Below are 72,089 nucleotides of genomic sequence, written 5' to 3' on the forward strand. Positions count from 1 at the left end.
ACTTCAGCAAACTGGAGACTCCCTCAATTAATGTCCCTGGACCCAGGAGTTTAGGCCACACATGCACGCGCGGACACGGACACACACACACACACACACACACACACACACACACACACACACACACACACACACACACACACACACACACACACACACACACACACACACACACACACACACACACACACACACACACACACACACACGTGTCTCTAATTCATTACTTCTTTATCAAATAAACCAGTCTGATTTCTTTCCCTGACACATGATGAAAAAGTGTATCTTCAAAAGAATTACAGTACACGACCACTTCAAAAGGAGTTGTTAGTTATACAATTTCCTTCCAACCTGCTAGAGTCAGGCCTATGTACGGTGTTGGCACACCGCTAATCATTCCATCTCTAATGTTATAATGTGCATATTACACAGAACATAATCATGATCACATTATCTTTCTCATCATATGATAATGTGATCATCTCTGTGGTATAATGTGTGTGTGTGTGTGTGTGTGTGTGTGTGTGTGTGTGTGTGTGTGTGTGTGTGTGTGTGTGTGTGTGGGGGGGGGGGGGGGGTTTATGATCACTTTAGCCGAGGCGCATTGACTCTAGTTTGTCGGTCAGTGAACGTCCGCCCTCCAGGGTCACCTCGTTAGCCCGTTCTCATTTCACACACCCTCCACACAATCTGTTACTCCTGGGAGAGGGCTGGACGCACCTGAACACACATAACCAACACACACACACACACACACACACACACACACACACACACACACACACACACACACACACACACACACACACACACACACACACACACACACACACGCACACACACACGCACACACACGCACACAAACACACCTGTCCGAGGCCAAACAGATGGTCATATCATTGCTGCGTACAGTATGCTCCACCCCCAGACTTTCCCATACACACAATTGGAACACACAGCTCACCATATACAGCTTGTTTAATAGGGGGCCACGCTAGCCATCAAGGGCATCACTTCCGATTATCTGCAGATGAAGGATGCCCCTGGTGCTGTATTTTAGCTGCCACAGATTGCAAAGGATTATTGGTGCCAGCTATTGCATATTAAAGTCGTATTATGGATAACTGTCAAATTATAAATGTGTCAGAATTGGTTGAGGAAGCCAATCATGTTATTGTACCCTGTGTCTCTATGTGACAAGGCAGTCAGTACCAGGGAAGGGTTGAGTCTTTTACCTTCCACTTAGTAGCTATGCCATTTGGGAAGAAACAACTCACTTTAGATGAGAGTAGGCATAGGTTCTGATTTATCTAAATCAACCTATCATAAGTTGACTGGAGCTGTGACCTCACTGCCAAGGTCTGGGGATGTGACGACAGAAACATTGCTGGATATTCCGAATGGTTCCTCTAATAAGGCATTTCAAACCAGCAATAACACTCACACACTGTCAACACATACAATGTGTTTGCTGATAGGCCCTCTCCTAACGGGGTGGGGCAGGGGGGAATTAATACATTTACAAGGATTTGGAAATGTGATTTTCGTCCTCACTGTCAAAAAAAGTGTTTGCTTTTTAATGAAAGAGAGTAAAAGAGATTGAGTCCACACGTCCTCGTCTCCCTGTGTTGAGTCAGGAGATGGATCTCACCACAGGGGGGTTGGATCCTCATGACAGACTCGGCTCCTTTAAGGTGGAGTGAGAGCAACAAGATGTCATGGTTTAACTCATTTGACTTCAGATGTTGACGTTTATCCACATTTACTCAAACATCAAATTTTGAAGTTGCTCCAAACGTCAAATGTCGTTGTGTTTTTGACACTATGGATTGCTCTTCCTGCTCAGAATCGTTCCGAATTCTTCAGTTAAGAGTTAAGGTTTAGGATAGGGTTAAAACATTAAGTTTAGGCATTCAATCCCAACAGGTTAGGGTTTAAGGTCAGGAATAACGTTAAAACATTAAAGGTGCACTATGGGTTTCTCAAATTCTAATAGTTTGCCTAATTTCAGTTTATGTGACAAAACAAGCAAGTATAGGGTAGAGCAGTGGTTCTCAATCCTGGTCCTGGGGACCCAAAGGGGTGCACATTTTAGTGTTTGCCTTAGCACTACACACCTGATTCAAATCATCAAAGCCTTTTTATGAGTTGATCATTTGAATCAGCTGTGGAGTGCTAGGGCAAAAACAAACATGTGCACCCCTTTGGGTCCCCAGGACCAGGATTGAGAACCAGTGGTGTAGACAATAATTGTACCATTTAAATCGCTGTTAAATACTGTACATATTCCATAACCAAAAATATTGTATTTTCAGCTGTTTGAAGCTGGTGTACAAAACTGAAAGTAAAAGATGCAAAAACTAAACTTAAGAACAGGAAGAAGAGAAATCATGGACATAGAACAGCTCTGTCGCTTCTTAGACTTGCTTTCAATGGGAATGACACATCTATAATTCACATTTCTATGTGAATTTGCTCAGGTCGCCCAAAAAGTTACATATTTCAGCTTTAAGTTTTGGTATTCATTCTGAATGGTTAAGTTAAGGGTTACGGTTTGGGATAGGGTTATGAATGGTTAGGTTAAGGGTTAAGGTTTGGGATACGGTTATGAATGGTTAAGTTAAGGGTTAAGGTTTGGGATAGGGTTATGAATGGTTAAGTTAAGGGTTAAGGTTTGGGTTAGGGGGGAAAAAAATACACACGAAATTTGTGTCTACCACTGGGATTGAACATGGAGTCATGAACACACGACATTCGGATCCGGAGACATGGGATTAAGTCCATCCACCACCCCCATCCACAACGCCCTAGGAAAACCTTACTTGATGGTAATAGATGCTCCTGTTGCCTCTAGCGACCGGTTTTGAAGCCATTTCCCGACATCCTCGGAACATGGACAGACGTCCAATTTCGAAGCCAATCTTGAGCGATCTGGCTGGAGAGAGATGGGGTGGATAGGGGAGGGGATGGTGAGAGGGGTGAGGAAACAGACTGGAGCGGTGACTAGAAAGAGAGAGAGAGAGAGAGAGAGAGTTAGAGACTGGTGTGTGGCCTTATTGAAACACCATGTTGGATGTCTCTTACATACCCTGGCATTACGAGAAACATGGCTACAGCTGAATCACTGATGTTCAACAGAAGGTGTCTGTCTGCGTTTCAACTTCTTTCCTTGCTCTCTAATATCTAACACGATGCTCCTCATGAAATGTGTGTATGTCTGTGTGTGTGTGTGTGAGTATGTGTGCGTGCGTGCATGCTTATGCGTGTGTGTGTGTGTGTGTGTGTGTGTGTGTGTGTGTGTGTGTGTGTGTGTGTGTGTGTGTGTGTGTGTGTGTGTGTGTGTGTGTGTGTGTGTGTGTGTGTACCCAATTCCAGCTTCTGCTTTTTCCCAAAAATCCCCCCATCCTGAAAAAAGGTTGTGTGTGTGTTTTGTTTCTAGTTAACGGTTTAGACTAGACTTCCCAATGTATATACCAGGCATTTATTTTGAGCTTGTGTGTTAATTCCAGAATTTGAAGTGTGGAGGTTTTCCTTTCAACAGGATACTTTGAGCTTTTGAAGAAGCAGAGAATAAAGCAGCGATCCGCCTCTCTCTGTCTCCGGGGTCGTTGGAGCTCTTTGGTTTGTTGTGTCCCCTGGTTGTGCCTGGCATCGCCAGGGGACCAGAGCTCCGCCATGCCTCCACTGTCCTACTTCTCAAATCTCTCAGAAAAACATTATTTCTCTCCTCTCACTCACTCTCTTATTCCTTTCCTCCCCTCCTTCTTTTTTTCCTCTCTCCCTAAACTGCGCCTCTTTCATGTCGAGTAAAATGGCTTACTATACCCGGGGATGACGGATCCAAGTCCGCGCTGCTGGTTTTGAGCTTTGACTTTTTGAAGTCTCAGGGAGATAAACACATTTTTGTCTGCAGGAGGGAATGAAGGGAGGGAGGGAGAGAGGGAGTGGGGGTGGGGCAGGAGGGGAGGGGAGAGGGAGAGAGAGGAAGAGAGGGAAGGGGAGGGAGGTAGGGATAGAGGGGAAGGAGTGAATGGAGAGAGAGAAAGAATGGAGATGGGGAGGGGGAGGGAGAGATGGAGAGAGAGAGGGAGAGAGTGTAGCGTAGGACGGAGGTTGTGAAAACGGAGGGATGAAACAGACAGCACCGTTCTGGTGTCGAGCAGAAGAAGACAAGGCTGTTCTGGTGCCGCTCTGAAGCTTGTTGAGGAGAGAGAGGAGAACCGTCTGCTGTCATCTAAGTAGCCTAGTGGTTAATAGCGTTGGGCCAGTAACTGAAAGGTTGCTGGTTTGAATCCCTGAGACCGCGAGGTGAACAATCTGCTGATGTGCTTATGAGCAAGGCATTTAACCCCAATTGTTCTGGATAAGAGTCTCTGCTAAATTGGATCTCTGCAACACTGATATCACATTAACTTGAACTGTTGCTCTCTTTGTAGGGAACGTTAAGTAACTTATTAAAACAATTATGCTGATAGATTAACTCAGAGTTTGAGTCTTGGACATGGTCTGAAATCTATATTTCTTACTGAAGCAAAGCAAACATTTACCTTCCCAAACATTTGCCACCTCTGCTGTTCTATTCATCTACAGGGTGTAGAATTACTCAGAGATGAAACATTTCACCTTTGTCTCCGCGCTCCTCCGTGGCAGAAATAAGAAAAACACCATCACGAAGTCGGTAAAAGTAACAATATGAAATCAAAAACGTGGGCCTTCCCTCGGCTAGAGGAACGTGTCAATCAAAGTCTCTTTAATGTGGGTAAACACCCAGGCTGACTCAGAGCAAGGTCAAACTGTTAAGGTAAGGAAGAGCATCAAACCAATGGCTTTCTCTTCACCAGGGACATGGTGGCTCTATATCCACTGTGGTGGTGGAACGTAAACCGTTTACTGGAGATTGTTTGAAGTACACAAAGTGTCAGAAGCCAGAGAGACAGCACAAGCACACACAGAAGGGAACGTGTGTCTTTGTGTTTGACTGGGTCTCTGTTTTGGTTGGAGGGAGAGATAGAGATGGAGGGAGTGTGGGTAGAGAGCAAGAAGAACCCCAGGAGAGAAAGGAAAGGTTGAGAGAAGAAAAACATTGAGAGAGAGAAAAACATCCATCACAGAGGAATAATGGAGACCTTTGAGATGAGGCTCTTTGGGCCACTGAAAGGTTTCAGCTGTCTCTGGGGTCCACAATGACAAACACACACACACACACCCACACACTCATAACTAGAAAATAGACACAGGAGAGCAGTGACAGAGGTAACTGCCAAAAGTCTGATTGTGAGTAATGCCAAAAGCACACCCAAATTACCCCATTTAATATTTCATAGGAAGGAGGTTCTATGCCCTGTACAGCAAATATAAATCATTCATACATGTGATTGTAGAACCCTAGCCTGATCTGACTGTGCTTGTGAACGTAGTCAGCAGCATCACCAATATTACATTCTATTTGCACAGGGTTGAAACAGGTTAAAAGTAGGTTGAAAGAATGGTAGAGAATCTCTCTGTTCTCCTCCTGATGTTCTGTGTCGCGTTGGAAGGATGTGAGATTCCCCGTCATCAAAGGCCTTAGTATTTATGTCTGCCGTGGGATCAGAGTACAACTAAGAGCCAGTCTACCTATAGAGTACTCTCTCCATCCGTCTGTCTGTCTTCTTTAATCTCTGTTTAAATTGTTCCCCAAGCAGCCTGTCGTACTGTATGTTTTTCCTCTGAAAGTGAACGAGGAACCCTTTGAAGTGAGGCAGGGTTGTGGTTTTATCCAGGGGCTATGCCTACCTTTAATCTACGAGCATGGGAGATTTTTTATTATTTTCAAAGAAAAGGAATGTTAAGGAATATGCTATCATTATGCTCAGGCTCATTGTCTGTATAGTAGTAGTGCATCTCTCTCACATTACTGGCTAGTCACTGTATCCAGTATGTTTAACAGGGCATCTGTAAGGAAATTAAGCTGTGTCTGATAACAGTGCACTGTTGCAGGCTCATCACTCTTAGGCACATCTGACATCAGAATAATTTCATATGAATGATTGAGATGACACATCATCTCTCTGTCTCAGGGTCTGAGGCTATTTGGTGCTTTAGGGTCAGTGTACTGTTAGTGACTGAGGGGATGTGTGGGAGTGTTCAACTAATAGAATGTTACATTTGCTGCATTGATTTATTTTTTTATTGATGGTGTTTGATTGGTGCTTAATTGTTGTTGATGAATTGACGCTTGAATAAAGCCTTGTTAGAACAAAAAATCCCCCTCTCCCTTCATCACTGGCACTCTCTTCCTCTCTCCTCCCCACTTGGCACTCTCTCTTCCCTCTCTTCATCACTCTCCTCCCCACTGGGCACTCTCTCTTCCCTCTCTTCCTCTCTCCTTCCCACTGCTCATTCTCTCTTCCCTCTCTTACTCTCTCTCCTCCCCACTGGGTACTCACTCTTCCCTCTCTTCCTCTCTCTCCTCCCCACTGCTCACTCTTCCTCTCTCTTCCTCTCTCTCCTCCCCACTGCTCACTCTCTCTTCCCTCTCTTCCTGTCTCTCCTCCCCACTGCTCACTCTCTCTTCCCTCTCTTCCTCTCTCTCCTCCCCACTGGGCACTCTCTCTTCCTCTCTCTTCCTCCCCACTGGACACTCTCTCTTCCCTCTCTTCCTCGCTCTCCTCCCCACTGGACACTCTCTCTTCCTCTCTCTTCCTCCCCACTGGACACTCTTCCCTCTCTCTCCTCCCTCTTTCTCCTCCCCACTGGACACTCTCTCTTCCCTCTCTTCCTCGCTTTCCTCCCCACTGGGCACTCTCTCTTCCCTCTCTTCCTCTCTCTCCTCCCCACTGGGCACTCTCTCTTCCCTCTCTTCCTCTCTCTCCTCCCCACTGGACACTCTCTCTTCCCTCTCTTCCTCGCTCTCCTCCCCACTGGACACTCTCTCTTCCTCTCTCTTCCTCCCCACTGGACACTCTCTCTTCCCTCTCTCTCCTCCCTCTTCTCCTCCCCACTGGACACTCTCTCTTCCCTCACTTCCTCGCTTTCCTCCCCACTGGACACTCTCTCTTCCCTCTCTTCCTCGCTTTCCTCCCCACTGGGCACTCTCTCTTCCCTCTCTTCCTCTCTCTCCTCCCCACTGGGCACTCTCTCTTCCCTCTCTTCCTCACATTCCCTGTTCTCTTGTTAGCTCAGATTTCTGGCCAGTGTTTGGTCGTGACTCTGTGGTGGATGCTCAGATGCGCTTTTGTATGTTGTGTTTCTGTGTGTCTGTTTCATGACGCTCTGCTCTCCCCGTCTCGTTCCTCCTGGTATTTCTGGGTTATTTCTGTCTTTGCATCACCCTGCGGATCGGGTGACGCATCTCACGGACTCCCTCAAAGCCCCTCTGAACCAACTTGACTGGCTTGGACTGCTACTTCTGAGGTAGCATCCAGTCTGGGCGGACACGCACACACAAAATCCTCATACACACAAACAAACATGCATATGCACAAAAATCTTCATATACACAGACACGCACAAATAGTCTGGGAACAACCAGACTCTCTTCCCTGAGGTCAGAGGTCACATGAAAACACAGATTCAAATTGAATCCTGCTAATTCCTGCTATTCTTCTCAGTTGAAAGCATTTGATGGTAGCCTGAAAATAACAGACAATAAAATTATCTTGAGTACAAAGCAGGCATCTGAAAATGACTGGAAGTGAGATAAACTGAAATAGAAGGGACACTCTCCCAGAGCAGCATTTGGTTCTCTGGGAGCAGAGTGTGTCAGTCTGTCTCTAATGAGCACAGTGTGTGGGCTTGACTGTTTCTGCCACTGTGACTGTGATGCAGCCCAGACAGATGAAAGGTCAGCTCTACCTTCCAGGCCTCTCAAATAAACCTTTTATTTTATTTTTTATATAATAATGTAGCAGTGTGGCTCCAAATAACCTTAGAAGTGGGGCCCAGGGGGACAGAATTAAAGGGCGGACAGGGACTCCAGGCGTGACCCCCTTTAGATCAGTGTGTCAGAGTAGTGAATGTGTGGAGGAGTAGTGCCTGAAGACGAAAGACAGGAGATGAGCCTCTGAAACATGACCCACCAAACTGCGCTTCTTAACACTCGCCCACTTAACCTGGAAGCCAGCTGCACCAATGTGTTGGAGGAAACACCGTTCATCTGACATCGAGGTCAGCCTGCAGGCGTCCGGCCTGCCACAAGGAGTCGCTAGAGCGCAATGAGCCAAGTAAAGCCCCCCCGACCAAACCCTCATGACGCTGGGCCAATTGTGCACCACCCTATGGGACTCCCGATCACGGCCGGTTGTGACACAGCCCCGGAACGAACCCGGCTCTGTAGTGACGCCTCTAGCACTGCGATACAGTGCCTTAGACCGCTGCATCACTCGGGAGGCCCCTGATGTACGTTTTTTATGGTAAAGTTATTTACACTACACATCGTCACATCGTATGTTTGGGTTCCTAACTTGAGACCTCTAATTTGAAGTGACTCAATTAGTTTAACTCTAGAACTCTGATTGCTAGAACCAGCTCTTTCTATCTAGTCTATTGTGAATTGCAGAACGGTTCACTTTAGACATGTGTTCATTATCGTCGCTGAGGCTAATTATGACATCTTCAGAAAGTTAGAGTGGATTTGCAGTCCATTACTACACCTGAAATCATATGGAAATGTATGGACATGGAGTGTGGTTGGAATAGTCATCAGACTCAACTTGATATTTGAGAATGTTCATACTGATGCAATGTTTACTTCCGGGTAAACACAAATCCACATCCTGCATATTTGTGTGTGTATAACCACATTTCCACCCAGAGTTTTTAAGCGAGTAAAGTCATTCCGTACATGAAAAAATCACGGCAGCTGTGATGGAAACAAGACGTTTCGGTCCATTTTTCTAAATGCAGACTGATCATTTATGCAAGAAATGGCGGTGGGAACTCCTTCATGCGCAAATATTGATGCAATGACCATCAAATCGAAGTGAACATGGAGTCACGTGATGATATGGCGTGTGGTCCTCCCACTACGACTCAGGAAACCATGCAGTTTATTAGGCTGCAGACTAAATCAGTTACGTTGAACTTCACAGGGTGGTGAAAGTGTACGGTGATCTTGATGCTGCTTTCCAATTTCTCGAGGGTCTTATTCTAGTGACATGATGTTCGATGCTTGACTGCCGTTTGACAAATACAAATATTCTCGCTCTTATCCATAATCTCATCATGTAGACTAGCCTTTGGGGAGGAATGGGGAAAGAGCCTACCCGCGCTGTATCTGCTGGCTGTTAACTATCGGTACAGATGAAAATGCGCTGGAAACACATTGAACCTTCATTTTTTACTCGGTACATGAAATCTTAAGCGAAAAAATTAATTTTGTGTGCGCTATGTCATCACACACTGATTTTATCTGAAACGCGTCCGTTTGGTGGAAACACACCACTTGTGGGAAAATGAGCATATTTTCTTTATGCAGATTTTAGAATATTTGGATGGAATGAGAAAAAAGAAGAAACCCACACACTGCTCTTGAAAGTATCACTGCTCTTTAATAAGCTTTCTTAGAAACCTATTGCGCATCTCCGCTGCTTTATGTAGATAGTCCTCTGTGGAGTATATACGGCGCAGTCTGAAAAACTGGCTTCTTGGAAGTCCTCTTTTTAATGGCTCAGGGTGGAAGCTGTCCCTCTGCAATAGAGTTTTTCTGATCGTTTCTTTTCTATACAGAGTTGTAAACAGGGTTCCATTTGATTTCTCAATCCACATATCGAGGTAATGAACACATTTAGTGTCACATTCAATAGTGAATTTGAGATTGGGGTCAATGTCATTGAGTAATGCCATAAAGTCTGACAGCTCTTCTCCCGTTCCTCCCCATATGCAAAAATGTAGTCAATATATCGATACCACTTCAGGACTTTATTCAAACATGGATTTTAGTTTTCATTATTAACAAAACAATCTTCAAGAAGACCCACATAAAGGTTAGCATAGCTCGGAGCGAATGTGGAACCCATTGATGTTTCATTCGTTTGGAGGTAGTATTCATCATGAAACCTGAAATAGTAATAATAGTCAAAACATATTCAGCCAGCTCTAGAATAAAGTTTGTTGTTGGGTTAGTTTCTCTGACATTTCAGTTGCCCAGGCTCCCCCTATGGATAGATCTCATCCATCTCACCTCACAGGGTTCCCAGCCCATACCCCCAGTTATTGCAAGTATAGGTGCAAACTTGTGGACAGCTAAAAAGTAACGTACTGCTCTGTTATGAACATGTTCATTTTTAGTCCAGAACAGGGCACATGCATGTCTGACACAATTTGGAATACGTAGCATAACAAATATCTGTGTTTTTGTTTTTCCTATAACTCCCCCAAGAGCTCTTCTTGCTGAGTCGTCCAGGGCAGATGTTGCATACAGAAAGGTAATATGTTCATCAATAAAAGTAAAAAAAGACCTAAATATTTATAAATGCTAGCATTATGTTTTCACCAAAACAAAACTGAAAAACACTTCTCTTAGAAGCTGGTTTTCTAAAATGCATTATCTGTGTTTTTGTCTGGTTAATCACGAGTCTCCATATTTTACACCAATTGACTGCACATAATAACATGTTCTGCAGGTCTTGTTCAGTTTCTGTCATCAAAATAATATCATCAGCATGTAAAAGGATACTTAGCATTTCATCATCATATCTTACTCCAAAATGTAAGTGTTTAATTTCTTCATTTTATAAACAAAGCTAACAAAGTCGGTGATAAGGCATCTCCTTGTTTGACACCCGAGGGTGCAGGAAACCAATCTATACGATATTCATTAACATGCACAGAAACAATTGGTACTTTGTAAAGATCCTGGATTGCTTGATAACATTTCCCATTAACTCCTGTCTTTAACAAACTACAGGCTAAAATATCCCTATTTACAAAATCAAAAGCTTTCTGGACATCAATGAAACATGCAAAGTAGGCTTCTCTTCATGTAATCTATTTCAAATTATTGTACAGACTGAGGAGATATGATGTATTATTTTTTTTTCACCTTTACTTAACCAGGTAGGCCAGTTGAGAACAAGTTCTCATTTAGCACTACGACCTGGCCAAGATAAAGCAACGCAGTCCAACGAAAACAACACAGAGTTACACATAAACAAACGTACAGTCAATAACACAATAGAAAAATCTATGTACAGTGTGTGCAAATGTAGAAGAGTAGGGAGGTAAGGCAATAAATAGGCCATAGAGGTGAAATAATTCCAATTTAGCAATTAACACTGGAGTAATAGATGTGCAGATGATGATTTGCAAGTAGAGATACTGGGGTGTAAAAGAGCAAGAAGATAAATAACAATATGGGGATGAGGTAGTTGGGTGGGTTATTTACAGATTGGCTGTGTACAGGTGCAGTGATCTGTGAGCTGCTCCGACAGCTGGTGCTTAGGAGGAGGCTTTGTATGCGAAATAGGAAGCCGATTCTAGATTTAATTTTGGATTGGAGATGCTAAATGTGAGTCTGGAAGGAGAATTTACAGTGTAACCAGACACCTAGGTATTTGTAGATGTCCACATATTCTAAGTCAGAACCGTCCAGAGTAGTGATGCTTGTCGGGCGGGCAGGTGCAGGCAGCAATCGGTTGAAGAGCACGCATTTAGTTTTACTTGCATTTAAAAGCAGTTGGAGGCCACGGAAGGAGTATTGTATGGTATTGAAGCTCGTTTGCAGGTTAGTTAACACAGTGTCCAAAGAAGGGCAGGAAGTATACAGAATGGTGTCGTCTACATAGAGGTGGATCAGAGAATTACCAGCAGCAAGAGCGACATCATTGATGTATACAGAGAAAAGAGTCAGCCCGAGAATTGAACCCTGTGGCACCCCCATAGAGGCTGCCAGAGGTCCGGACAACAGGCCCTCCAATTTGACACACTGAACTCTGTCTGAGAAGTAGTTGGTGAACCAGACGAGGCAGTCATTTGAGAAACCAAGGCTGTTGAGTCTGCCGATAAGAATGTGGTGATTGACAGAGTCGAAAGCCTTGGCCAGGTCGATGAAGATGGCTGCACAGTATTGTCTCTTATCGATGGCGGTTGTGATATTGTTTAGGATCTTGAGTGTGGCTGAGGTGCACCCATGACCAGTTCGGAAACCAGATTGCAGAGTGGAGAAGGTACAGTGGGATTCGAAATGGTCGGTGATCTGTTCGTTAACTTGGCTTTCAAAGACCTTAGAAAGGCAGGGTAGGATAGATATAGGTCTGTAGCAGTTTGGGTCTAAAGTGTCTCCCCCTTTGAAGAGGGGGATGACCGCGGCAGCTTTCCAATCTTTGGAGATCTCAGACGATACGAAAGAGAGTTTGAACAGGCTAGTAATAGGGGTTGCAACAATTTCGGTGAATCATTTTAGAAAGAGAGGGTCCATATTGTCTAGCCCGGCTGATTTGTAGGGGTCCAGATTTTGCAGCTCTTTCAGAACATCAGCTATCTGGATTTGGGTGAAGGAGAAATGGGGAGGCTTGGGCAAGTTGCCATGGGGGGTGCAGGGCTGTTGATCGGGGTAGGGGTAGCCAGGTGGAAAGCATGGCCCGCCGTAGAAAAATGCTTATTGAAATTCTCAATTATTGTGGATTTATCGGTGGTGACAGTGTTTCCTTGCCTCAGTGCAGTGGGCAGCTGAGAGGAGGTGCTCTTATTCTCTTTACAGTGTCGCAGAACTTTTTGGAGTTTGTGCTACAGGATTAAAATTCAGTTTGAAAAAGCTAGCCTTAGCTTTCCTAACTGCCTGTGTGTATTGGTTCCTAACGTCCCTGAAAAGGATGTTTTTGTGCTGGTCAAGGGAAGTCAGGTCTGGAGTTAACCAAGGGCTATGTCTGTTTCTGGTTCTAATTGTTTGAATGGGGCATGCTTATTTAAGATGGTGAGGAAATTTGTGTGAGATTGAGGGCATCAAGCTTATATTGTAGGATGGCCGGGGTGTTATTAAGCATGTCCCAGTTTAGGTCACCTAACAGCACGAGCTCTGAAGATAGATGGGGGGCAATCAATTCACATATGGTGTCCAGGGCACAGCTGGGGGCAGAAGGTGGTCTATAGCAAGCGGCAATGGTGAGAGACTTGTTTCTGGAAAGGTGGATTTTTAAAAGTAGAAGCTCAAATTGTTTGGGCACAGACCTGGATAGAATGACAGAACTCTGCAGGCTAACTCCGCCCCCTTTGGCAGTTCTATCTTGTCGGAAAATGTTATAGTTAGGGATGGACATTTCAAGGTTTTTGGTGGCCTTCCTAAGCCAGGATTCAGACACGGCTAGGACATCCGAGTTGGCAGATTGTGCTAAAGCAGTGAATAAAACAAACTTAGGGAAGAGGCTTCTAATGTTAACATGCATGAATGAACTGATGAAAGATTCATCTTTGGTTATCAAACCTGCAGACAAGGGGGGTGCTGTGGTTGTTTTAGACTATGAAAAATACAATCAAGAGATTCAGAGACAACTCAGTAATGAATGTTTCTATAGAAAACTGAGTGTTGATCCCACACAGGTGTTCCAAAGGGATATATGCTCTAATCTGGAGCCCAATTAAACAACCTTATCTCAAAACTTGAATATGAAGACCTTTGCTGCACATGTGCCAAACATTCATGCCTGTACATTTTGGAGAAATTACACAAACCTAAAACACAACAAGGCAATTATCCAGGCAGACCAGTGGTGGCAGGAATAGGCTCAATGCTAGAGCCATTGTCGACCTCCGTAGACAATGGCCATCACATGTAAAAGACTCTATGGACTTCATAAAAAAGATCTCACCAATCACGGGATTAACGGAAGACTGTATTTTGGTCACATTAGATGTCGAGAGTCTATTTACCAGCATTCCCCATACAGGCGGCTGGTAGCCCTAGCTCACTATTTGAGAGACAGAGATACTAACGAATTCCCACCAACAAACTTTATTCTAGAGCTGGCTGAATATGTTTTGACTATTATTACTATTTCAGGTTTGATGATGAATACTACCTCCAAACGAATGGAACATCAATGGGCTCCACATTCACTCCGAGCTATGCTAACCTTTATGTGGGTCTTCTTGAAGAACATTTTGTTAATAATGAAAACTAAAATCCATGTTTGAATAAAGTCCTGAAGTGGTATTGATATATTGACTACATTTTTGCATATGGGGAGGAACAGGAGAAGAGCTGTAAGACTTTATGGCATTACTCAATGACATTGACCCCAATCTCAAATTCACTATTGAATGTGACACTAAATGTGTTCATTACCTCGATATGTGGATTGAGAAATCAAATGGAACCCTGTTTACAACTCTGTATAGAAAAGAAACAGACAAAAATACTATATTGCAGGGGGACAGCTTCCACCCTGACATGCTGACCAAACCTGACGCACTCGTGCACGTTGATTTCTTTCACCCACACCAGAAGTGATCAGGACACGCACGTTGAGATATCAAAACAAACTCTGAACCAATTATATTATTTTGGGGACAGGTCGAAAAACATAAACATTTATTGCAATTTATCCAGCTAGCTTGCTGCTTCTAGCTAATTTGTCCTGGGATATAAACATTGGGTTGTTATTTTACCTGAAATGCACAAGGTCTTCTACTCTGACAATTAGTCCACAGATAAAACGGTCAACCGAATTCATTTCTCGTCATCTCTCCTCCTACCTACAAGCTTATTTTTCTTCTTTGGACTTCATATGGCGGTTGGCAACCAACTTCATGGTGCATTACTACAACCGACTGAAGTGTAGATGTCAGTTTATCTTTCAATCACCCACGTGGGTATATGCTCCTAAACACCAATGAGGAGATGGCACGTGGGTATATGCTTCTAAAAACCAATTAGGAGATTTGAGAGGCAGGACTTGCAGCGCGTTAAGTGTCACAAATAGAACCAACTTCTATTTTAACGCCTGGCCACGCAGACCGTACAAGCAGTGTGGGTGCAATGATTGAATAACATGTTTGTGTACATTTATTTTGCAACGCTTGCGCATGCAACGCGAGCGGTGTGGTCAGCACGTGAGCCATTAAAACGAGGACTTCCAAAATGCAGCAGGGCGGCAGGTAGCCTACTGGTTAGAGCGTTGGACTAGTAACTGAAAGGTTGCAAGATCGAATCCCCGAGCTGACAAGGTAAAAATCTGTCATTCTGCCCCTGAAGATGCCAGTTAACCCACTGTTCCTAGGCTGTCATTGAAAATAAGGATTTGTTCTTAAATGACTTGCGTAGTGAAATAAAAAAGCCTGTTTTTCAGACTGTGCGGTAAATGCCACTCCACAGAGGACTATCTAGAAAAAGCAGCGGAGATGAACATAGGTTTCTAAGAAAGCTTATTAAAGAGCAGTGTTTGGGTTTCTTCTTTTCTCATTTCTTTCAACTGTTACCATGCACCTGCAAAAAAGATAGCTCAGATGTGCGAGTGCCTTTTGAATATTGAATATTTGCATGAAAATCTATCACGAATTGGATGGAAACGTATGAGTGTGTGTGTGTGTGTGTATTTCTGTGTTTATAACCAGTATCTAGGCTTTAGCTTTCTTGTCCTCCTCCCACCTCTGTTGACATTAGAGAAGACGTTCCCAGGCATTTGACCTCCTCAGTGTAAAGAGGTGGCCAACTGGAATTCAACCATGGGTGATGCAGGAGTCAAAAGCAGTTTGAAATATGGGTTCCCTCCTCACTGTCTGTGGTGCTCACAGCTCAACATCTCCTTAGTCATACCCTGTCATCAGATCACGCATCCCCATCCCTTTAGTCATACCCTGTCATCAGATCACGCATCCCCATCCCTTTAGTCATACCCTGTCATCAGATCACACATCCACATCCCTTTAATCATACCCTGTCATCAGATCACGCATCCCCATCCTTTTAGTCATAGCCTGTCATCAGATCACGCATCCCCATCCCTTTAGTCATACCCTGTCATCAGATCACGCATCCCCATCCCTTTAGTCATACCCTGTCATCAGATCATGCATCCACATCCCTTTAGTCATACCCTGTCAGAAGATCACGCATCCACATCCCTTTAGTCATACCCTGTCATCAGATCACGCATCCAAATCTCATTTTTTGGGGTTTTGCATTGTTTTTAGAGGGGTTTGTTGTGTATGAGATGATTACAGTATTTTACATTGATATTCTACTGATGTTGTGATCTTCTGTTTTTTGTTAGGGCTAGGGTCCTTTTTTCTGAATTTCCGCCTGACTGAAAGGCCAAAAGTAAACTGCCTGTTAGTCAGGCTCAGAAGCCTGTATGAGACTATAACACAATAGATATTGTAGGAGAAAATCCAAAGAAAAACCAACCAGATTGTATTTTTTTGAGAGCCCATGCTCTTACAATGGAAGGAATAGGGGCATATCCAAATCCAGCTCCCAACTTAACTTGAATAACGAGTAAGAAATATGAGTTTTAGTTCAACAACACCGGCTAGGAAATCCGTGTTTGTGCGCGTTATGAAGAGGATGCACACCTGCTAATATTGCTTTCCTATTGAACATACTTCTTTCCATATGAAATATTATAGCTTAATTACATTTTAGGGTACCTGAGGATTAAATAGAAATGTATTTTGACTTGTTGAAACAAAGTTTAGGTGTAGATTTTCGGATTCCTTTCTCTGCATGTTGAACAAGTGGATTACTCAAACCAATGGCTCCAACTAAATGGACTTTTTGGCATATAAAGAAGGATTTTATATAACAAAACGACATTACATGTTATAGCTGGGACCCTTTGGATGACAAATCAGAGGAGGATTTTCAGAAAGTAAGTGAATATTTAATCGCTATTTGTGAATTTATGAAACCTGTGCCGGAGGAAACATGTATTTATGTGCGGCTCTGTCCTCAAACAATCGCATGGCATGCTTTCGCTGTAAAGCCTACTGTAAATCGGACTGTGCAGTTAGATTAACCTGAATTTAAGCTTTCAACCAATATAAGACACTTGTAGGTACCTAAATGTTTAATATCCATAGTTTTTATGATTATTTATTTGAATTGCGCGCCCTCCAGTTTCACCGGAAGAAGTCCCGCTAGTGGGACGCCTAGCCCTAAGAAGTTGGTCAATAAGAGTTTACCTGAGATTTCTGTTGTCATCACTGAAAACCAAGAAACCCTGATAACATGGTCAAACATAAACATGATTTACAGAGAAACAGGTTTTGAAAACCCCTCCCTGTACATGTTCACAAATAAAAGTTAAACCCATATACCTGGTAGTAAGACATTCCTAGGTTTGATGTGTTTCATGGTTTCAAAGACATTGCGATGGATTTTTTTTTTATTCTTTAACTTGAGCTCTCTACAGATGTTTCTTGTTTCACTTTTCATTTAGTGTTGGTTCCAGATTTTAAACAAGTCGGGTGCTTTCTCTCTGTGGCAATCAAACTTTAAAGCATCAGCATGAAAATAGGAATTCATTTGTGTGGCTGATTGAACTTGAATTCAATTCCTCCAAAGACAGCACAGACGAAACCTGCCTCCCTCTCTCATTAAGAATGTTTGATCAACTTTTTCATCTGATGTTGTGAGCATTTCAATATTTGCCCAATAGCTGTTCTCCTTTCTTCTCTGGCTCTACAGCACAGTTCCACATTCTCCCCAAAATGTAATTGGTTCAGAAATCAAACAAGATATGTGTGAAAACGAAAAAAAGAGATTCACACAGTAGTTGAGAACCTTGTAACAACTCAGACTGTGATCATACACTTGTAGTTGTATTCGACTTTTAGCTGAGAATCTGAGGGGCCCTCTCCATCTCTCTCTCTTCTCCTCTCCCTCTATCTCTCAAACACTCTCCTCTCTCATTCCTCCGTTTCTCTCTCTCTCTCCCTCTCCCTCTTTATATCTCTCTCTCTTTCTCAATCATTCTCTCTCTCTCTTTCTCTCACACACACACACTTTTAATTTGATTCTGCATATTATTCTGACTCCTGGGGCTGTTGTTTTGCTTCATTTGAGGTGAGGATATACACACATCTCTCTCCCTCTCTTCACCCCTCTATCTCCCCCTCTCTCTCTCTCCTTCAATTTCTCCACATCACTGTCTCTCTTTCACCCTCTCCTTCCCCTCTCTCTGTTTTTCAGTAATTATCAGTGGAATGTAAGTCCACTTGCAGTACTGTAGTCTGATCTACCTCTCAGAAATAATGAAAAATACCATAATCTATCTCTCCACTCATGGCATGTACAGTATAGTAAGTTGTCCACTTGTCCCATTATAGGAAGAGTTGCTACGATCACACACATACATCAGAGTACAGACATGACATGATTAGTGGTGTTTGTTAAATCCTTCCCACGAGTCTTTAGGGGAGGTTGATGAGGCTGTGAGAGGAAAGGGAAGGTGATGCTTCACTGTGTCTCTGGCACCCCAGGGCAACAAAACAACTTTATACATGCTAAGTTTATCTATGAAATGTATATTTAGGCAGAATTCATACAGAAAAACAGAAAAAAAAATTAGATGGCTTTAAAACTTTAAAAAGTTTTCTCTCTTGCGTTGATACAGTATATTGTACACTGGCCTGGCCATCTTCCCTCCCTCTCTGTAAGGTGCTTTGCAGCAGCGTAACCAGTGGTGTGGGAGGTATTTGGGCCACTCAGAGGCAGCTTTGAAATGATCCCGACCGGAGGAGCAGGATTCAGAGGATCATCCTGGATGTGGAAGGTGACTATCCGAGATGAGCCCTTACAAACTCCCGGCCTCAGCTCAGAAATACTCACACACACAAATGCTGACACACACACACACACACACACACACACACACACACACACACACACACACACACACACACACACACACACACACACACACACACACACACACACACACACACACACACACACACACACACACACCCCTACAGTACCCTACACCAGGATCGTGCACAGATAGGTCTCTACTGGTGCTGGAACACCTCTTGTTAAAAAAGAACCCTTCTGATTGGTGGTATTTTCTTTAATTACTTTATATTTTGAAGCTCGTTTCACTTTTGTAGCTTTAAATGTAACGAATTGCGTTTGAAATGAATACGATAAATGACTTTGGGAGTTGCTAGCATGTGTTGTGTCATGCTCAGGGACTGGATAGGGGCACGTGTAGTCCGGCTGTTTTTCCGCAGCAGAACAAATTCAAATCAACTAAAGACTAGTGAGCTAGCTGTTTCATCTAGCTAGCTAGGTACGTTCACGCTGATCAGCATATAGCTACCCCTGTAGTGGTAACATTAGCTTGCTTATCCTAAAATGTGTGATCAGTGAGTGTGATTTTGCAGAAAATAAATTAAGGCCCCCAAAAAATTACAGGAGGAGCAGACAGCCATGAGCACCTGCCCCATCAATGGCCTTTGCATGGCCCTGGCCTACACAGCACACCACAAACCTAATCACACGCATTGCTACATCAGCCAGTTCACAGAAGGTCGCAGAATGTCACTTTGAAGGCTGTAAAGGTGTAGACCTTAGTGACTGTAGTGGGGGTAAAACATATTTCTCTATCAAAGCTTTTATCTCTGTGTGCTCCACAAGAGAAAGCTGTTATTCTGGGTGATACATGTATGCAGAGCACCAGACTCCTGCTACAAGGACTGCAATAAGATAGGGCTTTTACACTGACTCAGTGTTTGTGTGAGTACATGTTTGTGTTTGTGAGGGAGATTGGCGGAAGAGAAAGAGACGGGAGAGAGAGAAAGAATGACAGACAGAGATAAAGAGGGATTTTTGAAGGTCCATGAACATGTTTACAGTTTTCTCTTCACTCCAACCTCTATTGTTTATGATTTTTTTAGTCATCAGATCATGCATCCATGGTCTGAACCTCTAACCAGAGATGGACTGGACTGGTGACTCCTGTTCGCTTTAATAAGACTCAAACTCAGTCCAACAATGGCCATTAAGATGTCAGAGACACACAACAGGCCACTCTCACAAGGGACCACAAAGACGTCTAGGTGGGCAGTGAAGCTGCAGTAACGCTACAGGACAGAACAGGGGACAAAACACACAGCTTGACCACCAGAGAGTGAGATGGAGGGGGGGTTGTGGGGTAGAGACATTTTCTGTGTTTACATCTATATGTATGTGTGTGTGTGTGTGTGTGTGTGTGTGTGTGTGTGTGTGTGTGTGTGTGTGTGTGTGTGTGTGTGTGTGTGTGTGTGTGTGTGTGTGTGTGTGTGTGTGTGTGTGTGTGTGTGTGTGTGTGTGTGTGTGTGAGCAGGGTTAGGGGTTAGGGAAAATAGGATGTTGAATATGACTGAATTGTATGTCCCCACAAGGTTAGCTGCGCAAGACTGTGTGTGTGTACTCCAGACGATTCAGCTATATTAACATACACCTGTATATCCAGAATGTAATCAATGCAAACAAATCATCTATGGTTGTAGGGCGGGCTAAACCTATGGGTGTAGGATGTTCTAAACCTATGGGTGTAGGGGTGGTCTGAACCTATGGGTGTAGGGGTGGTCTAAACCTATGGGTGTAGGGGCAGTCTGAACCTATGGGTGTAGGGGTGGTCTGAACCTATGGGTGTAGGGGTGGTCTGAACCTATGGGTGTAGGGGCAGTCTGAACCTATGGGTGTAGGGTGGTCTGAACCTATGGGTGTAGGGTGGTCTGAACCTATGGGTGTAGGGGTGGTCTGAACCTATGGTGTAGGGGCAGTCTGAACCTATGGGTGTAGGGGCAGTCTGAACCTATGGGTGTAGGGGCAGTCTGAACCTATGGGTGTAGGGGCAGTCTGAACCTATGGGTGTAGGGGCAGTCTGAACCTATGGGTGTAGGGTGGTCTGAACCTATGGGTGTAGGGGCAGTCTGAACCTATGGGTGTAGGGGCAGTCTGAACCTATGGGTGTAGGGGCAGTCTGAACCTATGGGTGTAGGGGCAGTCTGAACCTATGGGTGTAGGGGTGGTCTGAACCTATGGGTGTAGGGGTGGTCTGAACCTATGGGTGTAGGGGCGGTCTGAACCTATGGGTGTAGGGGTGGTCTGAACCTATGGGTGTAGGGGTGATCTAAACCTATGGGTGTAGGGGTGGTCTGAACCTATGGATGTAGGGGGGGTCTAAACCTATGGGTGTAGGGGTGGTCTGAACCTATGGGTGTAGGGGCAGTGTGAACCTATGGGTGTAGGGGCAGTCTGAACCTATGGGTGTAGGGGCGGTCTGAACCTATGGGTGTAGGGGTGGTCTGAACCTATGGGTGTAGGATGTAGGATGTTTACATTGGATAAAAGTAGAGACTCAGAACTACAAAATGATATATCATACACTACAGTTGAGGAACAATGAGAAAGTAATTCTGCTTTGAAAGTTGATAAACTTGTAAACTCACTTTTGAGAAAACGGTCTTTGACTGTTTTGGTATCTAGTGAAGAGCTCTTCTTTGTGTACTCCCATTCAGCATCGTTCACACCCTCTTAAGCATTAACCCCACCCATCTTGTTTCGCTCTCGGCGCGTTCAGAGCGCACACTTGGTCCTCTGACCAATGATTTGTTTACCTCTGGATAACATGAAAACAACCTAACCAGATCTGTTGGCAACAATTTCATTGCGCTTTTTTGCCAACGTTTACTGACACTGGCCATATTCAACGGGTGTTGTACACTTTAGCTTAAGACATGTAGTTAGCGAGCTTAACAATGAACCTAACTAGGTAAACAACATGTAAGATTACACACGTTTGGTCGCATTAGCTAACGAGCCAGCCAGCTAACATTAGCTAGTTAAACAACAATGAACATAGTGCCAAATCATGTCATTACTACCGTGCATGAATCTGCTGGCAGCTAACCAATAAGGTCCAACGTTAGCTAGCTAACATTAGGCTCTAATTAGCAAAGCAAACGGCTCTGGGATATGAATAATAATATCAGCTAGGGAGCCAGCCTGCTAACGTTAACTAGCTAGCTAACAGTACACTTCAGCTTAAGACATGTACCTAGCTGCTAGCTAGCTAACAGTACACTAGCTTGAAATTAGATCACTTTCTTTCAAAATTAGAAATGTGTAATAGTCTAGCGTTAGCTATGTTACCGGCATACATCATCATGCATGATGGACACATCTCCCTGTCACAGATGCCATGCCACGGTTTCCTTTAGTTTGAAGATGTAATCTGGAGACAGGCATTTTTTTCCCATCTCTTTAGTTATCATACTCTAATTCCACTCATTTCAAAACTCGATCCTCCAGAAAGTGGAGAGCAACACTTATGCAGCTCCATACATTTAAAAAAAAGCTGCATTCGACAGGATTACCAATACAGACTGACCAGCTGAAATATACAGAAGCCTTCTATATGGCAGACCAATCCGAACTCCTCTCTTAGTACATCCAGCCCATTCATTATCTCAGCCAATCATGGCTAGTGGGAAGGTTGCCTTCTTTTTCTGTGCCTTAACCAACAAGGCTCGTAATTTAACAATGTTATTCGTATTTACAGATGGCATACAAGTTTGTTATTAAGACACATGAAAGTTCACATGTTCCAGAAGGCATTTCTGCCAAAAAACACATTTTGATAAAAAAAATTAAAAAAAATTCAAACGGCTCTCCTGTGAAGTCATGACTTGTGACATACACCTAGTTTCCTGAAACAGGTCACAAATAGCAGCAGAGTGAATATCCACCACATCCCACATGTCATAATTTGGAGGCCATTCTCGTTCCCCGGTGTCATTGCAGCTTTTTCCCTTTATTATTGTGTTAAACAGGACAGATGCTGGCGTCACAAATCAATGGTGAGAATCAACTTTCTATATAGCAAGGCAGGGACTCCTCTAAGAACTTGAAATACATTCACCCACAAGATCAATTTCACTTTGCATTGTCTCTGTTTTAGTCTTCAGAAAAACTCTGTGTGGGTTTCGATGTGCGTGCATGCGTGCAGATCTTCTTGCAGAAAATATACTTTTAGCACAACTTCTCATACAGCAGTTTTTAATTCACACATTGACTGCTAATGCGTACAGTATCCACTGGGATTCTATTGACTTTCATGTTTAAAACTCCCACTTATTATTGGCTCATGCTTTCATCAAGTTGTCTTGATGGTTGCAAGGACTTGATGGGTTCTATGGCAACAGTTGCAGTCTGTGATGTCATGGTGAGACACAATGAAGACAAACTGTAATTCTGAATGATCCCGATCCTACATGATCTTATTGGAACAGTGTACAGAAGTGCACAGTGTTCTATGGCTGTCTATGGACTGGAATAACCCAGGACTAAAATGGCCTTCATAAAAATAGCAAGCACCCTTTAAAGAGAGTAGGAAGCCTGGAAGCAAACAGGCGCACAAACACACATACGCACACATTCAAGCACACTCACGTTCAAGCAGACATTCGCACACACACACAATTGGGAACACACTCTGGCCTGTAATAACAGGTAGCCTGAGCCTAAACCACACTGACATGTCAAAACAGGCCAAGTCTGTAGGTCAGTGTGTGTGTATGTGTGTGTGTTCCTGCTTGTGTTCATGTATGCACGTTCTGTCATGTTTTCTTGGAGGTGTTTCAGATCCTAGTTAAGTAATTGCATGTGCCTTTTTTTCCTTTTAGTGTTTAGTCATTAAGGGCTAGGCGTCCCGCCAGCGGGACACCTGTCGACAACTTCTGGTGAAATTGGAGGGCGCGCAATTCAAAGAAATAATCATAACAATTATGGATGTTAAACATTTAGGTACATACAAGTGTCTTATATCGCTTAAAAGCTTAAATTCTGGTTCATCTAACTGCATTGTCAAATTTACAATAGGCTTCACAGCAAAAGCATGCCATGCGATTGTTTGAGGATGGCGCCCCACGTCAACATATTGTTCCACCGGCACAGGCTTCATAAAATCACAAATAGCGATTAAATATTCACTTACTTTTTGAAAATCTTCCTCTGATTTGCAATCCAAAGGGTCCCAGCTACAACATGTATGGTCATTTTGTTAGATAAAATCCTTCTCTATATCCCAAAAAGTCTGTTTAGTTGGCACCATCGATTTGAGTAATCCACTCGTTCAACAGGCAGAGAATGAATCCAAAAAGCTACCGCTAAACTTTGTTAAAACAAGTCAAAATATGTTTCTATTTACACCTCAGATACCCTGAAATGTAATTAAGCTATAATATTTCATACAGAAAAAAGTATGTTTAATAGGAAAGCAAAATTAGCAGGTGTGCGTACTCTTCGTCGCGCGCGCTCAGACTGATTTCCAGCTCTGACTCCCAGTACTAAAACTCAAAATTATTTCTTGCTTGGAAAGAAACAAGCCTGAAACCTTGAACAAAGACTGTTGACATCTAGTTCTATCCAATGGTATCATTATATCCAATGGTACCAATTATATGCATATCCTGGCTTCTTGGCCTGAGTAACTTTGGGCACATCAGTCAGACAGGAAGTGGAGAAAAATAGACCCTAGCCTGAAGAAGTTTTAAAAAAAATAATGATTTTGCCAGATGAGCTGGACTGTGGAACATGGCTGCCTTGTGTGTCGTGCATCTGAATCAGATACTCTCCTCTCCTCTGCTCTCCTCTTCTCCTCTCTTCCTCTCCTCCACTCCTCTTCTCATCTTCTCTGCTCTGCTCTCTAGTCCTCTTCTCCTCTCCTCTTCTCTCCTCGCCTCTTCTCTCCTCTCTTGTCCTCTCCTCCACTCTCTTCTCCTCTCCTCTTCTCTCCTCTCTTGTCCTCTACTCCACTCTCTTCTCCTCTCCTCTTCTCTCCTCTCTTGTCCTCTCCTCCACTCTCTTCTCCTCTCCCCTTCTTTCCTCTTCTCCTCTCTTGTCCTCTCCTCTTTTCCTATCTCCTCTCTCAAATCAAGTCAAATTGTATTTGTCACATGCTTCGTAAACAACAGGTGTATACTAATAGTGAAATGTTTACTCACAGGCCCTTCCCAACAATGTAGAGAGAAAGAAAATAGAGAAATAGTAGAATAGTTAAACACGTAATAATAAAAGTAATAATAAATACACAATTAGTAAAGATAATAACTTGGCTATATACACAGGGTACCCGTACCGAGTCAATGTGCAGGGGTACGAGGTAATTGAGGTACATATGTACATATAACTAGGAATAAAGTTACAGATAATAAACAGTAGCAGCACCGTATGTGATGAGTCAAAAAAGTTTGTGCAAAAAGGGTCAATGCAAATAATCCGGGTACCTATTTGGTTAACTAATTAACTAACTATTTAGCAGTCTTACGGCTTGGGGTAGAGACTGTTCAGGTTCCTGTTGGTTCCAGACTTGCTGTGCAGTAGCAGAGAGAACAGTCTATGACTAGGGTGGCTGGAGTCTATGACCATTTTTAGGGCCTTCCTCTGGCACCGCCTGGTAAAGAGGTCCTGGATGGCTAGGCTATACGCACTTCGCTCTGTAGCGCCTTGCGGTCAGATGCCATACCAAGCGGTGATGCAGCCAGTCAAGATGCTCTCAATGGTGCAGCTGTAGAACTTTTAGAGGATCTGAGGACCCATGCCAAATCTTTTCTGCCTCCTGGGGGGGAAGAGGCATTGTCGTGTCCATTTCATGACTGTGTTGGTGTGTTATAGCTCCTTAGTGATGTGGACACCTAGGAACTTGAAGCTCTTGACCCGCTCCACTACAGCCCCGTCAATGTGAGCCCTGTCGATGACACAGTGTACAAGGATAGAACAGCCCACATCCACCCTGCTTGACAGATCCTCTAACTATAACATTCTCTCCTCTCCTCATCTCCTTTCCTCTCTCCTTTCCTCTCTCTCCTGTCCCCTTCTCCCCTCTCCTCTCTTCCCTCTTGTCCGCTCCTCTCCTCCCGTCAAAGGAGCGACACTATGGCAACAGTGAATCATCCTCTAGAACAGTCAGCGAATGAAACGCTGTTTGAGTCTAAAAAAAAATGAATCACCTCTTTTGCAAGGCAACAACAAGTGGTGTTCCAAAACTTAATTCACATCAGGAAGTACCTGTCGCTCCACACATGGTAATGCCATGACAGGGTAGCCACATGGTAATGCCATGACTTGGTAGCCACATGGCAATGCCATGACAGGGTAGCCACATGGCAATGCCGTGACAGGGTAGCCACATGGTAATGCCATGACAGGGTAGCCTTATGGTAATGCCATGACAGGGTAGGTACATGGTAATGCCATGACAGGGTAGCCTTATGGTAATGCCATGACAGGGTAGCCTTATGGTAATGCCACAGAACGAGGGCATTTGTGATGATGTGAATGTGTGTGTTGTTGCTGCCAATGCCCTTTAAGGCACTCCACAGACCTTTTAACAGCAGGCTGTCTGACTGGCACAATGCACGCAACATAATGATTCCTTTAGCTCCGTACACTAGAGCAGACGCACAGTAAGCTGTAGAAAATGTCATTATTTTATTGTACTCTGAAAGTGAAAGTGAATTGGCGTTATATCAGAATATGAACTAAAGTCACGGTGTTCTGATTAAAGCTTTATGACAATGCATTTAGTTTATAGTGCCTGGTAGTGTGGGTGTGTGTGTGTGGGTGTGTTAATGTCTGTGTGTCTTCATACATCAATGATTAACCCATAAAGTGACCTGAGGCCAGCCGCGCAGTCCTCTGTTATAATTAGAGGATCTGTCAGAGTGGACGTGGGCTGTTCTCTCCTTGTACACTGTGAATTCACTACTAGTCAGGTGAGTCACAATGACTGTCACTCTGTTACAGTGACAGTAAAACACCACAGGCCTTTTCCTTTAACCCCCACCCCTGCTCACACACACACACACACACACACACACACACACACACACACACACACACACACACACACACACACACACACACACACACACACACACACACACACACACACACACACACACACACACGCAGTCACACAGCCACACAGCCACACACACTCATGCAAGCATGCCCGGAACGTTATATAAACAGCATTACTGTAAAAACAACTGTAACCTTCTATCACAACACACGCAAGCACATGTCTATAATTTTAACCTCCCCTCACACAGAGAGAGGAATCCTGCACACAGAATCTTGAGAGTAGGTGGATGAAAGTGACCCACAACCCTTCAGGACTGCTTTCTCCAACCCCTTCCCCCACACACCCCCTTCAATCCCCACATTCGGTTAGCACGATTAGTCATACTTGGCCAGTAGACCCCCTCACTCTCTGTGTAAGGGGGCTGAGTCACACTCCCTCCCTCTGATAGAGCTTCTAAAAAACCTAGAACCCCACATTCTAAACCCCCCCACATTCTGACCTCTGACCCCACAGTAAACACGTCACTTCCTGTTAGAGATCACCTGCTGTACTGTATATTATTATTTTTCTCTCTCTCTTTCTCTCTAGTTCTTTCTCTCGCTCTCTCTTTCCATATCTTGTCGGCAGCCTACTGCCCCCCCGCTCTCTCTGTCTGTTAGGACAGTGACCGGAAGGCATCTGCCTGCCCACCACAGAGCGTCTCTTTAATGCTTTGGATTTCACTGTGGTCTCAGTGGTTCCTACAGTATGTGTGGCCTGTTGTCCACACTATGGTTTGGTTCATACATATCAGTTTATATCATCCACTTAAAGATTGGTGTCCTGTTAGCAGTCTACTATGGAAGTTATGACAGCAATCCATGCTTTGGTTTTGTTTACCTGATTTACTGTTTCAAATACAAACTTTTTGGCATTATGGGCACAAATCCAATGCAAGTCAATGGTTCGGTTGGTTCACTTTATCTCCAAATCCTCTATAAGTAACTTAATGGAGTTACACAATCATTTGTTTTTAGATACTTCAGGAGTCCATAGACCGCTTACAGGGTAAGGAAACCAAAATGTCATTTTGTCATTTGGGCAAACTAACCCTTGAATGAAAAAGGAGAGAGGAATCCATTTTGTTTGCATAGAGAAACCTACAATTGTAGTTCTTGCATAGTAACATCAACATTCCAAAGAAGTAGGTAATCCAATAGGACAGGGTCTTGGTTTCAACCAGAAGGAACAATGTTTACATTCCTTATTCCTCCCTGCAACAGAGAGAAGTGGAGATCGGCTGTATGGATAGAGTGACTCAGATTTGAATGTTTAGTCCCTCATATTACTAACTCCTGCTTAGTCTGAGGACAAGACTGTTGCATTGCACTATATCACCCCCTTGTGCCATTTTAGTAAACTGCAGAGGAAGAGGTGCGAGGCAGGCAGTAGACGATGAAAAAGAAAGAGAGTGTGCGTGCGCGTGTGTGCGCGTGTGTGCGTGCGCGTGTGTGCGCGCGCGCATGTGTGTATGCGTGTGTGTGTGCGTGTGTGTGTGTGTGCGTGTTTTGCTCAGCAGAAGGAAAGGTCAGACAGACTCAGAGACCGTGCTGAGCAGCATACAGAAAAGAGGAAGAGGAGAAGGAGGAAGAAGAACCATACAGCTGGAAACTCAGCCAAGAATCCTAAAGTAGAAGATGGGGGGGTGGAGAGGAAGAATAGGAGACACAGACTAGCCAACGGGAGGGAGATTCACCCAATAGATAAGAGAGTATATCAAAATTGGGTTTGTTTTCAAATTATTTGTGGGTCTGTGTAATCTGAGGGAAAAATGTGTCTCTAATATGGTCATACATTTGGCAGGAGGTTAGGAAGTAAGTGCAGCTCAGTTTCCACCTCATTTTGTGGGCAGTGTGCACATAGCCTGTCTTGAGAGCCAGGTCTGCCTACAGTGGCTTTTCTCAATAGCAAGGCTATGCTCACTGAGTCTGTTTCGAGTACTGTGTACTCTCTGTTTAGGGCCAAATAGCATTCTAGTTTGCTCAGTTTTTTGTTAATTCTTTCCAATGTGTCAAGTAATTATCTTTTTGTTTTCTCATGATTTGGTTGGGTCTAATTGTGTTGCTGTCCTAGGGCTCTGTGGGGTCTGTTCGTGTTTGTGAACAGAGCCCCAGGACCAGCTTGCTTAGGAGACTCTTCTCCAGGTTCATCTCTATGTAGGTGATGCCTTTGTTCCCTTTTAAGTGGTTGTAGAATTTGGATTTTGATAATTAGCGGGTAATGGCCTAATTTCTCTCTCTCTCCTTCTCTCTCTCTGTTAGGCAGTGTTCCTGGTCGTGTGCAGTAGTGTTGGGATGCTCTCTTCCTGTCTATACTCTAGGCTGCTAGCCAGGACTCTGGCAGTGCTCACTCACATGTATGTGTGAGAACATTAGCCTCTGGTACATAGCCAATATCCTGGCAACAGTGTGTGTGTGTTTGTCTCAAAGCTGCTTCACAGCTTGAGTAACCCTGGTGTAACCCTGGTGTGAATCATCTGTGGTAATAGAGCTATTCTGCCCAGCGTATTTGAGGCTTAAATTATGCCAGTTCACATGCACAGACAGACGGACGGACGGACGGACGGACGGACGGACGGACGGACCTCTTAAGGTTGCCATCTTCACTAAGTGAAAATAAGATGCTGTATCCCTTGTATTGTACAAATAGTGGTATACCCGATACAAAAGTGTTTTTATTGTTCTATGAAATCGGATATCAGGTTCTCCAGGGCATAATTTCAATGTCCTGAACATACATGTTTCAAAAAAGATCAAACATTATCACATTAACGTTGGTTGTCATGTGCTTAAGGACATCATGTTTCACAGGCATCTGTAGATTGAGTATGAGTTTACTGTTCTGATAGTGCAAAGGGAGTGCTTGTCTTACTCAGACTATACAACACACAACAATTAACACTCACTGATCTGTCTTCATTTCCTAAAATATAGAAATAACTATAGGTAGCCTTAGGCTTAATTTATGTGTGTTGTATAGTCTGATCCTGAATGATCTGGAGAAAACTGAGTATCCAGTGTTGTCTGAGGTGTAGCAGTCAGTGACTATGGCTAATGCTAGAGGTGACAATGGTTAAGGCAAGCAAAGACTTTGACCTACTGCTAGGTGTGATTTTGGCTAATGCTAGCTGTAAAAATGACTAATGCTAGCTGTGATTGTGGCTAAATCTAGCTGTGATTGTGGCTAACGCTAGCTGCGATTGTGGCTTACGCTAGCTGCGATTGTGGCTAACGCTAGCTGCGATTGTGGCTAACGCTAGCTGCGATTGTGGCTAACGCTAGCTGTGATTGTGGCTAATGCTAGCTGTAACAATGACTAAAGCTAGCTGTGATTGCTGCCAAAGATAGTTATACTCCAAGCTTACAGGGATTCCCTGGCTCTGCCGCATCTCATCAACAATAAAAGCTGTTGCATTTCTAAGAGGCTGGGCTCCCACTGCAGACTGGAGCCAGAGGGTAGGGGTTACAGAGATGGATTACCTGCAAATCTCACACAGGGAGACACACACACACAGTCACACACACAGCCACAGCCTCACCTCCCTGCCTGCCTGGCCATTCCATTTCAAATGCTTGAGTGAGGAGAGAGGAGCAAGTATTCAGGCGGTTTGAATTGGTAATGTGAAATGTGAGAGCAGAGCAGGGCTAAGCCTGCCTAGATAAGGACAGCAGGATGGGAGAGTCATAATAATTTATTCTATGAAACGGTGCAATAGAGGCCATCGGTGTGGGGATATGGTGTGAAGGAGTGTCAGTGTTCCGCTGGGATCACCTCCAGGATGATCTGGACAGATCTGTTGAAGGAATCTGGAGACAGAATAAAACACATAGAAAAACTATTATGATACCATGTTACAGTACCCTCCATAATTATTGGGACAGTGAAGCATTCTTTCTTCTTTTGGCTCTATAGTTCAAAACGTTGGATTTGAAATCAAACAATGACTACGAGGTTAAAGGGCAGACTGTCAGCTTTAACTTGAAGTTTTTTTCATCCACATTGAGTGAACCGTTTAGAAAGTAAAGCACTTTTTGTAAATTATCCACCCCCCATTTTAGGGGAGCAACAGTATTGGGACAAATTCTCTTATATGTGTATTAAAGTAGTAAAACGTTATATTTGGTCCCATATTCATAGCACACAATGACTACATCAAGCGTGTGACTCTACAAATTTGCTGGATACATTTGCTGTTTGTTTTGGATGTGTTCAGATTTGTGCCCAATAGAAGAAAAACAAGAATAATGTATTGTCACTTTTATTGTAAATATGAGTAGAATATGTTTCGAAACACTTCTACATGAATGTGGATGTTACCATGATTACGTATGAATGAATCCTGAATAATTATGAGTGAGAAAGTTATAGATGCACAAATATCAAGTGAATCTGTCCCCTTTACTTTGGCTCCCCTAAAATGGGGGACTATGTACAAAAAGTACTGTACTTTCTAAACAGTTCACCCGATATGAATGAAAATACCCTCAAATGAAAGCTGGCAGTCTGCACTTTAACTTCATTGTTACTGTTTGATTTCAAAACCAAACTTTTGGAGTTTGGAGCCAAAAGAAACAAAATGCTTCACTGTCCCAATAATTATGGAGCGTTAGGACAATATTATTTCCAAAGTGTCAACATGGACACATTGTTGGGATTCATGCTTCAATTTCGATAGGATGCCATGCTGAAAATTGATTGGAAATTGATTATGTGTGGTAAACTATGAGTGGATAGTTTAATGGTCCACTGACGCACCGATTAATCCCTTGAGTTGAACAATTGCTTTATAAAGATGAATCAATCCTGTCCATATGCCAGTAGTATGTGTGATTTTCACAGTGATGTCTAGTAAATGCCTTCTAAATGTAGGTAGCGTGTTACCTAAACCGTCCTGTAGCCACTTGGGTCTGCGGTCAAACACAATGAAAACATAGTAGGCTGGGATTCCTGTCAGGGAGATGGCGAATCCTATCCCTGTGTTGACGGGGTCGGAGTAGAGAGAGAGGAACACCATGAAGAAACAGGTGAATGAGAAAATGGCTGGAATGAAAAGAGGAACCTGGAGAGACAGACAAAAAAGTGCAAAGGAGTCAAGAGTGTAAATAGTAAAGTGTTCAGTAGTTGTTTTGAACAAGACAGCCATTAGACAGACTCATACTCTGTCCATGTGATTGTCTGCACATCGATCACTCCAGGGTTTAATTGCTAATTTGCAATTATTTCGCCACTATTGGCCTATTCATTGCCTTACCTCCCTAATCTTACTACATTTGCACACACTGTACATAGACTTCTCTATCGTGTTATTGACTGTACGTTTGTTTATCCCATGTGTAACTCTGTGTTGTTTGTGTCGCACTGCTTTGCTCTATCTCGGCCAGGTCGCAGTTGTAAATGGAGAACTTGTTCTCAACCAGCCTACCTGGTTAAATGAAGGTGAAATAAATAAAATAAAAATAAAAAATGTGTGCAAGATGCTTGCATATCGGCGGCTCGTGCATCGGCCTCCACGGCCACATGCAGTGGCACAGAAGGAGCGATGTCCTAATCGCCCTTTGATGTGTTTATGTCTACGTGCATCTGCGTCTGTGTGTGTGTGTGTGTGTGTGTGTGTGTGTGTGTGTGTGTGTGTGTGTGTGTGTGTGTGTGTGTGCATAAGCACTTTGTGACAACTGCTGATGTAAAAAGGGCTTTATAGATACATTTGATGATTTGATGGTTGATGATTCACGTGTGTTGGACTGACTTTGAAAGGGCGTGGCATGTCAGGGCGTGTGTATCTCATGTAGATGAGGCCCAGCACAGCCACGCCAATGAAGAGCCAGCGGAGGAAGCTCATGAAGTTCAACAGACTGTAGATATCTCCCACAAACAGCTGGAACACCGTCATAGGGTACTGTAAACACACACATAGAAAGAATGGACAGTCCGACACACAAACACACACATACACACAGAGAGAGAGAGAGAGATAGAGAGAGAAACAAACAAACAAACATACGGATCCAATGAGGAAGTGGCAGAGATGCTGACATGTACCCACAAAGCATGTTAATTAACAGTTAAAGCATAAATACAGAAATGCAAAGTTTTAATTGTGGACCCTGTAGAGCAGGTCCTCATAAAGACAGTAAAGAGCGATATGTGTGTATGAAAAAAACTAAAACATTTATCTGACCAGAACGAGGACGGCTGCCAAAGGAGTGTGTCTGCGGACGTGGATCATGGACAGAACCTCAGGGAGATGGCCCTCGCGTGATGCCACGTAGAACATTCTAGAATGACCAACACAATCACACAATCTTCAGGATGAAATGAAAAATACCTTCAACAACAACACTTCATCATCTTCTTTGTAAGCGGTGTCTAAAAAAATCCAATATATGAAAACTACACATGAAAGTCAACTACTGACAGTCATAACTGACCTTCACACAGAAATGCAATGTCAGTTATTGTGTTTTCACTATACCACTATACCACACATCTAAACTTCTGCTTAACAGGGTTTGGCAGTTGAAAAAAAAAGATAAGATTAGATTCCTCTCACACAGTCCTCAAACATTGTGTTGGGAAGGGAAGGCAATTTTTCATTCTCCTTGGCAGGAGAAGCTAGCGAAGGCTGCGGTTTGACACCTGAGTTGACGCAGCCCACCTTGAGAAAGCGAACAAGCAGCCATTCATCGAACCAAAGCACGACAAGGCTACAAATACCGGCACCGCCACCGAAAAGTTCCCCATCATCTTCCCTGCAAACGTCTGCAGGAAAAACAGACGGAGAGAGAGAGAGAGAGAGAGAGAGAGAGAGAGAGAGAGAGAGAGAGAGAGAGAGAGAGAGAGTATGAACTAAACAGGGACAAAGAGATGCAGAAAAAGATCCTCAATTCAATTATTATCTAACTAACGAACATATGCGTAGCTCCAATGCTCTCACACTTTCCTTAAGAGCAACATCACAGACCTATAAAACCGTAAGGAAACTAACACCATTAGAAAGATCTGATCAGATCAAAGCCCTTTTAGTGAATAACCCTCCCCCTTCTCCAAACAGGTCTGAGATCAGTATACAGTCTCTGTCTATGGCTATGTCATTAAGACTGCAAGATTACTTAATTATCATTGAGAGGGATGGACTGTGGAATCACATAAGGCCATACTGGGAAGCAGAGGTGTTGGGCTTGGAGGTCTACTGATTACAGTTTAGAGTGCAGGAGAGCAACACCACAGACACCATCATGGCCTGATGAAGCGCTGATGAACAAGGTGTGTGACTGCAGTCAATGCGCCTCAAGTGTATCAATACATCACACACAGAAATACATAGGACTCTTATGTTAACGCCAGCCAATAGCGGTGGGTGGTTGTAGGATCAGTGTCGATCAAATCGGCCAATAGGCAGTGAGCTTGTTGGATGCCTTACCACGGCAACGGCTTGTGATGCCAACAGCTCCTCTGCTGACATCACAGTGTAGTACGCCACGTTAGTCAACACGTAGCAGAAAGTCACTATCGCCATGGAGATACAGATGGCCAATGGGACAGTCCTGAGGATACGTAAACATTTGAGACCAACGATATTACGATCAGGAAAACCTATTGTACGTGAACAAGATATGGAATGAGGAGGATGAACTCACTTTTCTGGATTCTCTACTTCCTCAGTCACGAAGTTCAGATAAAACCTGCCGGCAGAAAGTTGGAGCTTTACAATAATATTACATTTGGAAATACTGTACCTTACAAGAGCTCATACATGCTCATGACAAGTAATAATGCATTACACTAGTTGGCTTCATGAAAAGGGTAGAATTAGATATTACAGCTAGTTAAGTTATAAGAAGTCCATACCTACCATCCAGCATAGGCGTACATCCCAGAGTAAAAGGCCAGAGGAAGGCCTGTGAGCTTGATATTACTGACCTCAAATGCATTCTCAAAGTTCTTAGTCTCCCCTGCACATAAACACAAAGAAGGAATAACACGTTCACCATAAAATATCAAAACTTGTTGAGTGTTTGACAAGGTATACACATCTTTCTCGGTAGTTGCAGCCGTAAGAACATTCCAGTACAACACACACATACTGTATGTAGTGTATTCCTCAACCCCTGTGCGGCCTTACATCCAGCGAAAAATCCTATCGCCATTAGCATAACAAAATGTAATTTAAAAAAAATTCAATTTTTTTTTCAAATTATAGCGTTTTATAGATACACCTCTCCTGAATCGAACCACGTTGTCCGATGTCAAAACGGCTTTACAGCGAAAGCAAAACATTAGATTATGTTAGAGGAGTATATCGTAAAAGTAGCCACATAGCCATTTTCCGACCAACCACATGCATCACAAATAACCAAAAAACAGCTAAATGTAGCACTAACCTTTGACAATCTTCATCAGATGACACACCTAGGACATCATGTTACACAATACATGCATTCTTTTGTTCGATAAAGTTCATATTTATATATAAAAACAGCATTTTACATCGGTGCGTAACGTTGACTAACTATTTTCCCTCAAATGCATCCGATGAAACAACGCTACAATTTACTAAATTACTATTCAAAAACATTTTTAAAATGTAATATTGTCATTCTAAGATTTATAGATGAATATCTCTTGAAAGCACCTGTAATGCCAGATTTAAAAATAACTTTACTGGGTAATCACACTTTCGATAAAAGGGGATGCGATACTCAGAACAATAGGCTAGCAATACAGGTCAGCGCCATCTTGGAACAATCGCATATCAAATCTAGTCTTGTATACTATTGTCAATAATCCCTTACCTTTGATTATCTTCATCCTTAGGCACTTCCAGGAATCCCAGGTCCACAACAAATGTATTTTCGTTCTAAAAAGTTCATCCTTTATGTTCCATTAGCTTGTTGTTGTTAGAGCGTTCTGAAGGCTGCACCAAAAGTTCCGACGTGCGCGGGGCTACTCTTTCAACAAAATGCATTTTTTTCTTATTTAGGTTCGTTCAAACATGTCAAACGTTGTATAACATAAATCTTTAGGGACTTTTTCAACCAGAGCTCCAATAAGATTCAAGGGGGACGATTGCATTGTCTTTATAAACGTTTCGAAAGGGGAGGGTAGCCAGGGGCGCCGGCGTCATAATGGTGATGGCCCTCTCCGTGTGACCACGTTCCACAGCGTGTCATTCTGTCAGTTTTCACAGTAGGAGACTCAAATCACTTTGTAAAGACTGGGGACATCTAGTGGAAGCAATCGGAAGTGCTCAATGAACCATAGCTCACGGTGTGATTAATAGGCAACGTGATGAAGTTGAGTCCGCAATTCAGAATTCCACTTCCTGTTTCGATCTGTCTCGGGGTTTTCACTGCCATATGAGTTCTGTTATACTCACAGACACCATTCAAACAGTTTTAGAAACTTTAGGGTGTTGTCTATCCACAAGTATTAATTATATGCATATCCTAGCTTCTGAGTTTGAGTAGTAGGCCGTTTAAAATGGGCACTAATTTTTTTCAAAATGCGCTGTGGCGCCCCCTATCCTAGGCGACCGTCAAGAGGTTTGGAACACACTTGCAAAGAGGCAAATAATAACCCTCTTAAAGCTTAAATGACTGATGTTCAATGAACATTGGTATGGCAGAACACCAAGTCTACAGACACTTTGTAGCTATTACAGTGAGGGAAAAAAGTATTTGATCCCCTGCTGATTTTGTACGTTTGCCCACTGACAAAGAAATGATCAGTCTATAATTTCAATGGTAGGTTTATTTGAACAGTGAGAGACAGAATAACAACAAAAAAATCCAGAAAAACACATGTCAAAAATGTTATAAATTGATTTGCATTTTATTGAGGGAAATAAGTATTTAACCCCTCTGCAAAACATGACTTAGTACTTAGTGGCAAAACCCTTGTTGGCAATCACAGAGGTCAGACGTTTCTTGTAGTTGGCCACCAGGTTTGCACACATCTCAGGAGGGATTTTGTCCCACTCCTCTATGCAGATCTTCTCCAAGTCGTTAAGGTTTCGAGGCTGACGTTTGGCAACTCGAACCTTCAGCTCCCTCCACAGATTTTCTATGGGATTAAGGTCTGGAGACTGGCTAGGCCACTCCAGGACCTTAATGTGCTTCTTTTTGAGCCACACCTTTGTTGCCTTGGCCGTGTGTTTTGGGTCATTGTCATGCTGGAATACCCATCCACGACCCATTTTCAATGCCCTGGCTGAGGCAAGGAGGTTCTCACCCAAGATATGATGGTACATGGCCCCGTCCATCGTCCCTTTGATGCGGTGAAGTTGTCCTGTCCCCTTAGCAGAAAAACACCCCCAAAGCATAATGTTTCCACCTCCATGTTTGACGGTGGGGATGGTGTTCTTGGGGTCATAGGCAGCAAACACCTCCAAACACGGCGAGTTGAGTTGATGCCAAAGAGCTCCATTTTGGTCTCATCTGACCACAACACTTTCACCCAGTTGTCCTCTGAATCATTCAGATGTTCATTAGCAAACTTCAGACGGGCATGTATATGTGCTTTCTTGAGCAGGGGGACCTTGCGGGCGCTGCAGGATTTCAGTCCTTCACGGCGTAGTGTGTTACCAATTGTTTTCTTGGTGACTATGGTCCCAGCTGCCTTGAGATCATTGACAAGATCCTCCCGTGTAGTTCTGGTGTCACGCCCTGACCTGAGAGAGACGTTTTATTTCTCTATTTTGTTAGGTCAGGGTGTGGGGTGGGCATTCTATGTGTTGTATTTCTTTGTTTTGGCTGAGTATTGTTTCCAATCAGAGGCAGCTGTCTATCGTTGTCTCTGATTGGGAATCATACTTAGGCAGCCCTTTTTCCCTCCTTCAGTGTGGGATCTTGTTTTCGTACAGCTCAGATAGCCTGCAGAACGTGACGTTCGTTTTCCGTTGTTTATTGTTTTGTTTTAGTGTTCTGAGTTAAATAAAGAAATATCATGAGCACTTACCACGCTGCCCTTTGGTCTAGTCCTTTCGACGACGATCGTCACAGAGGACCCCACCACAAAAAGACCAAGCAGCGTGGTCCGGCGCAATGGACCTGGGAAGACATCCTGGACTGAAAGGGATCCTGGATGTGGGAGGAGATCCAGGTTGGATGGCATCGCCTCCCATGGGAACAGGTGGAGGCAGCGAGAGCAGAGCGGCGACAAGACGAGGAACTAGCACGGCAACGACGGAAGCACGAGAGGCAGCCCCAAAATATTTTTTTGGGGGGGCACACGGGGAGATTGGCAGAGTCAGGGTGGAGACCTGTGCCAACTCCCCGTGCTTACCGTGGGGAGCGAGTGACTGAGCAAGCACCGTGTTATGCGGTGATGCGCACGGTGTCGCCAGTGCGCATTCACAGCCCAGTGCGTCCTGTGCTAGCGCCCCGCATTTGCCGGGCGAAAGTAAGAATCCAGCCAGGACGGGTTGTGCCAGCTCTATGCTCGAGACCTCCAGTGCACCTCCACAGCCCAGTATATCCTGTGCCTGCTCCACGCATCCGGCCTCCAGTGAGTCTCTCCAGTCTGGTACGCCCTGTGCCAGCTCCTCGCACTTGCCCTGAGGTGCGTGTCACCAGTCTGGCGCCACCTGTGCCACCCCACGCATCAGGTCTCTAGTGCGCCTGCCCAGTCCGGTGTGTCCTGTTCCTGCTCCTCGCACTTGCCCTGAGGTGCGTGTTACCAGTCTGGCTCCACCTGTGCCAGCCCCACGCATCAGGCCTCCAGTGCGCTTTCCCAGTCCAGAGCTTCCGGCGACAGTTCCCAATCCAGAGCTTCTGGCAACGTCCCCCAGTCCGGAGCCTCCAGCGACGTTCCCCTGTCCGGTGAGACCTGTTCCGGCTCCACGTAAGAAGCCTGTAGTGATGATCCATGGCACGAAGCCTCCAGTGATAATCCATGGGCTGGAGCCTCCAGTGATAATCGTCTGGTGTTCAACCTTCCCAAGTTCTCTCACGTCACCCCGCTCCTCCGCTCTCTCCACTGGCTTCCAGTTGAAGCTCGCATCCGCTACAAGACCATGGTGATTGCCTACGGAGCTGTGAAGGGAACGGCTCCTCCATACCTTCAGGCTCTGATCAGGCCCTACACCCAAACAAGGGCACTGCGTTCATCCACCACTGGCCTGCTGGCCCCCCTACCTCTGAGGAAGCACAGTTCCCGCTCAGCCCAGTCAAAACTGTTCGCTGCTCTGGCACCCCAATGGTGGAACAAGCTCCCTCACGACGCCAGGACAGCGGAGTCAATCACCACCTTCCGGAGACACCTGAAACCCCACCTCTTTAAGGAATACCTAGGATAGGATAAAGTAATCCTTCTAACCCCCCCCCCCCCCCTTAAAAGATTTAGATGCACTATTGTAAAGTGGTTGTTCCACTGGATATCATAAGGTGAATGCACCATTTTGTAAGTCGCTCTGGATAAGAGCGTCTGCTAAATGACTTAAATGTAATGTAAATGTAATAATCCATGGCAAGAAGCCTGTAGGGATGATCCATGGCCCGGAGCCTGTAGGGATGATCCATGGCACAAAGCCTCCTGTGATAATCCATGGCCCGGAGCCTCCAGTGATGATCCATGGCACAAAGCCTCCAGTGGTGATCCATGGCACGGAGCCTGCAGTGATGATCCATGGCATGGAGCCTGCAGTGACGGTCCCCAGTCCGGTACCTCCTGAGACAGTCCACAGTCCGGAACCTCCAACGACGGTCTGCAGTCCAGAGTCTTCAATGACGGTCTGCAGTCCAGAGTCTTCAGCGGCGGTATGCAGTCCAGAGTCTTCAGCGGCAGTCTACAGTCCAGAGCCTGCAGTGGCGGTCTGCAGTCCAGAGCCTCCAGCGGCAGTCTACAGTCCAGGGCCTCCAGTGGTGGCCTGCAGCCCAGAGCCTCCAGCGGCGGCCTGCAGTACAGAGCTTCCGGTGATGATCTACGGTCCGGTTCCTCCGACGACGATCCACAGTCTGGTGGCAAAAAAGCGGAGGGATCAGTGGGCGGAGCGGGGGATACGCCCCGAACCGGAGCCGCCACCATGGGTAGATGCCCACCCGGACCCTCCCCTATAGGTTCAGGTTTGCGGCCTGGAGTCCGCACCTTTGGGGGGGTACTGTCACGCCCTGACCTGAGAGAGACGTTTTATTTCTCTATTTTGTTAGGTCAGGGTGTGGGGTGGGCATTCCATGTGTTGTATTTCTTTGTTTTGGCTGAGTATGGTTTCCAATCAGAGGCAGCTGTCTATCATTGTCTCTGATTGGGAATCATACTTAGGCAGCCCTTTTTCCCTCCTTCAGTGTGGGATCTTGTTTTTGTACAGCTCAGATAGCCTGCAGAACGTGACGTTCGTTTTCCGTTGTTTATTGTTTTGTTTTAGTGTTCTGAGTTAAATAAAGAAATATCATGAGCACTTACCATGCTGCGCTTTGGTCTACTCCTTTCGACGACGATCGTCACATCTGGGCTGATTCCTCACTGGTCTCATGATCATTGCAACTCCACGAGGTGAGATCTTGCATGGAGCCCCAGGCCAAGGGAGACTGACAGTTCTTTTGTGTTTCTTCCATTTGCAAAAAATCGCACCAACTGTTGTCACCTTCTCACCAAGCTGCTTGGCGATGGTCTTGCAGCCCATTCCAGCCTTGTGTAGGTCTACAATCTTGTCCCTGACCTCCTTGGAGAGCTCTTTGGTCTTGGCCATGGTGGAGAGTTTGAAATCTGATTGATTGATTGCTTCTGTGGACAGGTGTCTTTAATGCAGGTAACAAACTGAGATTAGGAGCACTCCCTTTGCATCTAGACATTCCGCTAGCGGAACGCCTCGCCAAATATCCAATGGAAGAACGTGGCGCGAAATACAAATACCTCAAAAATGCAATAATTTCAATTTTTCAACCAGACTATTTTACACCATTTGAAAGACAAGACTCTCGTTAATCCAACCACATTGTCCGATTTCAAAAAGGCTTTACAGCGAAAGCAAAACATTAGATTATGTTAGGAGAGTGCACAGCCAAAAATAATCACACAGCCATTTTCAAAGCAAGCATATATGTCACAAAAACCCAAAACACAGCTAAATGCAGCACTAATCTTTGATGATCTTCATCAGATGACACTCCTAGGACATTATGTTATACAATACATGCATGTTTTGTTCAATCAAGTTCATATTTATATCAAAAAACAGCTTTTTACATTAGCATGTGATGTTCAGAACTAGCATTCCCACACAAAACTTCTGGTGAATTTACTAAATTACTCATCATAAACGTTGACAAAATACATAAATTATTTTAAGAATTATCGATACAGAACTCCTTTATGCAATCGCTATGTCAGATATTAAAATAGCTTTTCGGCGAAAGCACATTTTGCAATATTCTGAGTACATAGGCCAGCCATCACAGGCTAGCTATTCAGACACCCGCCAACTTCGGGGCTCACTAAACTCAGAATTACTATTAGAAACATTTTATTACCTTTGCTGTTCTTCGTCAGAATGCACTCCCAGGACTGCTACTTCCACAACAAATGTTGTTTTTGTTCCAAATAATCCATAGTTATGTCCAAATAACCCCGTTTTGTTCGTGCGTTCAGGTCACTATCCAAAGGGTAACGCGCGAGCGCATTTCCAGACCAAAAAAATTGAAATGTTCCATTACCGTACTTAGAAGCATGTCAAACGCTGTTTAAAATCAATTTTTATGCTATTTTTCTCGTAAAATAGCGATAATATTCCAACCGGACAATGTTGTAGTCATTCAAAAAGGAAGAGAAAAAATGGCGAGGTCTTGTGACCGCGCATCTCCAATCTCTCTGTCACCAGGCAGTCCACTGACAAACTGAGCTGCTATTATCTGCCCAGAGAGAGGAGACGCCTCAATCCGGTTTCTGAAGGCTTTAGAGAGCCAATGGAAGCCTTAGAAAGTGTCACGTAACAGCTCAGATACTGTAGTTTCGATAGAGAAGCAACAGAAGGACTACAAATTCGCAGACAGGCCACTTTCTGCTTGGAATCTTCTCAGGTTTTTGCCTGCCATATGAGTTCTGTTATACTCACAGACACCATTTAAACAGTTTTAGAAACTTTAGAGTGTTTTCTATCCAAATCTACTAATAATATGCATATTCTCATTTCTGGGCAAGAGTAGTAACCAGTTTAAATCGGGTATGTTTTTTATCCGGCCGTGAAAATACTGCCCCCTATCCTAGACAGGTTTTAAGAGTGTGCTCCTAATCTCAGCTCATTACCTGTATAAAAAACACCTGGGAGCCAGAAATCTTTCTGATTGAGAGGGGGTCAAATACTTGTTTCCCTCATTAAAATGCAAATCAATTTATAACATTTTTTACATGCGTTTTTCTGGATTTTGTACTTTCCAATGCATTTCTATGAGAAAGCCTAATTATTAGGACCCAGATTGCAGTTCCTGTGGCTTCCACTAGATGTCAACAGTCTTTAGAAATGGTTCTATGTTTTTTTTTAAATGAAGAAGTATTCGTATTCTTTCTAAGTGTCACTCAGGTGGACTCTAGTCTTTTGGTGCGCGTGAATGAGAGCGCGCTCCTCATTGTTTTTCTCCGGTTGTCACGTCCTGACCATGGAAAGCTTTTATTTTCTATGGTAGAGTAGGTCAGGACATGACAGGGGGTTTGTCTAGTTTGTATTTTCTATGTTGTGTGGTTCTAGTTTCTGTTTTTCTATGTTGTTTTTTTGGGATGATCTCCAATTAGAGGCAGCTGGTAATCGTTGTCTCTAATTGAGGATCATATTTAAGTGGTTGTTTTTCCCACCTGGGTTTGTGGGAGATTATTTTGAGTTAGTGTATGTCGCACCTCTTCGTCACGATTTATTCTGTCTTAAATTTTATCGATTATTTACATATTAGGGTACCTGAAGTTGGATTAGAAATGTTGTTTGAAATGTTTGGACCAAGTTTACAGGTTACTTTTTACATTCCTTTGTAGGCATGTTGGGCGAGTTGGAACAGGTATATTTCTGAATCAAACGCGCCAAATAAATGGACATTTTTGGGATATAAAGAAGGACTTTATCAAACAAAACGACCATTCATTGTGTAATTGGGAACTTTGGTTTTGCGAAAAGATTATTGAGGTTATTTATTTATCTCTGGTATTGAATATACTATTTTCCGTCTTAAATTTGATCGTTTATTTACATATTAGGGTACCTTAGGATTGATTAGGAATGTTGTTTGACATGTTTGGACCAAGTTTATTGGTAATGTTTGGGATTCATTTTGTATGCATTTTGAACGAGGGGGAAGCAGGTGGATAATTGAATAAAGCGCGCCAAATAAACTTACTTGTTTGGAATATAAAGAAGGACTTTGTCGAACAAAGGACCATTTGTTATGTAACAGGGACCCTTGTGATTGCAACCAGATGAAGACCTTCAAAGGTAAGGGATTTATTTTATGGCTATTTCTGACTTTCGCAATGCATCTGCTTGGTTGGAAAATGTTTTTAATGCTTTTGTATGCGGGGCGCTGTCCTCAGATAATCACATGGTATTCTTTCGCCATAAAGCCTTTTTGAAATCTGGATTAACAAGAAGTTACGTTTTTAAATGATGTAAGACACTTGTATCTTCATGAATGATTAATATTACGAATTTAGTATTTTTGAATTTCGCGCTCTGCAATTTCACCGGATGTTGTCGAGGTAGCGGCACGTCTATCCCTATAAAGTTTTTAAGTATAGCTATGTTGGTCAAGTGGTGGGGATCTGTGGAATGTCCCTGTAACAAACATAACACTATGTACCACAAAGATTTTCAAGCTTTCAGGGATTTCAATGTTTTTGAGGAGTCATGAAAGAGTGTGGAGTTCAATGTGATGTAAGTATTAACATGCTATTTCTGTGGTTTTAATTCAGTGTAACATATGTGACTCGTTTCACGATACTTGGCGTATGTCGCACGTCACTACTTCACAGGAGAGGCATTTTAAACGGGTGTGAGTGATGCTGAATGGGTGTTGACAAAGAAGAGCTCTCCAGTAGTTGTACCAAAACAGTCAAGGTCCATTTTCTCAAAAGTGGGGTTACAAGTTGACTTTCAAAACAGAATTACATTGTTCCTCAACTGCAGTGTATGATATATCATTTTCAAGCTCTGAGTCTCTACTCGTATCAAATGTAAAAAAACACAATTTCAAACTTTGCTACATAAGATAGAATTGAGGCGGTCGGTCACATATGACGATGGTGTTGATGCTAATGATCATGGTGATGATGATGACGATGATGACGAAGGCTTACCTTTGAAGAGCATATAGAGGCCAGGTACGATGATGATGGCGATGGCCAGCAGCTTGCTAAAGGTGAGGAAGATCTGAATCCTGTTTGTCCAGCTCGTACTCATACTGTTGAGATACATCACTGATGCTGTGGAGCAGGAATACACACGCACACGCACACGCACACGCACACGCACACACACACACACACACACACACACACACACACACACACACACACACACACACACACACACACACACTTTGTGAGACTGACTGGTACCTTACCTTCACTTGAACCATCTCACTGATAAGCACAAAAATCCCATAGTCCAAAGTTTGTTCAATTCAATATATTATTATATATATATAATAATGCTGTAGCATCAATCTCAGACATACTTATTCCTATAGACGTGGCCAGTTTGATAGCGATCTCTGGCACTCCACACGGCATGAATATGGGTTCCAGGATATATTGTCCGAAGGCCAGGGATATCACTGCCAACCCTGCAGGTCTAGAACAGACAACACTGTCACACACAGACCCAAAAACACTGACCCAAACATACACGTTTACCAAACAAACACTGTGACCGGAAACGCTAACCCACAAAGATGTGAGATCTGGGGCATTACTCACGGTTCAGAATGTTGGGGAGCATGTGACCTTCTACTGACACGAACCTGTCTTACCCAACCTCACAACTGTTTATTAGCTTCCCCTGACACTAACAGTCTATAACAGTCAAATAACTATAGTTACTGATATTCAGTGGTTACTGACTCAAATATGTTTTCTAGGTTCAGTTGAGGCAATTACAGTGAAATATCCAGGCAATACTTAAGAAATAAGCCAGAAGGGGTGTGGTATATTTTACCTTTATTTAACTAGGCAAGTCCGTTAAGAACAAATTCTTCTTTTCAATGACAGCCTAGGAACAGTGGTTTAACTGCCTTGTTCAGGAGCAGAACAACAGATTTGTACCTTGTCAGCTCAGCGATTCGATATTGCAACCTTGCGGTTACTAGTCCAACGCTCTAACCACTAGGCTACGCTGCCGCCCACATACCACGGCTAAGCGCTGTTCTTAGGCACGACGCAACGTGAAATGCCTTGATACAGCCCTTAGCCGTGGTATATTGGCCATATACCACCAACCTGGTATATGGCCAATAATCTAATAACTGTTGCATAGTCTGTGGGCTCATCCCCAGATTGCTGTTCATTTTCCATAGACTCAAAACCATACATCCCCCCTGGCCTGGGTTAACCTGCAGTACAGTATAGTATAGTATAGCAGGTTTGTTTACACTGCTCTGCTACCACGGGTATCAACGGACCAGGATGGGATCCAAAAGGCTTTGCTATCTTTACAATGCTGAGATATATACACTAGGCCCATCCCCTTCTCTCTCACACACAGACAATATAGAGTGATATACACACACCTTGTTGCAAGTATCTATCCCCCCTTCCTGCTGCTGTCTCTGTCTCACACACACACACACACACACACACCTACCTGATGGCGATGAGGTCAGCCCAGAGGCGTATGAAGGCCATCTGTGGTCCAAAGGCCTCCAGGATATAGGTATAATGTCCTCCGGACTTCTGGATGCTGGTTCCCAGCTCTGCATAGGACAGGGCCCCTGGGAAAGAAAAAAGGGAAAGGTTTAGGACAGGGGAGTGGCTGGCCAGCTATAAAACATTGGCAGCATCAGCAACAGCAGATAACTGGCTATAAGAGGAAAATGTGATTCATTGTATTCATAATCGTGTGTGTGTGTGTGTGTGTGTGTGTGTGTGTGTGTGTGTGTGTGTGTGTGTGTGTGTGTGTGTGTGTGTGTGTGTGTGTGTGAGAGAGAGAGAGAGAGGTTAGCGTAAAGGGTAATTGCTGTTTCAGCAGTTAGATGGTTAGTTAGAAGGCAGTAGCTACCGTAAGGCTTCTGTAATAACAGTAATATAATGAAATAATACAAGAGTAGAAGCGGAAGCTTTTCCATAGCAGCAGACAGTTAGCAAAGTTCATCCACCCCCCGAAGCTTTCATTCACACTCATCATCTCAAGAAAAGCTGTTTTACAAGTTTAGCACTTTGATTTGGGATGCTTCAACTCTAGTGTCTTCAGGGAAGGGGAAGCAGGGGTGTTGTAACCCAATGGGCTGAACAGCAATAAAAACACAAATTCTCCATCCTCCATAGCTTCAGTTCGCACGCATCATAAAACCACTCAGCACACTTTTACTCAGGTATGTCTCCTCCCTCCTGGCAACAACTACGTGTGACTCACCGAACAGGGATAGCACTCCGCAGGCAATCCACACCACCAGAGACATCCCAACACTCCCAGAGTTCTTCAGGATTCCCTTGGGCGAGATGAAGATTCCCGCTCCGATGATGGTCCCGATGATGATGGAGATTCCCCGAAGCAGGGTCACCTTCTTCCTCAACTCTACCTTTCCGTTGGGAGCATCAGGCTCCTCTTTTGGGGCAGGGATATCCCCCGGGTGTCCCCCATTTTGGGTGGTGTTGTTCACCCCAGTCCCCTCATCATTGACTGACCTCCTGGTCATCCTTGTACTCTCTCTCTCTCTCTCTCTCTCTCACACACACACACACACACACACACACACACACACACACACACACACACACACACACACACACACACACACACACAAACACACACTCTCTCCAACACCCAATGTGTCACACACACCCCTCACCTTTCTGGCACTATGGGTCCCAAAACAACCTTAAGGTTTTTTCCGTCCGTCTGCAGTGCCCTGCTGTTGAGAATACAGAAGAGTGGGTTAGTCAGACAAAGCAGTCTGTTACTGGTCCTGCTGTGCAAAGAACTTCTACCACTGGGAATTAGACCAAACCTCTTGGGAATGGCCTCTCCCACTCTCTCCCTCTCTCTCTTAGACACACAGACACACTCACACGCACAGACACACACACACACTCTAATCTCGCTCTAAAGCCCCACTCATTCAGTCGCTCTCTCTCTCTCTCTCTCTTTTACTCTCCCACTTAATGCCTCTAAAACTTTTTTCTCCCTGGCCCTCTTTTGTCTATCTCTCTCCAGCGTTCCTACTCTCCCAAACCTCTTACTATCTGGCTTGTCACTGTGCCTCACTGCAGAACCCGTTTGGTAGTGTTGTCTGGTAGTGTTGTCTGGTAGTGTTTCAGAGGTGTCTGCGTTGGGCACCCTTTACCTCAGGATGTCAATGATGTATCTGGATAATCACCTGAGAGTTCACAACACAGTTATCCCAAAACAAAAGGGGGACCAGAAACTAGTGGAACTGATGCAACCGATGCCAAAGCGCTCTGATGTCACACGTCACATGACACGCGGTCATCGTCAACGCCTGCGGTCTGGACTTGTCATTGACTACAAGCTACCACAACTAGCCTTGTGAATACACACAAGGCTTCCAGTAAGATCAACCTCCTTACCACACTCAGCAATCGCCACCAACCAAACAATGGAAAAGCAAACAACTTTTTTCCCCCAATCTTTATTCAAGCATTGTTTAAAAGTTGTGAGGGAGTGTCATTCTTTTTCAAACAACTTCCTTTGACAAGTAGGTCAATAAAAATACATAAAGAGAGTTGCATACTCTATACAAGGTCCCAGTAATTTATTGGGTAAACCACCAATGTTTCGGCATCACTGTGCCTTCTTCAAGGTGAAAAGTTGAGCCTACCATTCATACCAGTACAGCAACTGTATCTCTTCCTGATAAGCTGCCAGACAAACTGGGTCAGAAGCCTTGGTTTGAGATAAAGACCTTGGAATTCTAGGTCAAGGTGCCATATTGGCTCTGAAAAGGCTGGTGGTTCCAGTCGCCTTCCAGTGAGTCAACCAAGAACACCTGGAGATGGGTTTTCTTGGTTTACAGCTGCCTGCCACAGGTGATACAAGGTTATAAAACCTCTCTACACTACTCATTTGCAGCGTCACAATTTACATTTCAGTGTTACTTTTGTCCTGGTATACTACTTGTACTCAAATCAAAACAACAGTCAGTGATTTGTTTCCTCTTTTGTCCAAAATAACTTTCCCTTATCTACAAGTTGCAGCTTTTTTGGAATGAATAGACATTCAAAGAACTAAAAGATTCTCATAAAATCAAATGCTATGAAAAGCATTTCATCATAATCCAATTGTTTAACACTCCAACGGTGCCCAACGGTTCCAAGATCCTGTAACCATAGTGTTGTCACGGTGACCATTTTTTTGAGAATTCTCAGGAGTTTGATGTTGCCTAGTCACCGACTCAGTCACCATGACGATGACACAATTTCAGTCTCACGTTTGAAACAGCCTTTCTAAACTGCCATCACACAAAAACACCCTTACACCCGTTGGTGACAAACAACAGACGGACAGAAACGACAGAGGGTTTTTTTTCTGTTCCCTCTGTGTGGGGAGAAAATCTCTTTGCAGATTTGATACGCTCCCCCTCAGGCAAGCTATCCTTGCCAGGGCAACTGTTTGAGGGGAACTGAAGAAAGAGAGCCATAGGGAGAGAAAGGGAGAAAGAGTGTATCTTTCTAACGTCTTAAAATATTCCATTCCCCTCGCTTGCTCAATGACGTACACACATATAAGCAGTGTACTGGTCCCATAAAAAGACTATCCTTCAAACTACTCAACTTCAATTCTGAAAAAAAATGGTTTTGTAACGAGGCCAGTTGACTCTGAGGCCTTCTGCCTGTATCTGGCCCACAATATTGATTACAGTCTCTGTGGTCTCCCAGCTTGACTGTTGGTCAATATCCACCATGAATCCAGCGATGATGATGAATATGATACACCACAGCATGCTGTCAGTGACCTGAATCAGAGCTGGGTTATGGATTCTGACACTAGAGACAAGGGCGACTGTGCGTGTTAGTGAAGGGGGACAGGACAGAGCATGGCCCCATGGTAAGCGGAGGGTCCTCACTCTCTCTATTGGATCAAACACTATGAGAAGAAAGAGAAACCGGACAAAACCTCTCTGCTTTTCCCGTGCGCTCTCCTCTGTGTGTGTGTGTGTGTGTGTGTGTGTGTGTGTGTGTGTGTGTGTGTGTGTGTGTGTGTGTGTGTGTGTGTGTGTGTGTGTGTGTGTGTGTGTGTGTGTGTGTGTGTGTGTGTGTGTGTGTGTGTGTGTGTGTGTGTGTGTGTGCTCAACGCTGGTTATTAAAACAGAAGCTCAGACAGTTTGTTTAGCTGAGCTGCAGCAGCGATAATAATGTCAGCACTGGTTAACCTGGGCCATAACACACACAGTGTTTATTCAGGAGTTAAATTAACACTGTAAGAGTTAAATAAATAAAGTCAGTGGTGTAAAGGAACCCCACTGTTGGTCTTAATAACCACAGTTGAGTGTGAGAGTGTGCTTTTGTCAGAGTAAACCATTTCCATCAACACCACAGCCATCATTTTCATGTATATTGATTGATTAGGTTGTCTCATGTATCAATGTTCCTAAACTTGACAGCCACTGTGAATGCAGGTTGTCGGTGAATACAAATTCCATCTGTTGGATATCCTAACTATGGCTGGATTCTAATAGGAATTACACTGTGCAGCATAATTTGACTTGCATACCTGTAACACAACTCAGAAAAACAGGAGACAAAGGGCTGTAAGACAGAGGTTTAATCGTAGACACATGAAATGTGGGATGTATACAGAGGGTGCAGGGCAACCGAAGACGAACAGCAGAGGAGCTAAGGATTTTAGAGATGGGGAAAGGGCCGATGAATCGGGGGGAAAGTTTACGGCCCGGGTTAGAGTCATGTGGTCTCCAGCAGCTGACTGGGCGTTCTCGAACCTCAAACATTGATTCACTACAGCCCCCATCTTAATCCATCCGGACTCGTCCAGTCAGTTTGTGGTGGAGGTCAACACCTCGGACGTCGGAGGGGGGGGGCTGTCCTGTCCCAGCGTTCTGCCCAGAACCCTTGCGCTTTTCTCTCCCATCGTCTTACCCCTGCTGAGAGGAACTATGATGTGGGAAATCGAGAACTCCTCGCCATCAAGATGGCATTGGAGGAGTGGAGGCACTGGTTGGAGGGGGCGGAACACCCATTCTTAGTGTGAACTGACCATAACAACCTGCAATATCTCCGCACCGCCAAGCGCCTCAACTCTAGGCAGGCTCGTTGGGCCCTGTTATTCACCCGTTTCAATTTCACTCTATCCTACCGCCCGGAGTCCAAGAACGTGAAGCCTGAAACACTCTGACTTTTGTATAGCCCAGCTGCTACTCCATCTGACCCGAGACCGTCCTCCTTACCTGTCTAGCGGCTGCACTCATCTGGGGTATAGAGAGCCTGGTCCGTAAGGCGCAGCTTACCGGATGTTTTTCCCGAACACTGCCCGTTCCCCGGTCCTGGAATGGGCACGTTCCTCGAGTTACTGACCTGCCATCCAGGCTCCCATCGGACCCTGGCTTTCAACTGACGACGCTTTTGGTGGCCTTCCATGGTTCCTGATGTCTCCGCATTCCCTTATTCTAACGGCCAGTCGGAGCGAGCCAATCAGGACCTGGAGACAGCTCTGTGTTGCCTCGTGTCCGCTAACCCCACCACCTGGAGCCAGCAACTCATGTGGGTGAAATACACCCGTAACACCCTTCCCTGCTGGGTCACTGGTCTCTCGGCCTTCAAGTGTTCCTTAGGATATCAGCCCCCGCTCTTCCCTGAGCAAGAGGAAGAAGTCAGCATACCCTCTGCCCAGATGTTAGTCCGCCGCTATGGCCGTAAATGGAAGAGAGCCCGGGCCGCTCTTCTGAAGACCACATCCAGGTATCGGCGACAGGAGGTTCGCCACCGGACCACTGCTCCCCCCTATTGGCTCGGGGTATGGCTTTCCACTCGGGACCTGCCCCTTCAGGTGGAGTCCCGTAAACTATCCGGAGACATTCTAGCCCTTCCCAGTAGCTTGAGCTCTGGAAGAGGCGAGTTGACCGCCCTTGGTGATTCCCATGGGAACTTGGGTGACATCGGATTCTCTTGGTAAGGTGGGCATCGGGAACTTCCGGGATTCCTCTGAGACAAGGTGGGAGCAGTGGTCGAGCGAGCATGACAGGGAACAGACCTCTTCTTCCCATAGCCGCCCATCGATCCGTAAGATCAAGGCTATGAGAGAGTCGAGGTCCATGGGAAGCTCCCGGGCTGCGAGCTCGTCTTTAACCTCCAACGATAATCCATGAAGGAACATGTCAAAAAGAGATTCCGGGTTCCAGGCACCCTCAGTGGCCAGACTACTGGAGTTTTGACGCACTACGGAAGTTTTGATGCAGTTGGAGTAGCTTCCGAGCAGCCTCTCTCCTGGACAATGGAGAATCGAACACCTTCCTAACCTCCACCATGAACTCCTCCAGACTGAGGCAAATGTTGGATTTTTGCTCCCACACCACTGTCGCCCAGGCAAGAGCCCTCCCTGACTTCAGGGTCATAAGATACGCTATCTTTGAGCAATCCAAGGGAAACGAACAGGGCTGCAGCTCAAAGATGAGGGAGCACTGGGAGAGAAACGCTCGGCAGGTTCCTGGATCTCCAGAGTAGCGCTCCGGAGGAGGTAAGCAGCATTCTCAGGAAGCCGGGATAGGCTGGAAAGAAGTGCTGCTGGTAGCGGGATTACTGAGAGTCTGGGGGGTTACCATGGGGGGTTACCATAGAGGCTTGCTGCCTAGTAAAATATCTGGGGAATTGCTCCGGCAATGCATTGAAAGTGCGGTCGTGGTGTTCTGCCAAGTTGTGGAGTCCTTCCATAAGGTTTTGAAGTAACTCCTCGCATCTTCCAATGGTGGCTCCTTGGGAGGAGACAGCGTTGCGGAGCTGGTCCGAGTCTGCTGGTCAGTCAGGGCCAGTTCGTACTAACACAACTCAGGATATGACCCAGATGCAGACACAGGAGACGGAAGGTTCAATACACAGAGTAGTTTATTAAACCACAGGGCAGATTGAGGTTCGTAACAAGGTCAGAGTCAGATAGGTACAGGACGGCAGGCATTCTTGGGGTTAGGGCAGGCAGAATGGTATGGCAGGCGGGCTCAGGGTCAGGGCAGGCAGAACTGGTCGGAACCGGGAGGACTAGAAAACAGGGACTAGAGAAAACAGGAGTATGGAAAAACAAGGCTTGATGAGACAAGACAAACTGGCAACAGACAAATAGACAAACAGAAAACGCAGGTATAAATACACAGGGGATAATGGGGGGAGATGGGAGATGCCTGGTGGGGGTGGAGACAAGCACAAAGACAGGTAAAACAGATTAGGGTGTGACAACCTGATGTCACTTGTAAGCCAGGAGTTTCAGGCCACTGTGTTAGGGTAAAACTAGGCCTTCAAAGTAAGGCCATATTATATATGTTTAAGCTAATCTCTATATGTGTCTGTGAATGTCTATATAAACTGTTTATACACTGAGTAGACAAAACATTAGGAACACCTGCTCTTTCCATGACATTGACTGACCAGGTGAATCGAGGTGAAAGCTATGATCTCTTATTGGTGTCACTTGGTAAATCCACTTAAATCAGTTTAGATGAAGGAGAGGAGACAGGTTAAATAAGTATTTTTAAGCCTTGAGACAATTGAGACATGAATTGTGCCATTCAGAGTGCATTTGAACGGGGTATGGTAGCTTTGAGTGTGTCAAGAACTGCAATGCTGCTGGGGTTTTCACGCTCAACAGTTTCCCTTGTGTATCAAGAATAGGCCAACACCCAAAGGACATCCAGACAACTTGGCACAACTGTGGGAAGAATTGGAGTCAACATGGGCCAGCATCTCTGTGGGATGCTTCCGACACCTTGTATTGAGTCCATGCCCCAACAAATTGAGGCTGTTCTGAGTGCAAAAAGGTGTGCAACTTAATATTACGAAGGTGTTCCTAAAGTTTTGTACACTCAGTGTATGTAATGTATTGTCATCATTTTTGTGATAATATTCGCCTAGGATCTCACTTGATGAAGGCCACAGGACTGAATATGAACGGATTCAATAACCATGTTTCTGTCACTAAGAAATACAGTCATGGGTTGTACCTTTACATTTCACTCAACACTGGACAATTTGCTGTGAAGCATCTGAACACTTGTCAAACCTGATACTGTAAGCCCCTCTAGAACTGAAGAATATGCTAGAGTAGAGGCAGTGTTCTTAATAAAAACAATTAGCACAGCGATTCATAACGCAACAAAACGATGAGTGGGCCAACACTTCCGGCAGAGAACACAGTAGCATGGTGCCATGCTGCTGTTGGGCCTGTGGCTAAAGGCTGCTGTTCTGTTTGGCTCATGTTGTGCTCCTGTTTGTTTAATTATTAAGACCCTCTTCCTTGCAACCTGGGAGGAGGTACGCTGGCATTTCCCAAGGTGGGAGTTGCCGATAGCAACAGTGTTCCACCCAATTCAGCAAATCCCTATGAAATATAGATATCTGTTGGGTGGGAGGGGCACAGTGGGGTGTTGGGGCAGCAGAGAAAGAGAGAGAGAAAGAGAGAGAGAGAGAGAGAGAGAGGAGCTGAGCAGTTAGAGATATGGAAGTTGTTTGTTCATAGAGTCTGTTTCTATGGGCCTGTCATGAATAAGGTCAAGGGATAACCTCCCACAGTATGATTATGTAGTCGTGTATGACTGTGTTGTCAAGTGTCACAAGATAATGTACATATTCTAACTGATATGAGATACATAATAACATCAGGAGCATGTCAGATATCATCATATTCCATTCACCCAGCTCAGTGTAACAGCGATAGGTTTAGGCTACTACAGGATACTCTAATTTTCCCTATACACATCATGTGGATGCTACAACCTAGCCTATGAATGAAAGTTTACAACGTAGGTGCACAGGTCGAGACAAATTTGAGTAATCAAGGTGACAGACATTGACACATTCAATACCACTGTGCACAGTCTTGCCTGCATCTAGCTGATCTAAGGTGTAATCATTAGTCCAACAGTTGCAAACAAGAGTTTCTATTGGACAAATTCAGGTGTGTTTATCCTCGTTTTGTTCTGTTTGCTTCCGTTTAAGAAACGTTTTTCAACAGAATCGGCGTAATGAACACACCCCTGATCAACCGCAAACACAGTTCACTTTCATAGCAGCCACATACAAACAACATGATCCCTTTATTGTTGTGTTATTCCTTCTCGCATCAAAGGGCTCTCCACTTCTCACCTTTTCCCAAACCTTCGTATCATAAACACTACCCTCTACACACAACCTACATCGTTTTCACTACATTAGCTAATGTTATAGTCAACATAGCTACTAGAACTAGCACGTAAGTAAACCCGCTACAATCATGCAGTTCAGTGTAAAGTCAGCAAGCAGTTTAGCAGTTACACCGGTAAGCCCCGGTGGCAATAAATTGACTTGGAAGAGTTCCAGTGTTGGATAGTGTAACGCCCTGGCCATAGAGAGGGTTTTTTGTTCTCTATTTTTGGTTAGGCCAGGGTGTGACATGGGTGGGCGTTCTAAGTTTCTTTTTCTATGTTGGTGGTTATTTGTTATTGTAGTTTGGTCAAGACGTGGCAGGGGTGTTTGTTTTGTGTTGTCGGGGTTTTTGGGTTGTGTTCTACGTTTTGTATTTCTATGTTCCCTTTTCTAGTTTTTCTATGTGTAGTTTATTGTTTTGACCTTCAATTGGAGGCAGCTGTTCCTCGTTGCCTCTAATTGAAGGTCCTATTTAGTAGGGGTGTTTTTCATGGGGTTTTTGTGGGTAGTTGTTTCTTGTTTAGCTGTGTGCCTGACAAGGCTGTTATCGTCGTTGTTTTTGTATACGTGTGTTTTGTTTCGGTTTTTCCTTCTTTCTGCCTATTAAAAATAAAGATGAGTATACACATTCCCGCTGCGTTTTTGTCTAATCCTTATGACACCCGTGACAGAATCTCCCAGAATGCACTGCGTGGCACATTGATGATGTACGGTGCGACATACACAAGGGCGTTAATACGAATCCAATACAGTTTCCCAACTCCTAATTTCCCTGACCTGATCGTTCCAAAGATCTCTTCCCCATTGTTCCAAGATGGTTGTTACAGTAACAGATCCAGTGTGTGTGTGTTTTTGTTTGATAATGCATCCCATCTCAAGTTGGAGCCTGTCTTATCAGACATTCTGCGGATGCTTTAACACAGTAAATGCCCTGATCCCCCTGACAGGCCAGCTCATAAAAACAGGCCCAATGTGAGGGCTTTAGCCTGTTATGCTTCTCACGTAATGCTACCGCACATTCTGTGGCAGAGACAGAGGCGAGAGGAAACGACGAGGGAGCTGTGAGTCGCACCAGACCTAATCCAGGGAAAAGCTGACTGACAACGCTGTTCTGATTCCACTTTAATTGAAGGCCTTGTTTTATTTATTTAATATTTGTTTTCTTTGTTTCAGATGGGAATAGTGGCTGGGTGACGACTGTAGAAATAGTTATTATGCTGCGTACATCCCCCTCCTGTTGGAACGGCGGCATCGGGCTGGGAGGATTAACAGAGCGAGAGAGAGATTTTAAATTCTGAAAATGTGCTATAAAACCCACTCCAACATTGTGACTTATAAACCTTGAACTTGACTTGAAAATGTGTCATTAGTGTGATTTTGCATGTGATTTACAATATTGTTACAATTCTATGTGATGTACAGTATTGTTACGATGCCACATATCTTCTTACAGGCATACATGAATCCCAAATCAATTGGTGTTTGTGAGGAGGTCTTTTGTCTTCTTATAGAGGAGCTATATTGGCAGGGCAGGTCTGAATTTCAACCTTTAGCCTTGTAACCACAGGACGGATATGTTGTCTGAGACAGACCCTGGATATTCTACTGTCTGTTCACTGTTCCATGTGTCCTTCAACACTTTCCCTATTATTAATATTTCCTCAACATCAAACCGGTCTGTTGGGATATGAGTAGTAAATAATATGGTAGAAGCTTGGTAGGCTATTTGGTTAAAGAAGTAAACCAAAGGCTCACAAAAAGTGATAGTTCAATAACGGTAGAGCATATCAACACATGCCTAATCAGTTGTATTCCTCATCTTGCCGTACACCGTAATGGCAGAATATAATCCACAGTTGTATTTTCACATGACAATAAGACGCGCAGCCGTCTAGCATTGTTAGGCTTTCTGAAAGTCTTTTATTTCTCTGGGAAGATTTCCTCATTCCCTCCTTTTTCGAAGACAATGAATCAGAGCACTCTGGGATTCCAATAAGCCGCAAAGCCTCTGCGAAATGTCAAGATAATGACAGATTCTAATAAACACAGCCGGAAAAGTCAATATGCTGTTTGAGGAACTAAAGGGGAAAAGAAAGGAATCACAACACATTAACATCCAGGTCATTTATTATGCCTATGGCTGGGAAGCACTGGCTACAAATTCATTGGAAACTGAAAATCAAATTTCCAAAACATCTCATATGTGGAGAGGTTCTTTGGCCCTCCATCATTTTCAGTTGATTCCCCCCTCCTTTCTCTTTCTTTCTTTCTTTCTTTCTTTCTTTCTTTCTTTCTTTCTTTCTTTCTTTCTTTCTTTCTTTCTTTCTTTCTTTCTTTCTTTCTTTCTTTTTTTTCTCCCTCCCTCCCTCTCTCTCTTGTTATTTTTCCTTTTTGTAATTGCCTTCCAGTCCTGTCGGAAGTATATTAGGACATCATCTGAAGTTCTTCAGCATGTTCATGTATTTATTACTACCGAACTCATCCTTGCTTGAGGGGGATAGGGAGAGCAGGGAAGGGGAGAGAACTATTTAGATGTGTGGGGATTGAGGGGAAGAGGAGGGGTTTGAGGGCAGAGGTTCAGTGTGTCTGTGTGTTTACAGAATGTTTCTATCAAACGAGCCCTGAGATGTTGGACATTTCCCCCTCTGGAGCACCTGTGAGTGAGACGCCATGTTTTTCCACTGCTTCCTGTTACGTCTCTTTTCTCTTTACTCCTTGTTATCTTTAGGTCTCAGCTGAGTGTTCCACTCTTACTGTAAACACACACACATATCGTGTTTGCGCGCGTGCATGTTTGTAGGCATGTGGAGGGTGGAGGGGATCAGACAGTCGGGTGATGGAAGGAGAGCAGAGAGAGCTGGCACAAAGTCAAGAAAAATATGCTCCTGTGCTCTTTTCCCTTTAGTCTCGCTGCACAAATGTACATGTTGATAGAATGATTTCCACAGATAAAATGAATCGATTACATGAATATCAACCATTCATTTAATAAAAGAAAACAGAGAAGTAATGTGTCTCAGTGAGAGACAACAGATTTATCAAGTCAAAACATACAGTATAACTTGGGATTTTATGAATTAAACCTTTCTGTTGTGTCTCCCCATTAGTCTCCCAGACAGACAGTCTCCCAGAGCAGCGGTATTGTGTGAGACTCACCTCGATAAGGAGCCCAAGACCAGACTGATATGGATGTATTCACATCTTGTTATTCTTCAAAATAAATGTGCATCTCTCGCTCTCTCTTTACCTAACACAAGAGGTCAGGAGAAAACAATTGCCCTGGGCTTAGGTTGAACACACACAAGTACACTCACACATACACGCACGCACGCACGCACACACACACACACAAGTACACACACGCATGCACACACACTCAACACGTACACAATCATTTCTCGCTCCTTCTGTCCATATTGAAGCAATAATTGGTGAAGTAGGGATTTGTTGTACTGATTCTATTCCTGATGCTATTATTCACAATTAAAGAGGAGAGTTTTGAATATTTCAATAAGAGTTTAGAGAGTGTGTTCCATGCTATGTGCATGCTAATGCCATGAGGGAGAAATCTGTCTCCACGCTCTCTACTACCAGTCAATAAAGCATGAGTAGACCGAGACAACTGAGACAGGAAGAACCACGAGAGAACATTACAAGGACATTCACTTCGAAAAAACACAGGCCTGGATAAATACTGTAGAGAAATTGAGTGGGTGAAAAATGCAAATATGAGACCATGATGTAGTTGGTATTGTTGCTCAATGGGAAAAATGCAATGTCGTATTTCCGTATTCACCCCACTGTGTCCTGTACATATGCCAAATAAATATTGATTTTGATATCATAATATGGATGGAATATGAGGTGCTAATGTTGCCATCCTATGACTTGATGACCCATAGTCCACCAATATGTCATCAAGATGAGACATTGTTTACTTGACTGCCCACGCTGGCGATTCATTCATTCGTTCTGGTGGGTAGTTGACATCCTATGACTTGATGACCCATAGTCCACCAATATGTCATCAAGATGAGACATTGTTTACTTGACTGCCCACGCTGGCGATTCATTCATTCGTTCTGGTGGGTAGTTGATTAAGGCAGCCTCTCTGATTCAGAGGGGTTGGGTTAAATGCAGAAGACAGATTTCAGTTGAATAAATTCAGTTGGAGAACTGACTAGGTATCCCCCTTTCCCTTTTCCTTTAGTTAACACTAGGTAGGAATCAATGCTCTATATAGACAGTGTCATGTGTGCTCCCTCTCTGGCCTCTAGGCTGCTCGTTTTTTTTCCCGTACTGGTCCCCCGTGGGAATCAAACCCACAACCCTGGCGTTGCAAACACCATGCTCTACCAACTGAGCCACACGGGACACACGCATCAGTGCATTATGACGCTCACCTGGACTCCATCACCCCCTTGATTACCTGCCCTATATATGTCACTCCCTTTGGTTCCTTCCCCAGATGTTATTATTTCTGTGTCATGTCTGTGCGTTATTCGTGTTTTCTTGTTTTGTATTATGTTATGTTTATTTATTAAAACACTCACTCCCTGAACTTGCTTCCCGACTCTCAGCGCACATCATTGCAGAATGATGCCTCACCTAAGGGAAGCATCAGGGAGTGTTTTTTCGGTTGTTTTTCTTTTGGAGGTGATATCGGGTCCGGGTGTCAAAACCGGAGCTACCTGGGAGGTCTCAGCCTGTTTGTCGGATTCCCATGCCTCGGCGGGCTCAACGGGTTTCCATACCTCAGCGGGATCGATAGGCTCCCATGCCTCAGCTGGCTCAACTGGCTCCCATGCTTCAGTTTGGTGATTCAAGTTCCTATGCCTCAGCTGGGTGAACAGGTTCCCGTGCCTCGACCGAGGCAACTGGGGAGGTCTCAGCCGGCTCATCAGGCTCTCACGCCTCAGCCAGTTTGTCAGGTTTCTGCGCCTCAGCGGAGGCGACCAGTCCATTCCTGATCCCCTGGATCGTCCCTGTGGTTGGAGTCCTGCGGCTGGAGCCGAACGCGCCGGGGAGGGGGTACTGTCACGTATGCTCTCTCTCTCCAGCGCTCTAGGTCGCCATGCTCCCGCGCCTCAGCTGGATCGACAGGTTCCCGCACCTTAGCAGAGGTGACCGGTCCGCTCCTGATCCCCAGGATTGTCATCTTGGTCAGCGTCCTGCGGCTGGAGCCGCGCGTCCGGGAGGGGATACTGTCATGTGTGCTCCCTCTCTGGCCTCTAGGTCACCAGGCTGCTCGTTATGGCACACACCTGTCACCATCGTTATGCTCATCAGCGCATTATGACACTCACCTGGACTCCATCACCTCCTTGATTACCTGCCCAAATATGTCACTCCCTTTGGTTCCTTATTATAATCTACAAACAAAATAGACTATCATGTCAACAATCTGCATATCTAGCTTTAGCTAGCAAATGTTAGCTAGATGAAATAAAGACATTGAGCATCTTGTGGGGTTTAAGCAGTATAGCTACATGTTGCTGTCATTAGATTCCTTGAGTAGAAAACAGTCAGAATACATAAGATGTTAGCAAGGTAGCTAAGTAGCCTTTTAGCTAGCCTGAACATTGAACAAAGGTTAGCAGCTACCGTAGCTAGCAGGCTAAAAACGCAACACAACACTTACCTAACGTTACCAGTACATCAGATTTGTGGCCATTTCACCATCACTCTTCCACCATTCAAAATGTATTTCAATGTTTATCCGGTTTATGGATTGGTCATCTTTTCCTCGCTTATTTTTGTCTTTTGGGACGAGCTTAATTCAGATCCAAGAATAGAGAATGATGCTTGTTGGCTTTGTCTGCTCTGTTTGTTTCTGGTGGCTGTAACATTAGGTTGCAAGTGGCTTTCACTTCCTCTCCAGCGCTGGGGCAGCAGGGTCATTCGGGTAGGTGGTATTAGAGCAAAGACACACCTAGCCCAGAAGGCCAGCCCAAGGCGGCTCAGGGCACAATCCCATTGTTTAAGTTCAAAGTGAAAACACTACACAAGAAGTATTTAACCAGGTAGGCCAGTTGAGAACAAGTTCTCATTTACAACTGCGACCTGGCCAAGAACAAGCAAAGCAGTGCGACAAAAACAACAACACAGAGTTACACATAAACAAACGTACAGTCAATAACACAATAGAAGAATCTATGTACAGTGTGTGCAAACGTAGAAGAGTAGGGAGGTAAAACAATAAATAGGCCATAGAGGCTAAATAATTTCAATTTAACATTAACACTGGAGTGACAGATATGCAGATGATGATGTGCAAGTAGAGATACTGGGGTGCAAAAGAATAAGAGGATAAGTAACAATATGGGGATGAGGTAGTTGGGTGTGCTATTTACAGATTGGCTGTGTACAGGTACAGTGATTGGTAAGCTGCTCTGACAGCTGATGCTTAAAGCTAGAGAGGGAGATATAAGACTACAGCTTCAGGGAATTTTGCAATTCGTTCCAGTCATTGTCAGCAGAAAACTGGAAGGAAAGGCGGCCAAAGGAAGTGTTGGCTTTGGGGATGACCAGTGAAATATACCTGCTGGAGCGCGTGCTACAGGTGGGTGTTGCTATGGTGACCAGTGAGCTAAGATAAGGCCTGGAGCCAGTGGGTTTGGCGACGAATATGTAGTGAGAGCCAGCCAACAAAAGCATACAGGTCGCAGTGGTGGGTAGCATATGGGGCGTTGGTGACAAAACGGATGGCACTGTGATAGACTACATCCAGTTTGCTGAGTAGAGTGTTGGAGGCTATTTTGTAAATGACATTGCCGAAGTCAAGGATCCGTAGGATAGTCAGTTTTACGAGGGTATGTTTGGCAGCATGAGTGAAGGAGGCTTTGTTGCGAAATAGGAAGCCGATTCTAGATTTAATTTCGGATTGGAGATGAGAGTCTGGAAGGAGAGTTTACAGTCTAACCAGACACCTAGGTATTTGTAGTTGTCCACATATTCTAAGTCAGAACGGTCCAGAGTAGTGATGCTAGTCGGGCGGGAGGGTGCGGGCAGCAATCGGTTGAAGAGCATGCATTTAGTTTTACTTGCATTTAAAAGCAGTTGGAGGCCACGGAAGGAGTGTTGTATGGCGTTGAAGCTCGTTTGGAGGTTAGTTAGCACAGTGTCCAAAGAAGGGTCGGATGTATACAGAATGGTGTCGTCTGCGTAGAGGTGGATCAGAGAATCACCAGCAGCAAGAGCGACATCATTGATGTATACAGAGAAACGAGTCGGCCCGAGAATTGAACCCTGTGGCACCCCCATAGAGACTGCCAGAGGTCCGGACAACAGGCCCTCCGATTTGACACACTGAACTCTATCTGAGAAGTAGTTGGTGAACCAGGCGAGGCAGTCATTTGAGAAGCCAAAGCTATTGAGTCTGCCGATAAGAATGTGGTGATTGACAGAGTCGAAAGCCTTGGCCAGGTCGATGAAGACGGCTGCACAGTACTGTCTTTTATCAATGGCGGTTATGATATCGTTTAGGACCTTGAGCGTGGCTGTGGTGCACCCATGACCAACTCGGAAACCAGATTGCAGAGTGAAGAAGGTACGGTGGGATTTGAAATGGTCGGTGATCTGTTTGATAACTTGGCTTTCGAAGATTTTAGAAAGGCAGGGCAGGATGGATATACTGTAGGTCTATAACAGTTTGGGTCTAGAGTGTCTCCCCCAGGACCTGCAGATTTCTGCATTACCGGTGTATTTATTGTTGCATAAACAATAATTGGTGTCTCTGCATTGAAATTCCAAATACATGTTGTTGAAAACCCTCCCGCTGTCCTTGGGGTCATTTTGACCCGACACAGTGTTGACCCTCCCGCTGTCCTCGGATCATTTTGACCCGACACTACAGCAGCGAAAACAATCACCTCCATGATATTATGCAACTTGAAATTTGATGACTTATACTAGACTGACCCCAGTTGTACAAAAGTGAATGGGTACATGTTCGTACATGTCCAGACATGTGGAGCAGAGAAAACAATCCCCTCTAGTATATTATTCAACTTGAAATTTGATGACCTGTCCTAGACTGACCCCAGTAGTACAAAAGTGAAATGTTGCCTTTATTCATGTATCCATGTAAGCTGTAGGAAACAACAGATACTAATATTGTCATGGGTACATGTCCGTACATGTCCAGACAAGTCCGTACATGTCCGGACAAGTGGTCTTGTCCAAGGTGCTGAAGCCATGACTGTGCTTTTCACTGCTGAATAGGTTCTAGAACAGATTTTTTCAAATGTCCAGCAAGACTACTCTGATTCTGAAGAGGAAGTGGAGGATGTCTAAGAAGATGAAGATGGAGAGGAATACAACCCATAGCACGATGCATCATCTTCAGAAGAAGAGGAAGAAGAAGAAATCCCTCAAGCTGAAAGAGAGACTTTCCTGTCAAAAAACTGCAAAATCAAATGGTCCTCAGTAGCATATCACAACCAGGGCAGGATGGCAGAGCATAAGGGCCGGGTGATGACCCCAGGACCCACAACATATGCCATTTCCCATGCCCATGACATGGCCTCGACATTCTACCTGTTCATCACACCGGCAATAGAAAAAGCATCCTGGGCATGACAAATCTGGAGGGTTTTCGAAAATATGCTGGAAAGGGATGGATGAGACTGACCTGCATGCCTACATAGGGCTGCTAATCTTAGCAGGTGTATACAGGTCCCGAGGTGAGGCTGCAGCTAGTCTATGGGATGCAGAAAGTGGAAGGGCAATTTTCCGTGCCACCATGCCACTCAAACTCTTTCACACTTACTCAAGACTGCTACGATTTGATGACCATGAGTCAAGACCTGCAAGACCTGTGACAGACAAACTGGCAGCCATAAGAAAGGTCTGGGACAAGAAGGTGGAGCGCCTGCCAGTCCTCTATAACCCAGGGCCTGACGTGACAGTGGATGAGCAACTGGTTCCATTCAGAGGTAGTATATATATATATATATATATATATATATATATATATATATATATATATATATATATATATATATATATATATATATATATATATACTACTCAAAAAAATAAAGGGAACACTAAAATAACACATCCTAGATCTGAATGAATGAAATAATCTTATTAAATACTTTTTTCTTTACATAGTTGAATGTGGCGAATTTGTGGCGAATTTGCACCAGTGGCGAATTTGCCAATCTTGGTGTTCTCTGGCAAATGCCAAACGTCCTGCACGGTGTTCGGCTGTAAGCACAACCCCCACCTGTGGACGTCCGGCCCTCATACCACCCTCATGGAGTCTGTTTCTGACCATTTGAGCAGACACATGCACATTTGTGGCCTGCTGGAGGTCATTTTGCAGGGCTCTGGCAGTGCTCCTCCTGCTCCTCCTTGCACAAAAGCGGAGGTAGCGGTCCTGCTGCTGGGTTGTTGCCCTCCTACGGCCTCCTCCACGTCTCCTGATGTACTGGCCTGTCTCCTGGTAGCGCCTCCATGCTCTGGACACTACGCTGACAGACACAGCAAACCTTCTTGCCACAGCTCACATTGATGTGCCATCCTGGATGAGCTGCACTACCTGAGCCACTTGTGTGGGTTGTAGACTCCGTCTCATGCTACCACTAGAGTGAAAGCACCGCCAGCATTCAAAAGTGACCAAAACATCAGCCAGGAAGCATAGGAACTGAGAAGTGGTCTGTGGTTACCACCTGCAGAACCACTCCTTTATTGGGGGTGTCTTGCTAATTGCCTATAATATCCACCTGTTGTCTATTCCAATTGCACAACAGCATGTGAAATGTATTGTCAATCAGTGTTGCTTCCTAAGTGGACAGTTTGATTTCACAGAAGTGTGATTGACTTGGAGTTACATTGTGTTGTTTAAGTTTTCCCTTTATTTTTTTGAGCAGTATATAACAAAAGTGATTTTCCACTACTGACTTCTGTGGCTGTTTCTGTGTGACACCGATACTGATAATTACTGATGATGCTAATCTCTTTCCGGCAATATATGCCCAGCAAGCCAGCAAAATATGGGATCAAGTCATGGGTGGCCTGCAACGCCAAATCCAGCTACGCTTGGAAGATGCAAATCTACACCAGGAAGCCGACCAGTGGAGGCCCAGAGAAGAACCAGGGGATGTGGGTTATGCTTGATGAGACAGAGGGACTGAGGGGTCATTTTATAACATTTTTGACATGCGTTTTTCTGGATTTTTTTGTTGTTATTCTGTCTCTCACTGTTCAAATAAACCTACCATTAAAATGATAGACTGATCATTTCTTTGTCAGTGGGCAAACATACAAAATCAGCAGGGGATCAAATACTTTTTTCCCTCACTGTACCAAAACATAGAAAAAGGAACATAGAATGCCCACCCTAGTCACACCCTGGCCTAACCAAAATAGAGAATAAAACCCTCTCTATGGCCAGGGCATGACAGTATAGTCTAGATGGCCTGCACAGAATTCACACACCCCCTGAGAGGGTCGATACAGTTGAAGTCGGAAGTTTACATACACTTAGGTTGGAGTCATTAAAACTCGTTTTTCAACCACTCCACAAATTTCTTGTTAACAAACTATATTTTTGGCAAGTCGGTTAGGGCATCTACTTTGTGCATGACACAAGTAATTTTTCCAACAATTGTTTACAGACAGATTATTTCACTTATAATTCACTGTATCACAATTCCAGTGGGTCAGAAGTTTACATACACTAAGTTGACTGTGCCTTTAAACAGCTTGGAAAATTCCAGAAAATTATGTCATGACTTTAGAAGCTTCTGAAAGGCTAATTGACATCATTTGAGTCAATTAGAGGTGTACCTGTGGATGTATTTCAAGGCCTACCTTCAAACTCAGTGCCTCTTGGCTTGATATCATAGGAAAATCAAAAGAAATTGTAGACCTCCACAGGTCTGGTTCATCCTTGGGAGCAATTTCCAAATGCCTGAAGGTACCAAGTTCATCTGTACAAACAATAGTACGCAAGTATAAACACCATGGGACCACGCAGCCGTCATTTCGCTCAGGAAGGAGATGCGTTCTGTCTCCTAAAAATAAACGTACTTTGGTGTGAAAAGTGCAAATCAATCCCAGAACAACAGCAAGGGACCTTGTGAAGATGCTGGAGGAAACAGGTAGAAAAGTATCTATATCCACAGTAAAACGAGTCCTATATCGACATAACCTGAAAGGCCGCTCGGCAAGGAGGAAGTCACTGCTCCAAAACCGCCATAAAAAAGCCAGACTACAGTTTGCAACTGCACATGGGGACAAAGATCGTACTTTTTGGAGAAATGTCCTCTGGTCTGATGAAACAAAAATAGAACTGTTTGGCCATAATGACCATGGTTATGTTTCGAGGAAAAAGGGGGAGGCTTGCAACCCGAAGAACACCATCCCAACCGTGATGCACAGGGGTGCCAGCTTCATGTTGTGAGGGTGCTTTGCTGCAGGAGGGACTGGTGCACTTCACAAATAGATGGCATCATGAGGCAGGAAAATTACGTGGATATATTGAAGCAACATCTCAAGACATCAGTCAGGAAGGTAAAGCTTGGTCACAAATGGGTCTTCCAAATGGACAATGACCCCAAGCATACTTCCAAAGGCGTGGCAAAATGGCTTAAGGACAACAATGTCAAGGTATTGGAGTGGCCATCACAAAGCCCTGACCTCAATCCGACAGAATATTTGTGGGCAGAACTGAAAAAGTGTGTACAAGCAAGGAGGCCTACAAACCTAACTCACTTACACCCGCTCTGTCAGGAGGAATAGGCCAAAAGTCACCCAACTTATTGTGGGAAGCTTGTGGAAGACTACCCGAAACGTTTGACCCAAGTTAAACAATTTAAAGGCAATTCTACCAAATACTAATTGAGTGTATGTAAACTTCTGACCCACTGGGAATGTGATGAAAGAAATAGAAGCTGAAACAAATCATTCTCTCTACTATTATTCTGACATTTGACATTCTTAAAATAAAGTTGTGATCCTAACTAACCTAAGAAAGGAATTTTTACTAGGATTAAATGTCAGGAATTGTGAAAAACTGAGTTTAAATGTATTTGGCTAAGGTGTATGTAAACTTCTGACTTCAACTGTAGATAGAATATAATAAAGAAAATGGTCTATGCTATCCGGGATTCAAGATAGCACTAACCTACAGAAAACAGTTCCCCAGATATCGAACTAGTAATCCTATGTGAATGAACTACAGGTGTCAGAGTGTCTTGTCATTAATTTCACCTGACCCCAGTTTTACCCTGGGTTTAATAAGCACAGGAAGCTGAGAGCAGCAAACACATACACACACACACACACACACACACGGACACACACTAACACACCTGCATCAGCACCAGGAACAGCCGTCAGAACACAATGCATGACCAGAGGCCTTCCGTTTGCGAGATTACAAAAGCAATATTCAATTCCACTGAGGAGAGAGCGAGAGAGACAGAAAGAGAAAGAGGGATGTAGGGGGGAATAGAAAGGGGAGGTGTAATTCCTTTGGAAAGATTAGAAAACGCTATTTCAATCCTCTCACATAAATAACGTACAGTGAGAGAGAAATATGAGAAAGAAGGGAGAGAGAGAAAACATATGAGAAAGAATGGAGAGAGCGACAGAACATGAGAAAGAAGGAGAGAGACAGAATAGGAGAAAGAAGGGAGAGAGCAAGGTTTGAAAATAGGAGGAAATCAAGGAGGATATGATTCTTTTGGCTGCTTGGCTGCTTAAGCCTGAAACACGGAGAAGAGAACCAAAATGAACATGTTTAGCTCATCTCAGACAAGGAGTATTTATCATAGCCTTTCTGTGGGGACCACTCTTTCACTTACTCTACTGACTGTAAAGTATCACCACCACCCAGTGTTAGAGAGAGGCAGAGAGAGAGGGGGGGGCACGTATTCACCCTGCACACCCTAATTAACAAACAAACAAACCAAAACTAAAGCAAAGTCTTCTCATGCTTTGTTGATTTCAAAAAAGCTTTTGACTCAATTTGGCATGAGGGTCTGCTATACAAATTGATGGAAAGCGGTGTTGGGGGAAAAACATACAACATTATAAAATCACACAAACAACACAAACAGCAAGTGTGCGGTTAAAATTGGCAAAAAAACATGCATGTTCCTTTCCACGAGGCTGTGGAGTGAGACAGGGATGCAGCTTGAGCCCCACCCTCTTCAACATATACACTGCATTTGGAAAGTATTCAGACCCTTTGACCTTTTCCACAATGAGTTACATTACAGCCTTATTCTAAAATGGATTTAATTAATTTTTCCCTCATCAATCCATTCAATAACCCACAATGACAAAGCAACAACAGGTTTTTAGAAAATTTTGCTAATGTAAATACATATAATTTCTTTAATACCTTATTTACATAAGTATTCAGACCCTTTGCTATGAGACTCGAAATTGAGCTCAAGTGCATCCTGTTTCCATTGATCATCCTTGAGATGTTTCTACAACTTGATTGGAGTCCACCTGTGGTAAATTCAATTGATTGGACATGATTTAGAAAGGCACACACCTGTCAATATAAGGTCCCACAGTTGCCAGTGCATGTCAGAGCAAAACCCAAGCCATGAGGTGGTCACTGACCAAGAACCCGATGGTCACTCTGACTGAGCTCCAGAGTTCCTTTCTGGAGATGGGAGAACCTTCCAGAAGGACAATCATCTCTGCAGCACTCAACCAATCAGGCCTTTATGATAGTGGCCAGACAGAAGCCACTCCTCAGTAAAAGGCACATGACAGCCAGATTGGAGTTTACCAAAAGGCACTTAACTTCTTTGGGATAGGTGGCAGTATTTTCACGGCCGGATAAAAAACGTACCCGATTTAATCTGGTTACTACTCCTGCCCAGAAACTAGAATATGCATATAATTAGTAGATTTGGATAGAAGACACTCTAAAGTTTCTAAAACTGTTTGAATGGTGTCTGTGAGTATAACAGAACTCATATGGCAGGCCAAAACCTGAGAAGATTCCATACAGGAAGTGCCCTGTCTGACAATTTGTTGTCCTTCTGTTGCATCTCTATCGAAAATACAGCATCTGTGCTGTAACGTGACATTTTCTAAGGCTTCCATTGGCTTCCATTGGCAAAACCAAAACCACAGCTAAATGCAGCACTAACCTTTGATGATCTTCATCAGATGACACTCCTAGGACATTATGTTATACAATACATGCATGTTTTGTTCAATCAAGTTCATATTTATATCAAAAACCAGCTTTTTACATTAGCATGTGACGTTCAGAACTAGCATACCCACCGAACACTTCCGGTGAATTTACTAAATTACTCACGATAAACGTTCACAAAAAACATAACAATTATTTTAAGAATTATAGATACAGAACTCCTTTATGCAATCGCGGTGTCCGATTTTAAAATAGCTTTTCGGTGAAAGCACATTTTGCAATATTCTGAGTAGATAGCCCGGCCATCACAGGCTAGCTATTTTGACACCCACCAAGTTTGGCACTCACCAAACTCAGATTTACTATAAGAAAAATTGGATTACCTTTGCTGTTCTTCGTCAGAATGCACTCCCAGGACTTCTACTTCCACACCAATGTTGTTTTTGTTCCAAATAATCCATAGTTATATCCAAATAGCGGCATTTTGTTCTTGCGTTCAAGACACTATCCGAAGGGTGACGCGCCGGCGTGTATCGTGACAAAAAATGTCAAAATATTCCATTACCGTACTTCGAAGCATGTCAAACGCTGTTTAAAATCAATTTTTATGCGATTTTTCTCATAAAATAGCGATAATATTCCGACCGGGAGACGTCGTTTTCGTTCAAAGACTGAAAATGTAAACTGGACTCTTCACGTGCATGCGCGCACCCGTTTCATTGTTCTCAGATCGACCACTATCCAAATGCGCTACTGTTTTTCAGCCAGGGACTGTAGAGTCATCATTCAACGTTCTGGCGCCTTCTGAGAGCCTATGGGAGTCTTAGAAAATGTCACGTTACAGCAGAGATCCTCTGTTTTCGATAAAGAGGCTATAGAAGGCCAAGAAATGGTCAGAGAGGGCACTTCCTGTTTAGAATCTTCTCAGGTTTTGGCCTGCCATATGAGTTCTGTTATACTCACAGACACCATTCAAACAGTTTTAGAAACTTTAGGGTGTTTCTATCCAAATCAAACAATTATATGCATATTCTAGTTTCTGGGCAGGAGTAATAACCAGATTAAATCGGGTACGTTTTTTCAGTTTGGACTTCAGTTTATCGCTAACCTTATCACAGGGACTTTGAAGCACTAATTTACATCATCTGCATGCTGATCTTGGAATAAATTGACGATAGCAAAGATTCCATCTTTGACGAGGCCACATAAATGGAATAGGTACTAGCTAGCTTAATAGTTCATATTTGCGCGCTAGCTCTGCATATTCAGCTAGTGTGTGTGCGTGATTGACTGGATTAACCTCACGTCAGTTACGTTCATTGAGTGCCTTTCAGACAGTAGACACGACCCCTCTGTTACCTTGCCAACTAAGGAACTGGCAGTGGATCAAACCATTGTGAGGCAAAGGGTGGGGGGGTCACAATCTTTTGAAACTTAAAAACGCGCTATTAAGTGTCTATAATCAGCACAATTGCTTTCATTGCGTATTATTAATATTATTTAAATTACATAGTTATGTTTCAGTGATATATTGGGGGGGACAAATCATATTTTTCGTGTCCCCCCCGTCCCCCCCGGGATTTGCGCCCCTGCTGGAGAGACCTGAAAATAGCTGTGCAGCGACGCTCCTAATCCAACCAGACACAGCTTGAGAGGATCTGCAGAGAAGAATGGGAAAAACTCCAAATACAGGTGTGCCAAGCTTGTAGCGTCATACCCAAGAAGACTCAAGGCTGTAATCGCTGACAAAGGTGCATCAACAAAGTACTGAAAGTACTGAATACTTATGTAAATGTGATATTTCAGTTTTTTCTTTTTAATACAGTTGCTAAAATTTCTACAAAACAGTTTTTGCTATGTCATTATGGGGTATTGTGTGTAGATTGATGAGGGAAAAAAACTAAGTATTCCATTTCAGTATAAGGCTGTAACGTAACAAAATGTGGAAAAAGTAAACCTATATTATACAGAAAAGTATACTTACCTCGGCCTAAACATCAGCGCCACAGGTAACTTCAACAAAGCTGTGAACGATCTGAGAGACAATGCAAGAAGGGCTTTCTACGCAATCAAAAGGAACATAACATTTGACATACCAATTAGGATCTGGCAAAAAATACTTGAATCATTTATAGAACCCATTGCCCTTTATTGTTGTGAGGTCTGTGGTCCGTTCACCAATCAAGAATTCACAAAATGAGACAAATATCAAATTGAGACTGCATGCAGAATTCCGCAAAAATATCCTCAGTGTACAAAGTAAAACACCAAATAATGCATGCAGAGCAAAATTAGGCCAATACCCGCTAATTATCCAAATCCAGAAAAGAGACAATCAATTTTCCAACGACCTAAAAAGGAAGCGATTCCCAAACCTTCCACATCAATGCCATCCCCTAAGCATGCTGGTCCTGGGGCTCTGTTCACAAACACAAACAGAGCCCCAGGATAGCAACAGAATTAGACCCAACCAAATCAAAAGAAAACTCAAATATAATTACTTGACACATTGGGGAATAAAAAAAAAAAGAAAACAAACTAGAATTTTATTTGGCCCTAAACAGTGAGTACACAGTGACAGAATACCTGACCACTGTGACTGACCCAAAATTAAGGAATGCTTTGAGTACTGTACAGTCTCAGTGAGCCTTGCTATTGAGAGAGGCCACAGTAGGCAGGCCTGACTCTCAAGAGAAGACAGGGTATGTGCACCCTGCCCACAGAATGAGGTGGAAACGGAGCTGCACTTCCTAACCTTCTGCCAAATGTATGACCATATTAGAGACACATATTTCCCTCAGATTACACAGAACCATAAAGAATTCGAAAATAAATCCAATTTTGATAAACTCCCATCTCTATTGGGTGAAATACCACAGTGTGCCATCACAGCAGCAAGATTTGTGAACTGTTGCCACAAGGGCAACCAGTAAAGAACAAACACCATTGTAAAAACGAACCATGTTTATGTTTATTTATTTTCCCTTTCATACTTTAACTATTTGCACCGCGTTACAACACTGTATACAGTGGCTCGTGAAAGTATTCACCCCCCTTAGCATTTTTCCTATTTTGTTGCCTTACAACCTGGAATAAACATTTATTTTTGGGTGGTTTGTTTCATTTGATTTACACAACATGCCTACCACTTTGAAGAGGCAAAATATTTTTTATTGTGAAACAAACAAGAAATAAGACATAACAACTGAAAACTTGAGCGTGCATAACTATCCCCCCCAACTCAATATTTTGTAGAGTCACCTTTTGCAGCAATTACAGCTGCAAGTCTCTTGGGGTATGTCTCTATAAGCTTGGCACATCTAGCCACTGGGATTTTTGCCCATTCTTCAAGGCAAAACTGCTCCGGCTCCTTCAAGTTGGATGGGTTCTGCTGGTGTACAGCAATCTTTAAGTCATATCATAGATTCTCAATTGGATTGAGGTCTGGTCTTTGACTAGGCCATTCCAAGACATTTAAATGTTTCCCCTTAAACCACTCAAGTGTTGCTTTAGCAGTAGGCTTAGGGTCATTGTCCTGCTGGAAGGTGAACCCCCGTCCCAGTCTCAAACCTCTGGAAGACTGAAACAGGTTTCCCTCCAGAATTTCCCTGTATTTAGCGCCATCTATCATTCCTTCAATTTTGACCAGTTTCCCAGTC

The 72,089-nt window shown here is 44.0% G+C and overlaps 1 protein-coding gene across 1 annotated transcript; it reads right to left on the reverse strand.

Annotated features, from left to right (window-relative positions):
* Positions 1-29,463: 29,463 nt before the first annotated feature.
* Positions 29,464-47,034, reverse strand: LOC106611782 (cystine/glutamate transporter). The gene is made up of 12 exons (XM_014212358.3): positions 46,348-47,034; positions 45,580-45,706; positions 44,456-44,571; positions 44,076-44,201; positions 34,660-34,759; positions 34,445-34,489; positions 34,228-34,351; positions 33,463-33,566; positions 32,986-33,082; positions 32,554-32,703; positions 31,689-31,866; positions 29,464-30,613 (listed from the first exon to the last, which is right to left on the reverse strand). The coding sequence occupies exons 1-12, from the start codon at positions 46,628-46,630 to the stop codon at positions 30,558-30,560; spliced, it is 1,506 nt and encodes a 501-aa protein (XP_014067833.1). The 5' UTR covers positions 46,631-47,034; the 3' UTR covers positions 29,464-30,557.
* Between the last annotated feature and the right edge of the window lie 25,055 nt (positions 47,035-72,089).

Source organism: Salmo salar, chromosome 09 (genome assembly GCF_965601325.2).
Source record: "Salmo salar chromosome 09, fSalSal1, whole genome shotgun sequence".
Classification (NCBI taxonomy): domain Eukaryota; kingdom Metazoa; phylum Chordata; class Actinopteri; order Salmoniformes; family Salmonidae; genus Salmo; species Salmo salar.

What these genes read in the sequence shown, in the direction of transcription:
- LOC106611782 (XM_014212358.3), bottom strand. Translation starts at nt 46,630, where the DNA reads ATGACCAGGAGGTCAGTCAATGATGAGGGGACTGGGGTGAACAACACC. An exon ending in ACATGCCACGCCCTTTCAAA is followed by an intron (nt 31,867 to 32,553) that starts GTCAGTCCAACA and finishes CTGTCTCTCCAG; the next exon opens with GTTCCTCTTTTCATTCCAGC. An exon ending in GTGGCTACAGGACGGTTTAG is followed by an intron (nt 30,614 to 31,688) that starts GTAACACGCTAC and finishes TTCTGTCTCCAG; the next exon opens with ATTCCTTCAACAGATCTGTC.